Source organism: Hyla sarda, chromosome 8 (genome assembly GCF_029499605.1).
Source record: "Hyla sarda isolate aHylSar1 chromosome 8, aHylSar1.hap1, whole genome shotgun sequence".
In the NCBI taxonomy this organism is placed as follows: Eukaryota; Metazoa; Chordata; class Amphibia; order Anura; family Hylidae; genus Hyla; species Hyla sarda.
The window spans coordinates 119,017,905-119,089,993 of record NC_079196.1 but is presented as its reverse complement, the minus strand read 5'-3'; the positions used below and the strand labels follow the sequence as shown (position 1 = coordinate 119,089,993).

The following is a 72,089-nucleotide window of genomic DNA, read 5'->3' as shown; positions in this document are numbered from 1 at the left end:
CCAACTACAAGGGACGCCAGTACTTCCTAAAGAAAGGAGAATATCCAGATTATCAACAGTGGTTGGGTTTCAATGACTCTGTGAGGTCCTGCCGAATGACCCCACAAGTAGGATCTTTTTCTGCTATAGCAAATATTTAAAATAAATAATAGATTTTATAGGTATTAATGAAAGTTTTCATATACTTAAAGGGGCATTCCGGCTTTATACATCTTATCCCCTATCCAAAGGATAGGGGATAAGATGTATGATGGCAGGGATCCCGCCGCTAGGACCTTCGAGACCGAGACGTAACATCACGCCCCGCTCCGCCCCCTTGTAATGTCACGCCCATTCCATTTATGTCTACAGAAGTGGGTGTGACAGCCATCACGCCCCTTCCCATAGGCATAAATAGAGGGGGCGTGGGGTGATGTTACGCCACGCCCCCTCCATTTATGTCTACGGAAGGGGGCATGACGGCCATCATGTCCCCTCCCATAGACATAAATTATGTCACAAGGGGACATGGCCGTGAGGCTTCCGAGGCTGGAGCAGCAGCCCCACATAGATTGGAGATGCATGGAGATCGCGGGGGATTCCAGCGGTGGGCCCTCCAGGAGAAGATGTCTATGACTGGAATACCCCTTTAATAACCGTAAACATTTGAATAGGCCATACATAATGAAAGATTAACCTTCATTCCCCTGAACCTACTACATACTGTATGGTAACAAGTAAAAAATAACTACAATATATTGTCTGAAATAGATGATGGTTAGATGTGTGCTTAAAGTAAAAACAAAAAATTAATCTAGAATGAGAACCTAATATACTAAGGGATAAAAGATAAAATTCTTTATGATTCCTTAAAATTTTGCATAATACAACTGCCTACTTTTTATGGATTAATAATAAAGATGAGTTTTACCTTGACCTGGTGGAAGGCCACATCAAGGGTATCACTGAGACTTTCAAGTGGTGTATGAGATGAACTTCTATCTAGAATAATCACCAATATTATGAACAACTCATTTTATCTTTTAGCACCGTGGCACCTTCAGAATAAAGGTTTATGAGAAGGAAGATTTTGGAGGTCATATGATGGAATTCACAGAAGACTGTCCACATGTCCAAGAGCAGTTCCATTACAATGACATATATTCTTGCAGTATCCCTGAAGGCCAATGGATCTTCTATGAAGACCCAAACTATAGGGGACATCAGTACTACTTGAGGCCTGGTGAATACAGACGATATTCTGAATGGGGAGCAAGCAGTCCCAGAGTTGGCTCTTTCAAGAGGGTTCTGGATGTGTACTGAGGCCTTTGACCAAAATATGAAACACAGTCGTATTTACCATGAATAAAATCAAAATTATCATCTTTAATATATCCTGTTTCATTGCTTTTTCCAATCCAGAGTGTCTTCATACATTTACAGGTTTACAAATAAATACAACAAAGAAAAAATTATTTGATCCGCTGTTGATATTTTACATTTGCCTACTGTCAAAGAAGTGATCAGTCTATAAGTTAATGGTAGGTTTATTTAAACATTGGAAGACAGAATAAGAACATAATGTGAGAAAAAGCTGTTAAAAATTAGGTATGAATTGATTTGAATTGTATATTAACCCCTATGAATCAGCAATAATTCTGGCTCTCAGGTGCCTTTTATGCAGGCTCCCAGGTGCCTTTTATGCAGGTAACAAGCTGAGATTAGGTGCACTCTCTTAAAAGGGAGTGCTTCTATTTTCAGCTTGTTACCTATATAAAAAGACACCTGTCCACAGAAGCAATCGATGAATCAGATTCTAAACTCTCCACCATAGCCAAGACCAAAGAGCTGTCCAAGAATAGTCAGGGTCTAGATTGTAGATCTATAGAAGTCTGGAATGGGCTACAAGACCATCCCCAAGCAGCAGAGGTTTACAACAGATCTCACCACGTGGAGTTTTAATGATTCTGAGAATGATGAGGAATCAGCCCAGAACTACACAGAAGAGGATGTCAGAAGATCTCAAGGCAGCTGCAGCTGGGACCATAGTCAGCAAAAAAATTGGTAAAACACTACAAATTTAAGAACTGAACTCCTGCAGCACTCGCAAGTTGTCCCTGCCCAGAAAAGCACATCTGCAAGCCTGTCTAAAGTTTGTCAATGAACATTTAAATTATTTGGATGTTGATTCATTCAAAATTAGAGACTGATCATTTTATTGTCAGTTAGCAAATGTACAAAATCAACAGGGGATCAAATAATGTCCTCCTTCACTATATGTTATCCTTGTTGTAAGCAGGGCTGCTCATGGCCTACCAGCTTACACAGGCTCTGCAAACCATATAATGATCAATTATTTACATCTGGAGACTTACAGGTGATATCTTCTCTATTTGGAGTCAATAACTTTCCATTTTTTCTCCACACAGCTTTCTGACTATTTCTTCCAGCTACTCGTCTCCACAGAACTGCCTAACAAACATTTTAAGCTCTTTTCTCCAGCACAATACTCACCTATTTCCAAACTCCCCATGGATATTCCTCTACACAGTAATTGTGCCCACTTTGTGCCCCCATATAGTTATAGGCCCATTCTGTGCCCCTCATAGTTGTGGGCCCAGGCCATCTGTGTCCCTTCTGTGCCAGCTTTCCTGAATATAGTTGTAGGGCTCCCTATGTTGGCACAGGGGGCAAGATGGCACAGAAGGGGCTCTACAACTATATGTGAAATATAGTTGTATAATCCGTTCTGTGTCAATTTGGCGCCTGTGGTTGTAGTAGGGCCCCAGTCATTACTGCCCCCAGCTCAGATATATATGCGCCTATGTTCTCCACTGCTCCTCTGGTCCGTGTAGTGGACCTACTGCTATGGACTATAGCAGTAGGTCCTGACCCCAGACCATTGGAATAGTGGAGAACTGGGTACTAGTTACCGTTCTTTCAGGATACTCGGACCTTATTCCCCCAGAGGCCCGAAGGTGACAGTAGGAGGGTCCAAGCTTCCACAGCTCTATGTGATGTCATGGTGTGATAATAATCCTTGTGGCGGGTGTGCCTGTGTGCACTGGATTGGTATGTACTTTAGACTTGATAACACAGACATACACATGACAAGGACTTATGAACACTTTGTAGAAAACTGGTAGATCTTGAAAGTAGCAAAAGTCACTAAACTAGGCTACAATATTTATAAAACAAAATTAATAAATGGACACAATAATGCAGGTGTCCGAGGTCAGCTTCTGCACAATGGTTTGCTCAAATTGCTTTGTGTTGTAGTCCAAAAGGCAAAGTTTTCTATTGGCTTTAACACTGCTGGGATTTTCTTTGTATTTTTCTGTAAAAGATTTCTGGGAACAGTAGTTCCACAGTTCGTTGTTCTGTGTACTGCTCAGCTTTTTCCAATGATGGTGACTGCAACAACTTTTCAGTCTCATAGACCCACTTATATGCTGTGTCCTGATTGGCCTGGGAAATGTATACAACATAATGCAAGCAATGATTGGCTCACTCGATAAGTGATCCTGCTACTAGCTGCAAAAATATTCTGTGATGTGTTGTTTTTAGACTACACAACCATTGTGAGCTGTTTTGCTTGTTTTCAGTCATCTCAGGAAGAACAAGAGTCTCATGCTTTGATGTTAAGCCAAGTGTCAGAGGATTCCTCCTCCTCTTCAGATACATGAAATGGTAACAGAAACCATTCCTAGCCTCTCCATTCTATCATCTTTGTCTCTATTGTCACCTTATTGTGGAGCCGCACTTTTTCTCTCAGGAGAAGGATGGCAATGAGAAGAAGTTGTGGGAAATCTGTTGCCGAGGTATTGGATATGCAAGCAGTGGCCAAGCATAGCTATAGTAGTTGGACTGGTGATATGTGGAATGAAAGGGGATATGGTGAGATGGGACAAAGAGCCCATGTGACATTAGAAGTTCAGACTGATAGAAGGTTCAGGCTGAGAGGAGGTGTCAGAGCAGAAGGATAGTGGAGACAAAGTCAGTGATAAAGAACCAAGGCAGGGCCAGAACATTTGCAAAACCTTCCAGACTTATGCCTCAGTAGCAGGTGATGGTGACACTGCGACTGCATTTGTAGGCTACAAAAAAAGGATTCCAGAGTAGAGGCTCAGTTGAGTGGAGGTGTACATAAAAGCTCTTTACAGTACCCTGACTGAAAATTTTATTCTGCCGAATCGCCGAATTTACCTAAAAAAATTTGGAGCGATACAAATTTATTTGCGGCAAATTTCTAATAAAAACTGCTATTTCTGGGCTACAGAGAGCCTCAATAAGGGTGTTGAACACTTTGCCTTGTCCTAGCACGCATAGGGAGTGTTCTGGGGTAGTGAAATAATGCTGTTATTCAGTTTGACATGCAGATTACAGGTGTCACTATTAGAATACTGGATGTGGCATCAGCATGAGGAGACCATATGGCAGCAGAATGACACAGCCTGGAGGTTGCGACAGCATGAGGAGACCATATGGCAGCAGAATGACATAGCCTGGAGGTGGCGGCATCATGAGGAGACCATATGGTGGCAGAATGACACAGCCTGGAGGTGGCGGCAGCCTATGTAGGCCGCAGAGCCACACAATGACAAAGCCTGGAGGTGACATCATCATAAGGAGACCATATGGTGGCAAAATGACACAGCCTGGAGGTAGCGGCAGCATAAGGAGACTATATGGTGGCAGAATGACACAGCCTGGAGGTGGCGGCAGCATGAGGAGACCATATGGCGGCAGAATGACACAGCCTGGAGGCGGCGGCAGCATGAGGAGACCATATGGCAGCAGCATGACACAGCCTGGAAGGGTGGCAGCCTATGTAGGCCGCAGAACGGCTCAATGACAGAGCCTGGAGGTGCCAGCAGCATGACGAGATGATACAGCAGCAGAATGACACAGCCTGGAGGTGGCGGCAGCATGAGGAGACCATTTGGCGGCAGAATGACACAGTCTGGAGGTGGCGGCAGCATGTGGAGACCATATGGCAGCAGAATGACATAGCCTGGAGGTGACAGCAGCCTATGTAGGCCGCAGAGCGGCCGAATGAAAGAGCCTGGAGGTGCCAACAGCATGATGAGACCATATAGCAGCAGAATGAAACAGCCTGGAGGTGGCGACAGTGTGAGGAGACCATTTGGTGGCAGAATGACACAGTCTGGAGGTGGCGGCAGCCTGAGGACACCATTTGGCGGCAGAATGACACAGCCTGGTGGTGGCATCAGCATGAGGAGACCAAATGGCGGCAGAATGACACAGTGTGGAGTTGGCGGCAGCCTAAGTAGGCCGTAGAGCAGCTATATGACAGAGCCTGGAGGTGCCAGCAGCATGACGAGACCATATTGAGTATGGTGGCGGAAGCCTATGTAGACCGCAGAGAGGCACAATGACAGAGCCTGGAGGTGGCAGCAGCGGCAGTATCAGGAGTCCTGAAAGTGACCGGTGACAGAGTGGGGCGCTGGGTGGCAATACCAGTACCCACTGGCGAATGTGGGTAAATTAAGGAGCACTTGGCATCAGATCTGTGGCCTCAGGCGGGTGGCAGGATCAGAATAGTAACTGAGGCAGGTAGGCAGAAGAAAACGGTCTCTTTTGTGAAAGTGTTGGTGTGCCCAAGTAAGTATTGAGGATATGCATCAGCTAAAACTTAACTTTTAATAATATTCTTAGGATAAAATATATGGACCCAATTTTTTTTTAAAATCAAGCAAAAGAAAAGGTGTGCAAAAAACACCATGTGCCACCTATACCAAGTATCAATGTGATGCATAAACCTCTAAAAGGTGGAAGGGAACAAAATATGGTCCATTGTAACAGGTGGGGGTAAAAACTGACCCTGTAAAGCCCTACTGTTGCCCTATTAACCCCTTAAGGACCAAGCCCATTTTCACCTTAAGCACCAGAGCTTTTTTTGCACATCTGACCACTGCCATTTTAAGCATTAATAACTCTGGGATGCTTTTACCTTTCATTCTGATTCCGAGATTGTTTTTTGTGACATATTCTACTTTATGTTAGTGGTAAATATTTGTTCATACTTGCATCATTTCTTGGTGAAAAATTTCAAAATTTGATGAAAAAATTGAAAATGTTGCCTTTTTCTAACTTTGAAGCTGTAACACTCACGTTTCAGAAGACAGGAACTCCTGTGGATGTGGATCCACTGGACCTGTGTGGCAGATGACTCGGACTGTACCAGGGAGCAGAGTCTATGGTGCTGTTTTCACCAGAGACTGCAAAGCGGGATGGAATTGCTGCGGTAGGCGGCACCTAGGTCGCTACCCCTTGAACAGCTTGACCACACAGGCGGCTGAGGAGATGCGAGGCACAGGAGGGATAAGGCAGCTCGTAGTCAGGATAGCAGAAGGTCAAGGCAGGATGCAAAGTAGCGTAGTCAGGACGTAGCAGGAGGTCAGTAGGCAGGCGGCAGAGGAGCAAGGTCAAGTCACAGAGCAAAAAAAAAAGATACGGTATGGCAACTCTCAGGAATGCTTTCTCTAAGGCACAAGGCAACAAAGATCTGGCAGGGAAGTGAGGAGGGTGGAGGAATTTATCAATGAGCCACAGGTGAATTACATTAATGAGCACACTGGCCCTTTAAATCTTAAAGCTACGGCGCACGCACTCTAGGGGATGGGGACACGTGCACTGCAGCAGAGAGGCTGGGGCAGGAGAAGCACCAGGTGAATGACAGACTGGGGCTCACATGCGGACACGTTCCACGATGTTAGTCCCAGCGCCGCCGGCAGCAGCAGGTAATGGAACCATGCGCTTACGGTCAGCGTGTTCGGCTGGAGCGCATAACGTAACAGTACCCCCCCCTCCCCCTTTGGTCTCCCCCTCCTTTTACGAGTCAGAAAAGTCCTGAGAAGGTCACCGTCCAAGATATTCTCCTCGAGCAAAAAATGTTTTTACCTCTCAAAGTTTTTGTAGCAAGAATCTCTTTAACATTGAAGATGTCAGAAGATCCGGAGACAGGTGTGGGGACAAGATTCTTCTGAGAAAACTGGTTTATGACAAGAGGCTTGAGGAGAGAGACGTGGAAGGAAGTGGGAATACGTAACGTAGCAGGTAGACAGGGTTTGAAGGAAAAAGGGTTGATTTTTTGTTGAATCTGGAAGGGACCAAGGTAGCGAGGATCGAGATTGTAACAGGGGTTCTTGAAGATCAAAATGATGTACTTTAATGAAAGCCACATCATGTCGCCAGGACAGGAGGACGGAGGAGGTCTTCTACTTTTATACTCTTGCGCCTTCATGCGTAAAGAAGCCTGGGATAACGACTGTTGGGTCTGTTGCCAAATGGTATTGAAGTCAAGGACCAGCTCGTCAACCGTAGGAACACCGGAGGAGACTGGGAGGAGATGAGAAGGACGGAGATGAAGTCCATAGAAAACAAAAGGGAGATGACCTCGTGGACTCGGAATCCTTATGATTATATGAGAATTTAGCCCAAGGGAAGAAGGTCGACCCAATCATCTTGGCGAGCTGAAACAAAATGCTGAAGGTAAGTCTCTAGGATTTGATTAACCCTCTCTACCTGACCGTTGGACTGAGAGTGGTAGGCCGAGGAGAAGTCCAGATTGATGTCCAGACAGTTACAAAGGGCTCGCCAAAACTTAGAGACAAACTGCACACCTCGATCTGAAACAATATGCTGAGGAAGATCATGCAAACGAAAGACATGCAACAAGAAGTACTCCGCCAGCTGCGGGGCAGAAGGAAGACCTGGTAGAGGAATGAAATGAGCCATCTTGGAAAACCGATCTACAATGACCCAGATGACAGTGTTATTACGAGATAGTGGCAATTTGGTGATGAAATCCATGGTGATATGGGACCAGGGAGTCTCTGGAATGGGTAAAGGCTGTAAGAGTCCTGCAGGTCTCTGTCGAGGAGTTTTGTCAGTGGCACAAGTTTCACAGGAACGAACAAAATCAGAATCCCAGAAAGCTTTGAATATCAAGTAGGCCCGAAGGACGAGGCCAATCCAATACTGCAGACAATTTATCTGGATCCATCTGCAGGCCCTGGTGAGAGACAATGCAGCCAAGAAATGGAAGACTAGATTTCTCGAACAGGCATTTCTCCAGTTTGGCGTAGAGATGATTCTTCCGTAATCGCTGAAGAACCAGACGAACATGAGTACGATGCTCATCTAAATTGTCATCTAGGTATATGACAACACAGGTGCAGAGAAGATCACAGAAGATATCATTGACAAACTCTTGAAAAATGGCTGGAGCATTACAGAGACCAAATGGCATTACGACATACTCAAAATGTCCGTCACGAGTATTGAAGGCTGTTTTCCATTCATCTCCCTTGTGGATAATGAACGAGGTTATACGCTCCACGTAAGTCCAATTTGGAGAAGACCTTGGCACCACGTTGATAGTCAAAAAGTTCTGAGATAAGAGGTAGAGGGTAACGGTTCTTGACCATGATTTTGTTACGTCCCCTGTAGTCAATGCATAGACGGAGTGAGCCATCCTTCTTTCCAACAAAGAAGAAACCAGCTCCCACAGGAGAAGAGGACTTACGGATAAATCCCTTTTTGAGATTCTCCTGGATATACTCAGCCATGGCTTTGGTCTCAGGAACCGATAGGGGGTATATCCTTCCACGAGGAGGAGTGGTACCAGGAAGAAGATCAATAGGGCAATCATAAGGACGATGTGGAGGCAGAGACTCAGCCTGTTTCTTGCAGAAAATGTCAGTGAAATCTTGATAAGGTGGTGGCAGTCCAGGTGAAGGATGAGGACGAAAAACAGTTTTAGACTGAACTGATTGGAGGCAAAGATTTTGACAGGATTGTCCCCAGCGAATAATTCCTCCAGTTCTCCAATCCAGGTGCGGAGAATGCCGTTGCAGCCAAGGAAGGCCAAGAAGAATCTCAAAAGTACAGTGTGGCAGTACATATAATTCAATCTTTTCTTTTTTTCAAGCATTTTCCCGGATACTGTGGACAAACAGAACAGTCTTTGAGGAAGTGTTCGGAGCTAGCACAATACAAGCACTAATTCGCACTGCGTCGTCGTGATCTCTCCTGTTGCGTAATACGGTACCGATCCACTTGCATAGCCTCTTCAGCAAGAGGCGCAGGAAACTGTAGAGGTGGACGTTGAAACACAGGTGCCAGACGAGAATATCTCTCTAAGTGCAGATCTTACTGCCTTTCAGCAAAACACACATCAATACGTGTGGCCAAGTGGATAAGTTAAGTCAAAGAAGATGGAGGATCACGTTCAGCAAGGGCATCTTTAATCCTGCTAGTTCTGAGGCTAGAGTGCGGAATTGAACCGCATAGTCACCAACGGAAGAATTCCCTTAACATAGGTTTAGCAAAGCCGTCTCAGCAGAAGAGGCACGTGCGGGTTCCTCAAAGACACAGCGTAATTCTGCCAGAAAAGCCATCAATTTTGAAGCTACTGGATCCCCGCGGTCCCAAAGGGGTGTAGCCAAGGCCAGGGCTTTTCCTGACATTAGACTAATGACAAAGGCCACCTTCGCACGTTCCATTGGAAACAGTCCAGACATGAGCTCCAAGTGCATGGGTCCCTGTGTAACGAAGTACCTGCTGCTGTTGCAAGGCCAAAATGCTGTTGCATCATAGCTGAAAGTTGAGAAAGTTGCTGCACCTGTTAGGCCAACTGCTGTGACTGACATACCACAACGGAGGGAAGATCCGTTACTATAGGCAGAGGTACCTCAGCGGGATCCATGGCCGGATCGTACTGTAACACTCATGTTTCAGAAGACAGGAACTCCGGTGGATGAGGATCCGCTGGACCTGTATGGCAGATTACTTGGACCATACCAGGGAGAGCGGAGTCTAAGGTGCCACTCATTTTTACCAGAGCCTGCCGCAAAGCGGAATGGACTTGCTGCGGCAGGCGGCACCCAGGTCACTACCCCTGGCAAGGCCATACAGGTGGCTGAGGAGATGCGAGGCTCAAGAGGGATAAGGCAGCTCGTAGTAAGGCTAGCAGGAGGTCAGTAGGCAGGCGGCAGAGGAGCAAGGTCAAGTTATAGAGCAAATGATCAGATACAGGGTAAGGCAACTCTCAGAAACACTTTCTCCCAGACACAAGGCAACAAAGATTCGGCAGGGAAGTGACAAGGGTGGAGTAATTTATCAATGAGCCACAGGTGAATTACACTAATGAGCACACAGGCCCTTTAAATCTTAAAGCTCCAGCGCACACGCCCTAGGGGATGGGGACATGCACACCGGAGCAGAGAGGCAGAGGCTGGGGCAGGAGAAGCACCAGGTGAGTGATGGACTGGGGCTCACATGCGGACGCGTCCCACAATGCAAGTCCCAGCCCCGACGGCAGCAGCAGGTAATGGGACCATGCGCTCACGGCCAGCATGTGCGACTGGAGCGCATAACGTAACGGAAGCTCTCTGCTTGTAAGGAAAGCAGAATAGACATTCCAAATAAATAATATATTGATTCACATTAACAATATGTCTACTTTATGTTTGCATCATAAAGTTGACATGTTTTTACTTTTGGAAGACATCAGTGGGCTTCAAAGTTCAGCATCAATTTTCCAATTTTTCACAAAATTTTCAAAATCGGAATTTTTCAGGGACCAGTTCAGTTTTGAAGTGGATTCGAAGGGCCTTAGTATTAGAAATACCCCACAAATGACCCCATTATGAAAAACTGCACCACTCAAAGTATTTAAAATGACATACAGTAAGTGTGTTAACCCTTTAGGTTTTTCACAGGAATGGCAGCAAAGTGAAGGAGAAAATTCAAAATCTTCATTTTTAACACTCGCATGTTCTTGTAGACACAGTTTTTGAATTTTTACAAGGGGAAATAGGAGAAAAAGCCTCCAAAATTTGTAACACAATTTCTCTCGAGTAAGGAAATACTTCATATGTGTATAGCAAGTGTTCAGTGGGTGCAGTAGAGGGCTCAGAAGGGTAGGAGCAACAATGGGATTTTGGAGAGTGAATTTTGCTGAAATGGTTTTTGGGGGACATGTCGCATTTAGGAAGCCCCTCTGGTGCGGCAACAGCAGAAAACCCCCACATGACATACCATTTTGGAAACTAAACCCCTCAAGGCATGTAACAAGGGGTCCAGTGAGCCTTAACACCCCACAGGTGTTTGACAACTTTTCGTTAAAGTCGGATGTGTAAATGGCAAAAAAAATGTTCACTAAAGTGCAGGTTTCTTTCCAAAATTTACCATTTTTACAAAGGGTAATGGGAGAAAATGCCCCCCAAAATGTTAGGATGTAAAATGCTCTGCGGGCAAACTACAATGCTCAGAAGAAATGGCTTTTGGAAAGCAAATTTTGCTGAAATGGTTTTTGAGAGGCATGTCACATTTAGGAAGCCCCTATGGAGGCCAGAACAGGAAAAAAAACACATGGCATACTATTTTGGAAATTACACCCCTCAAGGAACATAACAAGGGGTGCAGTGAGCCTTAACACCTCACAGGCGTTTGACGACTTTTGTTAAAGTTGAATGTGTAAATGAAAAAAATATATATTTTTCACGAAAATGCAGTTTTTTTCCCCAAATTTTACATTTTTACAAGGGGTAATAGGAGAAAATGACCCCCAAAATTTGTAACCCCATTTCTTCAGTAAGGAAATACCCCATGTGTGGATGTCAGTGCTCTGCTGGCGCACTACAATGGTCAGAAGAGAAAGAGCGCCATTGAGCTTTTGGAGATAGAACTTGTTTGGAATGGAAGTAAGGGGCCATGTGTGTTTACAAAGCCCCCCGTGGTGCCAGAACAGTGGACCCCCTCCACATGTGACCCCATTTTGGAAACTACACCCCTCACAGAATTTAATAAGGGGTTCAGTGAGTATTTACACCCCACTGGCGTTTGACAGATCTTTGGAACAGTGGGCTGTCCAAATGAAAAATTTGAGAGTATTTTTTTTTCCTTTTACCGCATGTGAAAATAAAAAGTATGGGGCAACACCAGCATGTTAGTGTCAATTTTTTTTGTTTACACTAACAGGCTGGTGTTGCCCACAACTTTTCCTTTTCATTAAGGGTAATAATAGAAAAAGCCCCCCAAAATTTGTAGTGCAACTTCTCCCGACATACAGAAATACCCCATATGTGGCCCCAAACTGTTTCCTTGAAATACGACAGGGCTCCAATGTGAGAGAGCGCCAAGCGCATTTGAGGACTAAATTAGGGATTTCATAGGGGTGGACAAAGGGATATTCTGCGCCAATGATTCCTAATCAGGATGCCTCCAGCTGTTGATAAACTCCCAGCATGCCTGGACAGTAAGTGGCTGTCTGGAAATGCTGGGAGTTTTTGTTTTGCAACAGCTGTAGGCTCTGTTTTGGAAACACTGCCGTACGATAAGTTTTTCTTTTTTATTGGGGTAACACTGTAAGGGGGTGTATATGTAGTGTTTTACCCTTTATTACATGTTAGTGTAGTGTAGTGTTTTTAGGGTACATTTGCACTAGCAGGGGTTTACGGTGAGTTTCACGCTAGGAGTTTACGCAGCGGCGGAAAATTTGCCGCAGCTCAAACTTGAAGCAGGAAATTCACTGTAAACCCACCAGTGTGAATGTGCCCTGTACATTCACATGGGGGGGCAAACCTCTTGCTGTTGCAAAACTACAACTCCCAGCATGCACTGACAGACCGTGCATGCTGGGAGTTGTCCTTTTGCAACAGCTGGAGGCACACTTGTTGGAAAACCTTCAGTTAGGTTCTGTTACCTAACTCAGTATTTCCCAATCAGTGTGCCTCCAGCTGTTGCAAAACAACAACTCCCAGCATGTACTGATAGCTGAGGGGCATGCTCGGAGATGTAGTTATGCAACAGCTGGAGGTACGCAACTACAACTCCCAGCATGCCAAGACAGCTGTTTGCTGTTTGGGCATGCTGGGATTTGCAGTTTTGCAACATCTGGAGGGCTACAGTTTAGAGACCATTGCACAGTGATCTCAGAACTGCAGCCCTCCATCTGTTGCAAAACTACAAATCCCAGTATACCCAAACAAGCAAATAGCTGTCTGGGCATGCTGGGAGTTGTAGTTTTATAAACATCTGGAGGGCTACAGTTTAGAGACCACTGTATAGTGATCTCCAAACTGTAGCCCTCCAGATGTTGCATGGCAACTCACCGGCTTCCTAAGGATCCAGGGAGCCACAGCGCCGTCCTCTGCTGCCGCCGATCGCCGCCCGCTGCTGCCACCGATGGTAGATGGACCTTTTGCGCAGATCACCGTTTGTTCCCCCGCTCTGTCCAGACTACAGTGGGTGGGCAGAGCAGGGGAACCAAACGTTAAAACCAACCCCCACCCCCCCGCCCCCAATCTGCTATTGGTCGTCGCTTCTGAACGACCAATAGACGGGATAGGAGGGGTTAGGGATAGGGAGAGGTTCCTGTGTGGGGCCGCCCTTTTTAGAGCGAGTAACACTTGTCTCTAAAAGGTGAAGAGGGAACAACGTATGGTCCATTGTAACAGGTGGGGGTGAAAACTGACCCTGTACTCCCGTCCCATTAATTACCTTCTTGGCAAGTGTAACTCGTCCTAAAAAGAGCAGCCCTACACAGGAACCTCTCCCTATTTTCACCTTGGAGAACCTATTTTCACCTTGGAAAACCCTGGGAAATAGCAGGGTTTTTAGGTGGAAATAGGGAGAGCTTCATGTGTGGGGCCGCCCTTTTTAGGACGAGTAACACTTGTCAAGAAGGGAATTAACAGGGCAAGAGTAGGGCCTTACAGGGGAAGTTTTTTACCCCACCGGTTACAATGGATCATACATTGTTCCCTTCCACCTTTAATAGGTTTTGCATCACATCCATACTTTGTGTAGGTGGCACATGGTGTTATTTGCACAACCTTCCTTTTGTTTGGATCCATATATTTTATCCTAAGAATATTATTAAACATTAAGTTTTAGCTAATGTATATCCTCAAAATAGAGGAATTTCTGTAACTGGGGATCAGCATCTTAAATATTTGTGTCTATATCCTTATGTGTAAAGTGTTGGTGTGGCACCATGGTTAATGTTGTCTGATGCATCAGGCATTGGTGAGTGGAAATCCTGACTGATCCTAGCTTGATTCATCTTGACAAAGGTCAGTCCCTCCACATTTTTGGTGGACATTCGAATTCTCCATTGGGTTACTATGGCCCCCACTGCACTAAACACCCGCTCTGAAGCCACACTACTGGCCAGTCAGGACAGATTTTCCCGGGCAAACACTGCTAATTGTGCCCACAAATCCAGTTTGGCTGCCCAGAAGTCCAGCGGATCTTCAATGTGGTTTGGCGAGGTCATGTCCAAGTATGCCGCCACCTGCTGGTACAGGTCCTGCTCAAGGTCTACCTGCTGCTGATTAGTTGCTTTACTATGAGGGTGAAGAAAGCTACTCATCAGCGACTGTAGACTCCGGCAGCTTCTGATGAAGCTGGTACTGCTCCTGCCATCCCACCCCTCCCCAGCAACCATGGCAGTGGAACGTGAGCGCAGAGGGCACCCCCAGTCAGACCTGCGAGAATAATGGATGATGTCGCAGATAGGCATTGGCCAACTGACTACATAGGATGTCTCTGTAGTAGGTCAGTTTGTCCTCCCTCTCAGTGGGTGTAAAAAAGGCCCCCATTTTGTGCCAGTAGTGACGGTCCAAAAAGGTGAAGAGCCAGAAGTAATCCTGCTGCTTAATGGTGACAATTCGGCAGTCACTACGCAAGCAAGTGAGCATGCATAGTGCCATATGTGCATGTGACTCGAAGGGACTCCCTGCCTCCATCTCCACTGCATACTGCCACGGTGTGTCAGAGTCCTCTGTCTCGTTTTCCTCATCACCCTGTAGCTTCTATGGCTGCTCCTGCTTCACTTCTCCTGTCAGATGAGTATAAAAACCACCCATTACCCTACACATTGCCTTTTCTCCACTGTCCCCCTCCCCTTCTTTTCCAGTTCAGCCCCACAGGGCTCATGTGGCCATGAGATGTAGGTGTCTTGTCTCCAGTGCCCCGACCAGCCATTGTTTCCACCATCTGTTGTAGGAGATGAAGCAGTGGAATTACACATTTGAGCTGCAACTGGTTGATATCGAAGTTACACAGGGGAGTACCCCTATCTGCTTGGATCATCAATCGTTGATGGCCTTTCTCTGTCCGTATAGTCGGTTCAACATATGGAGGGTGGAATTCCAACAGGTGGAAAAGCCGCATATCAGACTATGTTGGGTGATGCTGTTCTGATGCTGCAGCTCAAAGAGGGTGTGCTTTGCGGTGAACCGGTGGCTGAAGTGCATGCAAAGTTTCCTTCCCATTGTTAAAATGTCATGCAGATGGGTGGTACACTTTAGGAAATGCTTGACAACCAGATTGAACATGTATGCCAAGCTGGGAGCATGGCTCAGGCTTCCTTGACGCAGCCAGATAAGATGTTCTTCCCGTTGTCGGTCACCACGGTTCCCATTTCCAGTTGTCACAGAGAAAGCAATGATTTGATTTCTTGATGAATCACTTTGAGCAGTTCCTCTCCTGTGTGACTCCGTTCACCAAAGCAAACCAGGTGAAGAACAGCATGACACTGTCGTGCCCTGCACACATGGTATGCTGGAGGGACACTGAGACTTGTCCGTGCAGTGGAGGCTGAGGACATGGTGGAGGATGAGAAGGCAGGGACCAAAGACATGAGAGTGTGGAGGCACAAACGGCATGGCCTGGCCAAGTTGCTGGTGTGGCTGTCCAGCAACCACATTCACCCAGTGGGCCGTAAAAGACATGTATTGTCTCTGACCATAGTTACAGCTCCACACGTCCGCACTGCCGTGCAATTTGGTGCACACCGACACACTCAAGGACTGACCCACCTTCTGTTCTACATATTTGTGCAGGGTTGGTACTGCCTTTTTCGAAAATAAATGACGGCTTGGAACTCTCCACCTCGGCTCAGCAAAAGCCATCAGTTCTCTGAAAGGTGCAGAGTCCACCACTTGTAAAGGGAGGGACTGCGGCACCAGCAACTTGGACAGGAGCACATTCAGCTTCTGCGCCGTTGGATGAGTGGGCGCATACTGCTGTCTTTTGGACATTGCTTCGCTGATGGATTGCTGCCAGAATCTGGACCAATAGAAGATGGGAATGACAGACAGCTCCCTTTGGCTGAGGTGGTGGAGCCTTGGCTGGCTGAAACAGGGAGCGGCGTGCCACTGGGGGATGCAGCGGTTGCTGCAGCAGGCTGGACCACCGCATCAGAGCCACGATTCTCCCAGGCCAATTGATGGTGACGATGCATATGTTGACGCAAGACCATGGTGCCAACATTGGGACTCTGGCCACACTTCACCTTCTGCCGACACATCTTGCATGTGACCATGTTAACATCCTCCGGATGCTTGATAAAAAAAACTGCCACACCGCCGAGTAGCTGATTTTCCCCCCAACAGTCCACACTGAATGACTGCTGCTGACTCCGGGAACCCCTTCTCCACTACCTCCCGGGCAGGTAGGCTGCTTGCGAAGCAAGTGGTCTACCCCGGGCAGGTTTGGCTCCAGACTTCCCACTTCATCCACCATGTTGACTCCCAACCATGCTACCAGCTTGCTGGCTTAGCTGCTGCCTCACGGGCAACCTTCCATCCTCTTCTGCTGATGATGATGAAGCCCCTTCTGCACCCGGCAAGTGCAATTGGCTTCATTATCATCAAATTGTGTCTGCACGTCCCTGATGTCATCCTCAAGTTCCTCAACGGTGTATGTTTCAGGAGCCAGAACGCTCGCAACACCCCCTCCCACACCGCTCTCCTCATCACTACTTGCCTGCCTAGCAGAGGAAGCGATGGATGTCTCCTCCACTTCTTGGCTGGGCAGTAACTGCTGACTGTCCTCTAGTTGATCTTCCTCGCTGTATAGCGGACCTGAGCCCACAGCATACAGTACTTACCTGGAGGAGGGAAAAGCATAGGACAGAGGCAGTTGGAGGACAGGGACTTCTCCCGGGCCATGCCGAGGTTTGAGTCTGAGGAACCCACCGACTGTTGGCTGGGGGTGTCAGAAGTCACTTGCGATGAAGTGGATGACCGAGTTAACCAATCAATGATGGCAGATGGGTTGCTGGTCGAGACACGACTGCTAGCTGATACTGGAAGCTCAGGCCTCTCACTGCGACTCTTGCTGCCACTCGCCCCTAGTTTGCTGCAACCATTACCTGCGCCTAAGGAATTTAAGCCTCTGCCACTCCTCTGTGCACGGCCTGGCACTTCTCTGCCTGACATACTTGTAGATCAGTGGTATGCATATATATTTTACTTTTTATAGAGCAATGTGCCCCAAACGGCTGCAACAGACAGTGCTGCAATGTGTGTATATATCCCTGATTTTACCCTAACATGCCACTATATGCTTGAAACAGAAAACATGTACAACAGCTGAGTGCGTATATATTTAACTTATTTTGTCACTTATGATACTGATAATCTTTCTGGGTACTGTAGTCCTCCCATTCCCTGTATCACTCTGGTTGCCCGTCTTTGAACTCTCTCAAGCTCCACTATATCTTTCTTGTACATTGGTACCCAGTACTGTACACAGTATTCCATGTGTGGTCTAACTAGTGATTTGTACAGCGGTAGAATTATTTGCTTGTCATGGGTATCTCTGCCCCTCTATGGTTGAAACAGACACGGCTGCAATGTGTGTGTATATATCCCTGCTTTTACCCTAACAGTCCACTATATGCTTGAAACCAAAAACACGTACAACAGCTGAGTGTGTATATGTTTCACTTATTTTGTAACTTATTATACTGATAATCTTTCTGGGTACTGTAGTCCTCCCATTCTCCGTATTACTCTGGTTGCCCGTCTTTGAACCCTCTCCAGCTCCACTATTTCTTTCTTGTACACTGGTGCCCAGTACTGTACACAGTATTCTATGTGTGGTTTCACTAGTGATTTGTACAGTGGTAGAATTATTTCAATGTCATGGGCATCTATGCCCCTATTGATGCCCCCCTGATTTTATTTGCCTTGGCAACAGCTGCCCAACACTGGTCACTACAGCTGAATTTACTGTTATCTGAGACTGCCAAGTCCTTTTCCACGTCCTTTTCCAGTTGTCCAGAGTGTTCTCCCATTTAATGCACAATCCCAGCCTGGATTTTTCTTCCCCATGTGCATTACCTTACATTTATCAGTGTTGAACCTCATTTGCCACTTCCAGCCCAAACCTCCAACCTACCCAGATCCATTTGTAACAGTGCACTGTCCTCTATTGTGTTTACCGCTTTACAGAGTTTAGTATCATCTGTAAAGATTGCTACTTTACCATTCAACCCCTCTTCAAGGTCATTAATTAATATATTAAATAGGACAGGACCCAAGACGCACCCCTGTGGTACCCCACTAGTAACAGTCACCCAATCAGAATAAGTACCATTAATAACCACCCTCTGCTTCCTATCACTTAGCCAGTTACTTACCCCCTTACACACATTCTCCCCCAGTCCAATCCTTCTCATTTTATGCACCAATCTTTTATGTGGCACCGTATCAAATGATTTGGAAAAATCCAGATATATGACATCCAGCTACTGCCCCTGATCCAGTCAGGAGCTCACCTCCTCATAAAAGCTGATCAGGTTAGTTTGACAGGACCAATCCCTCATAAAACCATGCTGATATGGAGTCATACATTTATTTTTATCAAGATACTCCAAAATAGCATCCCTTAGAAAATCCACAAACAATTTACATACAACGGAGGTTAAACTAACATATGGTGGGATTAAACTAACATATGGTGTGATACATTTTGGAAAAGTGGGATAAATGTTGGGAAAGTGGGAATGTGTTATTATTTTATGTTTCAATTCATAGTTTGCAATAAAAATAACAATAAAAGAAAACATTTTAAATTATGTAATGTCCTATTTTTTTATACTTGTTAAGATCAATCTAGCTTGCTGTCTTTGACTGGATGTGTTATGCATGAACTATATAGTTTATGAGGGTGATGAAGCATTCTTTTCTAAACATGTGCTGATGCAAAAGTCATGAAATAGTAAAACAAACAATAGCTATTATTAAAGGAACAGTGGGAAATGACAAAGAATCATTGTCTTTATTGACAAAATAGCTGAATACAGTTAACATTTGGAAAAACAACCCCACAAAAACAGCACAAGTCTTCCTGTATATAAGGCAATCTGCAGCATGCATGAACAGCATACAGATTATACATTCAACCTGAGACAAAATGGGAAAGGTAAAATCTAATATATATATATATATATATATCTATATATATATATATATATATATAGATATAGATATAGATATAGAAATATATATATATATATATATATATATATATATATATATATCACCAAGTGCATTGAAATGGGTATTTTATATAATCTAATATATATAAGAATGCAGTATGGGAGAAACAGAACAAAAATCTAACTTACAAAAACAAACCTTTTCTTTTGTGTGCATACTTAATTCTTAGAGGTAATCCAACCTAAAGTTCCTTAAAATAAATGTCTAGCTTTTAATCTAATGTAATTTTAGTCTCACAATAATTTACTAATAATTTAGTTTCTTGATTTATTGTACCTTTATATCTCATAAAACTAAATAATAGAATTGTGGATGCAAGAAATGACCACAAGAGAAGTGGCAAAGCTCACTGAATTGCATCTATAAAGTGATATGAAGCCAGAATTCTTTAGGGCTATGTAATTTGACTAGAGTAATTGTATATGATATTGTGTTAAATCCCTGTTTGATTTTGTGTCATTATTATATCAGATCATCTTCTATGAAGACAAAAACTTCCAGGGTCGCTCTTATGAGTGCAGCTCTGACTGTTCTGACCTACACTCATACTTCAGTCGCTGTAATTCAGTCAGAGTGGAGAATGGAAACTGGATGCTGTATGAATTCCCTAACTATAAAGGACACCAATACTTTCTAAGAAAGGGAGAATATCCTGATTTCAAGCAATGGATGGGTTTCAATGACTCCATCAGATCTTGTCGCTTAACCCCTCAGGTAAGTAAAATAAAAAAATACAAAAATAAAACTACAAGTATAAAGATATTAAGTCAATGAAACAAATGGGCTTCAGTTTTTTAAGTGTTGCATGTAAAATATATATTTTTTTAATTCTGAAAATAATCACTATACAAGATTATTATATCCCATTCAGTATATGAAACTGAGTTGCAAAATTAGATAAAGGTTATGTTCACACAGGCAATGTCTGCACAGAAAATTTTAATTCAGAGATTGCCTCGACAGCGGAGCACCGACATAACATGCTGGCGCTAGGACCACTCAGAAATGCAAACGTCTCATAGACGGCAATGCATTTCTGTGCAGACTCCGCAGAAAGAATAGACGTCTATTCTTTCTGTGGACTCCAGAATCAGGTAGTTCCACCATATAGCACAGCAGAATCCCATTGATATTAATGGAACTCTGCTGCTGCAGAAATTCCTTTGAGTCAACATAGCCAAAGGCTATGTTTACACAGGTTACAATGAGTACCAAAATTCATCTCTAAAATAGGCAAATATATGTCTGTATTTTTAATCTAATAAGGTGAACAATAAAAGTCTGTTGAAAAGTATCCATCGCTTTTCAGTGCATACAATGTTTAAAAAGATTCAGTAACTCCATAATTCCGTAGACACTTTTCCATACAGATTGTTATTGTGTACATTATGGATATATATTGCTATTCATTTTACATTGTGTGAACGTAGCCATAGCCATTTGTTTAGAGTCATGCTGTTTCTAGAATAAAACTATTTCTAATCTTTAGTCACTTAATTAAACATCTCTTCTGAAGAATAAGTACAATTTTACTGTCATGAAATTGTAATGGTTTAATGTGTATTATACAGAAGTACAGTCTGAGGCTGTGTAAAAAGCTAGTTTAAAACTGGTATTTTCAGTGGAAAAAGGGACAATCTTCTTGAAAAAAACATTTCCGCAATGGCAGAAGATGCCAATAAAAAACAAAAAAAAACAGTTTTTCTACCTAAAGGGGAAGAGAAAAGAGCTTGTAAATTAATGATATTGCTGTCCTATGCAGTCAAATTAATATGTCAATGTGTGTATGTGTGTGAACTGGTCATATTGATTTCATTAGTAAAAAAAAATAAGTGTACCGTATATACTCGAGTATAGGCCGAGTTTTTCAGCACGATTTTTCGTGCTGAAAACACCCCCCTCGGCTTATACTCGAGTGAACTCCCCCACCCGCAGTGGTCTTCAACATGCGGACCTCCAGAGGTTTCAAAACTACAACTCCCAGCAAGCCCGGGCAGCCATCGGCTGTCCGGGCTTGCTGGGAGTTGTAGTTTTGAAACCTCCGGAGGTCCGCAGGTTGAAGACCACTGCGGCCTTCAACATCATCCAGCCCCCTCTCACCCCCTTTAGTTCTGAGTACTCACCTCCGCTCGGCGCTGGTCCGGTCCTGCAGGGCTGTCCGGTAAGGAGGTGGTCCGGTGAGGAGGTGGTCCGGGCTGCTATCTTCACCGGGGAGGCCTCTTCTAAGCGCTTCCGGCCCGGCCTCAGAATAGTCACGTTGCCTTGACAACGACGCAGATACGTCGCTGTCAAGGCAACGGCTCTATTCCGGGCCGGAAGCGCGGAGAAGAGGCGCCCCCGGTGAAGATAGCAGCCCGGACCACCTCCTCACCGGACCACCTCCTTACCGGACAGCCCTGCAGGACCGGACCAGCGCCGAGCGGAGGTGAGTACTCAGAACTAAAGGGGGTGAGAGGGGGCTGGATGATGTTGAAGGCCGCAGTGGTCTTCAACCTGCGGACCTCCGGAGGTTTCAAAACTACAACTCCCAGCAAGCCCGGACAGCCGATGGCTGCCCGGGCTTGCTGGGAGTTGTAGTTTTGAAACCTCTGGAGGTCCGCATGTTGAAGGCCGCAGTGGTCTTCAACCTGCGGACCTCCGGAGGTTTCAAAACTACAACTCCCAGCAAGCCCGGACAGCCGATGGCTGCCCGGGCTTGCTGGGAGTTGTAGTTTTGAAACCTCTGGAGGTCCGCATGTTGAAGGCCGCAGTGGTCTTCAACCTGCGGACCTCCGGAGGTTTCAAAACTACAACTCCCAGCAAGCCCGGACAGCCGATGGCTGCCCGGGCTTGCTGGGAGTTGTAGTTTTGAAACCTCTGGAGGTCCGCAGGTTGAAGACCACTGAGGGCGAATGATGAGAAGAGGATAATGAAGGGGGGGGGGGGTGTGGGGATGATGAAGGGGGGTGGGGATGATGAAGGGGGGGGGGTGTGGGATGATTACAAGGGGATGATGAAGGGGGGATGTGTGGGATGATAAGGGGATGTGTGGGATGATGACAAGGGGATGATGAAGGGGGGATGTGTGGGATGATGACAAGGGGATGATGAAGGGGGGATGTGTGGGATAAGGGGATGTGTGGGATGATGACAAGGGGATGATGAAGGGGGAATGTGTGGGATAAGGGGATGTGTGGGATGATGACAAGGGGATGATGAAGGGGGGATGTGTGGGATGATAAGGGGATGTGTGGGATGATGACAAGGGGATGATGAAGGGGGGATGTGTGGGATGATGACAAGGGGATGATGAGGGTGTTAATGACGGGTCTGGATGATGACAGGGGGGATGAGGTATTTCCCACCCTAGGCTTATACTCGAGTCAATAACTTTTCCTGGGATTTTGGGTTGAAATTAGGGGTCTCGGCTTATACTCGGGTCGGCTTATACTCGAGTATATACGGTAAGTGTTTTATAGCCCCAAAACAAGCAAAAATATATTGTGTGTACATGGCTTTACAGGACGTTTGTTAATGGATTTGATAAACAATCCATGTATACACTAGTGGATGCCATTCTTGCAGAAGCGTTATGTCAGAAATTAAACATGGTGAACATTTGTAGATTTACTAAACATGCAAAGAAGAGTGCAAACATACAATTTAAGCTATATTCAATGCTTAAACTTCCTTTTAACGTTATGTAAGGAGATCTTACATAGACAGAACAATAGATTATGTGTCCGGTAATAAGAGGATTTACAATCTAGTTAGAAAATCTCTATAAAATATGAAAATAGAGTAACACTATAATAGGTACCAATGATATTTAGTTTAAAGCATACCTTTCATATTATAGAAAAAATGCTTCTATATGTTACATACTAGGTCATTCAGATGCTTTACATGCCTTTTTTATGTGTCTAGCTTCTGCATTTGGCTTACAAGTCCCTCATTCATCCACTGCACGGAGAGGAGGTGTCCGAGGCAAACACTGAGCTTGCCCTCACTCACTATGCCTTCACTTCCTCCCTGAGTCTGCTGTGCATTGTTGGTTCTTTTCATCCAATCACTGCAGGCTGCTCTGTAAACCCCTCCTCTCTGTTTTCAGACAAGAGTCTGATAGACGAGTCAGGAATGAGCACAAAGAAGTGCTAGTCTCACCCTCACTTACTAGCCTTTTTCCCAAACTGTGCTTCAGTTGAGACAAAGAAAATGCTGCAGCCAGACTATATTATGTCCTATCTGTGAAAGAAGGAGAAAAAACAAGGAGACCAGAAGGGGCGCCTCGTGTGATACCATTGGGATAATACAAGGGAGAGATAGAGACGTGGCCGAGTCTATAGGACCCCTAGGTAATGGCTGCTCACCTTGTGGCAAGTCAAAGCTTGCATATCAACCAACGAATGGGGATAGAGAAGAAGGCAGGAACTGCTGCTGAGCCTCAGATTGCAGCCTGGATGAAGACCTATAGTTGAGTAATAAAATAACCCTTTGATGGTACTGCTGGTTCCAATAGTGTTGGTAAAAAACTGTAACCAGAGATGTAGGAAATACAAAACACTGGATAGTTTATTTTAAAAAAAAGCATAAAAAACAATAAAACAGAAGGATTACGCGTTTGGGGGAGTCTCCCTCTTCATCAGATCAGTGATTTATATTATGTCCTGAATGTTATGGGGGCCACTAGTGGACTTTTTAATAGCCATGACTTTTATAAAAAGAAGATATATTTTTTAATAAAGAAATGTTAATTAAAAAAGGTTTTTGTTTTGCCAAGATATGCAACATATAGACATTTTTGGAATCTGACAATGCCCATTTAAAATAATAGGTTTCCAATGTTCTTTTTAATTTCCTACTTAATTTTTCTGTAAAATTACAGTAATCTAAGGCAATTTTTGAGATAAACATAATAAGGAATGCAAAAAAGAAATATAACAGATACATGTAAAAATACATGTATGGCAGCTTTGCAGACTTGTTAAACTTCACAGGCGGTGGGTGGGGACTGTTTATTTTTTGTCACATCATATGGCAGAAAAAAATGATTAAAAAACAATAAAAAGTCCTATCTTATCCATAATGTTACCAATGAAAACGACAGATCATGGTGCAAAAACATTAGCCACAATACAACCAGATTGATAAAAAAGAAAAGAAAAAAAAATCTTATAGGGGTCAGAATTGGTCACTTTTAATTGTATTTTTATGTTTATTTTTTATAAAAGTAAAATAAAACAAATGTTATGTAAATTGGGTATCACTGTAATAATACTGAATCATAGAATAAAGATAACATGTCAGTTGTACTGTAAATTACACTGTGTAAAAAGAAATGCTCCCTAAATTTGCAAAATTGCATTTCAATTTCATCCTATAAATTTCAGTGTGTGAAATGAAAGGGGTAATTATAAAGTACAATTGGACCTTTAAGAAGCAAACCATAATATTGCTCTGTGGATGGAAAAAAAATGAGTCTCTTAGAAGGCAAGGAGGAAGAAATGAAAACACAAAAACAAAACTTGGTCAGATCTTTAATGGGTTGAATCGAGAAATCAGAAAAAAAATAGCATTCATTTACTAAGGAATGTGTCTTAAGTTCAGAATAACAATATGAATACATTCACAGAATTTACTGCAAACTTGCAGATAAGAATTAATAAAATCTCAGTAATCTAAAGTATCACAACTTAACAAAAATCATAAATGTGTCTACTTTTTATTACATAAAATTTGCAAATAGTTTCTACTTTTTAATACAATACATTTACATTTACAAATAGTTGGTAACATTGGCAACAATGCTGTTGCTTACTATGTTTTTCTTTATAATAATAGAATGGGCATCTTAAAAATGTTAGCCTGTAAGGCAGTGATTCCACTTAGCAGTTTTTTTTTTAAACTGCCACTGCAGATTTTTTTTCAAAGCCAGAAGTGGATCCATGAGGTTGAACAAACATAAATCCTTCCTTTACATTCCCCTTTCTTTTGAATCCACTTCTTCTTTGGTTCAAAAACTGCAGTGGCTACAGAGCCTAAAGCAGTTGTCTAGAATTAGATGAACATGACTGTTTTCTTTAAAGAATTGGTTTTGAAAGGCTGTGTGTGGTATTGTTTTTGGTAGAACAACTATATAAGTAACTATATAACTTTAACAATTATTATGTATGCATTTTTTTAATAGCACCGTGGCTCCTTCAAGGTGAGAATCTATGAAAGAGAAGATTTCAGAGGACAGATGATGGAGTTCACTGAGGACTGTCCCTTTGTGCACGAGCAATTCCATTATCATGATATCAACTCCTGCCATGTCCTTGAGGGTTACTGGATATTCTATGAAGAGCCCAACTACAGAGGCCGTCAGTATTACCTGAGACCTGGAGAGTACAAGAGATACACTGAGTGGGGAGCCACAAGTAGCCGTGTTGGCTCTTTTAGAAGAGCCACAGATTTATACTGATGATGTTACTACAGCAAAATTCCACTTCTGTTTATGGAACATATTCAAATATTTTATTTTTGTTTTACGCATGAGAAACCTAAATAAAAAAAATATATAATTACAAGTTTTTTTAATACCTATTTAGCATTGTAAAATGTTTGAATTATTTTAAATGGTATATAGTACAGCAATGGCTATTATTAAAGAGGGATGTAGAGGCTGGTCTTGTGTAGGCGTCTGTGGGAAGCATGGGAGGAACAGAAGGGGTGCTAACTATACTGTGGGGGAAACAGATGTCATAACTATGCTGTGGGGGAAGAGAAAGGGTCTTAACTACACTGTGGGAGGCACTGGTGGGGCAGAGAGGGTGTTAACTATACTGTGGGGATACAGAGGAGAGTCTAACTATACTTTGGGAGCACAAGGGGACACTACCTATATTGCGAGGGCACAGAGGGAGTCTTAACCCCTTAAGGACGCAGCCCATTTGGGCCATTAGGATGCAGACAATTTTATTTTTACTTTTTCGATTTTCCTCCTCGCCTTCAAAAAATATTTTCATCCACAGACTAGTGTGAGGGCTTGTTTTTTTTACAACCAGTTTTCACTTCACCATAAAATGTATGGTGCAACCAAAAAAAATACTGTTTGAATGGGGAAATTAAAAAGAAAACCGCAATTTTGCTAATTTTGGAAGGTTTCGTTTTCACGTTGTACAATTTACGGTAAAAAGGACATGTGTTATTTATTCTTTGGGTCAATATGATTAAAATGATACCCATGATAACATACTTTTCTATTACTGTTGCCCTTAAAAAAAAATCACAAACTTTTTATTAGTACATTTAAAATCCCCCTATTTTGAAGACTCATAACTTTTCCATTTTTCCGTATATGCGGCGGTATGAGGGCTAATTTTTTGCGCCATGATCTGTACTTTTTCTTGATACCATATTTACTTATATAAAACTTTTAATACATTTTTAATTCATTTTTTGGGGAATAAAATGATATAAAAAAGCAGCTATTTTGGACTTTTCTTTTTTTTTTACGTTCACGCCGTTCACCGTACGGTATCATTAACATTTTATTTTTAAAATTTCAGATATTTACGCATGTGGCGATACCAAATATGTATATAAAATATTTTTTAACACTTTTTGGGGGTGAAATAGGGAAAATGGGACAAATTACGTTTTTTATTTTTATTCACATTTTTTTTAACTTTATTTTTTTACTTTTTTTACTTATATTTTTACACTTTAATAGTCCCCATAGGGGACTATTTATAGCAATCACTCGATTGCTAAACCTGTTCAGTGCTATGTATAGGACATAGCACTGATCAGGGTTATCGGTCATCATCTACTCTGGTCTGCAGGAAGGCAGATCAGGGCAGAAGACTCCCGGAAGGCAGCGGAGCCAGGTGAGGGGACCTCCGTCTGCTGTGCTGGATGATCGGATCGCCGCGACAGCGATGCGGGCAATGCGATCATCCATTTAAGTGACCGCGATGCTGCAGATGCCGTGATCTGTATTGATCACGGCATCTGAGGGGTTAATGGCGGACATCCGCGGGATCGCGGGTGTCCGCCATTACCGGCAGGTTCCTGGCTGCGATCAACAGCCGGGACCTGCTGCACATGATCCGGGCATCGCTCTGATGCCCGCGGTTATGCTTAGGACGTAAATGTATGTCCTGGTGCGTTAAGTACCAACTCACCAGGACGTACATTTACGTCATTCATCGTTAAGGGGTTAAAGAGTACCTGTTAGATCCAACAAAAAAAAAACTGTTATATGTTACTCAGTACCTCATCCTGATAATGTACATATAAATTGTATGTCTGTAACACTCATAATTTACAAAAAAGAAAATGCATATTAATGCTGCTCAATGTCTTTTCTATCCTCTTTTGGGGAGGGGGTGTGTTGCTCTTGTGACGGCACTGTGCAGGACTCCTCCCCATTCCTCACTCTGCTGACTCTGACTCATGTGTGTCATCCTTTGGCAGTCCTGTAATGCTGGGACTTGTAGTTTTGGAATAGTTGGAGGTACAGTGTTTGGATAATTATTTTTTTACAGCGGTGTTGCCTTAAGCTTTTGCAAAACTACAACTTCCAGCATGCCCAGACATCCTTTAGCTGTCCAGGCATGCTTAACGTTGTAGTTTTGCAACAGCTAGAGGCACATGATTGGTAAAACTCTGTGTTACAGTAGTGTTGCTGCAAGCTGTATTCCTTCTGCAGCCTTGTCCACCAGCCATCTCTTGTCCATGACCCTTGGGCAAGCTGGTGGTGCTGTGGGACTCATCAGTGTCCCAGGAGGTATGGGGACCCATAGTGGTGGGATTTTAAAAGGCAGTTTTCGTCAATAAAATGTGATTTTTTTTTTTAGCTAAGTATATTAGAACTACACTAATATTTTTTCAAGATGTACAACAAAGTATTTATCATAAACTGGTAAGAGAATGAGATGGAGCACTGACCGGTATATCTTGAAGCAGGTGAATCTTCAGATTCATCTGCTTCAAGAAATACCAGTCAGTGCTCTGTCTTATTCTCTTACCAGTTTATGCTTTCCATTACTGTCTGCACATAGTAGCACTACCTATCAGGTGTACATGAAGTCACTCGTTTGGAGTTCAACACGCTGCGTTAGTGTGAATAACAGCCCAGGACAGTTTATTGGAAAGGTTCTGAGACCACTACATTCTTACCATAGTACAATGTTAGAAAGTATTTATATCTGACAGTGCCCATTTAACTATACTTTGGGGCACAAAGGGGTGTTATTACTGCGTGGGGCTTAAATGGAGCACTTTTACTATTTAGGACACTATAGATAGGCAGCGTGTATGGAGGTGGAGAAACCACTTGAAAAATATGAATAAAGCCTGGGGTTTCAAATACACCAACAGAAATCTAGTAACCATAGCTTTTAATATTATATTTTTTGGTGAGAACACTCAGGCCCCCTTGGAACTTTTCATTTAAGGAATAGGGGATAAGTGTTTTTTGGGCTGCAGTACTCCTTTAAATCAATCATTATAACTAGGGATGAGCTAATTGAATCTGACAAATCCAAATTTGTTATGAATTTCAGGAAATTTAGTGCGGTCCAGGCTTCAGGGCATCTAAAATGGCGGATCCACATGTGAGGACATGGCAAGGAATCCTAGGAAGGCGGGAACAAGTGTACGCGGGATGACCCTGAATCATATGCAGTATGCAGCCTATCAGCAGCCAGCCACCCTTGTGATTTCACAGCCCTATATAATCGGCAGACATCTTGAGGCCAGTCACTTCAACCTTTTCTTGCAGATAGAGAGAGGGACAAACAGCAGTGTGTGTTGCACAGAAAATAATTTTTACAGCAGCGTTTCACCTCCCAGTCACATCAGCATTCTATTGCAGGGAGGAAATAAATAAACAAAACACAGACAAAACACCCTAATTGTGTGGAGGGGGATTACTGTGACTATGCCCCTATGTACTCCCAGGGTATGAGTATTTGGCCCACTCTATTCTGTAGTAAACACTGCCCAATACATGATAGTCATTGGTAAAAATAACCTCACTTACCCATAGTGCCGCCTGTCTGTACCGTCCCGACATACGTTTCGTCACCCGACTTTCTCAAGGGACGCTTGAGAAAGTCGGGTGACGAAACATACGTTGGGACGGTGCAGACAGGCGGCACTATGGGTAAGTGAGGTTATTTTTACTAATAACTATCATGTATTGGCCAGTGTTTACTACAGGATAGATGGGGTTACCAAAATCCCGCTAGGGGTGGACAATTGCTGTGCCCTCCAGCATATTTTACTGCTCATAATAGCATCCTCTACTCTTTCCACCTCATCTGTTATTAGGGAAGTGATTACAACCCATAGTCTACACCTGCCTCACCCACGTATTGTGGTTATAACTGTTTACATCTCATGTATTGCTTTGATATCATCTTCTGCTTGAATTGTCCTTTATTGTATCTAGTCACATGTTGTGAATTTTTAATTTACTTTATATCAATAAAATTTGCTTATATTATTCAGTAGCAAATGCTCTTGGTTTTTTCCTCTTGGTGTGCAATAAGTATTTATGGAGCCATACTGATATACTTATACTTAGACCCCTCAGCACAGTATACATTTTATATGTGGGTAAGAACAAGACAAACAATTTTTTGGTGCTGTAATTTTTTGTGCCCATAAATCCCTGAAGCCGTGTATACATTCAGATAACATAAGGTAATACAGAAAATAGTGGGTATAGCAAACACAGCAAGGCTAGACCGATGTTACAGGTAACCAAAGTATTCACATAAAGTGCATAAGTACATGAAATGCAGGCTGAGATCATACCAGTGCAAAAATAAACAAGTAGCGTACCCATCAGACGTCCACCCCTACAACTGTTTCGGACCAAATGTCCTTCTTCCAGGAGTGGCTATCTCTTAATGAAGGTAAGTATATATAGGCCTCTTGGGCCAATCATTACACATAAGACACAAAATAGTAATGGGAGGACAGCTGTGTACCTGATTGATCCTGCTGCATGTATATGACATGGCAAAAAATTAAAATATCCATAGGGCCGTGATGGTGCAATAAACAAATGTAAAATGAATAGAAATGTAAAAAATGTGTACTGAGGAATAGTAGTGCAGGTGCATAGTGTAATGTAAAGGGGACTGTATGGAAATATATGGGTTTTGTAATTATACATATGAAAAACACGAATGTGGTGTAGCCCCATAGTCCAACTTCAAATATTCGTTACTAAGGCTGCTCTTGGGGTTCCAGATTGCCGCTCCGAGGCATGTAATGGACATAATACTCTCAGCAGGGTACTCTCACTGGGTACACATGATAGCGATCCAAACTGAAAAATACATAAAAAACAAAATTAAAATTATTATACAACCAGATAAAATCCACATTTATAGAGGATTGGAAAAGGAATGATCTACTTGCATAGAACCAAATATTTGTAGAAAATTTGTAGAGAATTTATAGGAAAGGGGACAAGGACAGAGTCTCATTAAGTCCCAACAGTACCATGGTTTTTAACTTGTATATCCATCGGGATTCACACTGTGCCAGTCATTTTGCCACATCTCCTCCTCTTTTTTTTCCTAACTCGATTTTGTCAATGCCCAGGACTTTTAATAAGGAGGGATCGCTGTCATGGTACTGAAAGAAATGTCAAGCCACTGGTTTAAATTCGACATCCCTGCTGTTCTCTCTCACATTACATATATCTTGCATGTGTTCCCTGACCCTCACCTTTAACTCACGGGTGACCACCCATGAGTTAAAGGACTGACTGACCACCCGTGAGTTAAAGGTGAGGGTCAGGGAACACATGCGAGATATACGTACTGTGAGAGAGAACAGCAGGGATGTTGAATTTAAACCAGTGGCTTGACATTTCTTTCAGTACCATGACAGCGATCCCTCCTTATTAACCCCTTAAGGAAGCAGGACGTAAATGTACGTCCTGGTGCGGTGGTACTTAACGCACCAGGACGCACATTTACGTCCTAAGCATAACCGCGGGCATCGGAGCGATGCCCGTGTCATGCGCGGCTGATCCCGGCTGCTGATCACAGCCAGGGTCCCGCCGGACGTAAATGTCCGAACTATTAAAATAAAATGTTAATGATCCCGTACGGTTAACGGCGTGAATGAAAAAAAAAAAAAGTCCAAAATTCCTACTTTTTTAATACATTTTATTTAAAAAAAATTATAAAAAATGTATTTAAATTTTTTTTCATATGCAAATATGTGGTATCAAAAAAAAAGTACAGATCATGGCGCAATTGAGCCCCCATACCGCCGCTTATACGGAAAAATAAAAAAGTTATAGGTCATCAAAATAAAGGGATTATAAACGTACTAATTTGGTTAAAAAGTTTGTGATTTTTTTTAAGTGCAACAATAATAGAAAAGTATATACTAATGGGTATCATTTTAATCGTATTGACCCTCAGAATAAAGAACACATGTCATTTTTACCATAAATTGTACGGCGTGAAAACGAAACCTTCCAAAATTAGCAAAATTGCGTTTTTCGTTTTAATTTCCCCACAAAAATAGTGTTTTTTGGTTGCGCCATACATTTTATGATATAATGAGTTATGTCATTACAAAGTACAACTGGTCGCGCAAAAAACAAGCCCTCATACTAGTCTGTGGATGAAAATATAAAAGAGTTATGATTTTTAGAAGGCGAGGAGGAAAAAATGAAAACGTAAAAATTAAACTGTCTGAGTCCTTAAGGCCAAAATGGGCTGAGTCCTTAAGGGGTTAAACGTATTAATTAAATGTGGATTTTATCGGGTTGTATAATAATTTACATTTTGTGTTTTATGTATTTTTCAGTTTGGATCATTATCATGTGTACCCAGTAAGAGTACCCTGCTGAAACTATCCTGTCCATTACATGCCTCAGAGCGGCAATCTGGAACCCCAAGAGCTGAGTAAGTAACTAATATTTGAAGTTGGACTATGGTGCTACACCACATTCGTGTTTTTCATATGTATAATTTCAATACCCATTTACTTCCATGCAATCCCCATTACATTACACTATGCACCTGCACTACATTTTTCACATTTCTATTCAATTTACATTTGTTTATTGCACCTTCATGGCCCTATGGATATTTTAACTTTTTGCCATGTCATATTACATTTTGATGAGCCCCCCAGAAGGCGGCGGCGTGTCCGCCGCAGGGCACAGGCAGTAGAGGCCCCCCAAACTAGTAGCCCTGTCCCCCAAACTAGTAACCCTGTCCCCCAAACTAGTAGCCCTGTCCCCCAAACTAGTAGCCCTGTCCCCCGTACAAAGTTCCCTGTCCACCCTATAGGTGACCCCGTCTGGACCCCAGTTCGGGATGATTATGCGCCACTGATTCCTCGGTTTGCTGGCCGCCCAGGAAACCAAATTGACACCACAGACCTCACTGAAATTGACTTTTCAACGTTTTTTTTTCCAGTCAGGACTTTGTCAATTTGATGGTGGCCCAAACAAACTTGTACGCCGAACAGTTTATGGCCCAGCACCTCAATTCTTTCTTGGCTAAGCCCAATAGATGGACCCCCATTAATGCAGCCAAGATGAGGACATTTTGGGGCCTCATGCTACATATGGGCATAGTCAAAAAGCCGACCATTAGGCAATACGGGAGTGGGGATGTTCTGTATAATACCCCAATCTACAGTATGGCCATGGCACAGGCACGCTTTGAGGCTGTCCTCAAATGTTTGCATTATGTTGATAATGCAACGTGCCTGTCCCAAAATTATCCCACCGCCTGTTCACGTTTTTTTTTATCACCCTTGTTCAATCTGGTGTTTCTTTTTTTCTGTCTATATGGTCTATATGGTTGAAAACGCGTTAAGGATAGGTGAGATGTCCCCCAATAGGGTGCATGACTGGTTTATTTGCTACTGTTCATTGTGTTTTTCATCATCAGTCTCTCCCTTCTAGTTACTACTTTTGTGCTCACTACCTGCTCCTCTGTTGCCTCTATCTGATTATATATACCTTTTTGGAAATTATCTATTGATATTCATGTTTAATGATAGGAGGCTTAAACTATGGAGCAGTACTATTGATTTCAATATTTTGGGACATGTGATGTATTCCTTTTAGATATATTCAGGACATACCCACCTTGCTCTTCAGTTTGTGTATTCTATTCACCTATGCATATTTCTGTGATTTTATGTAGTGTTTTTAACATGCTGTTTAATAAAGATTGACATTTTTTTTTGTAACCTTATAAAACATGGCCTCAATTTATGTGAGAGAACAAAATTACAGACCACTGCACAGGAAATGAGCCCTCATATAGCCCTGTATACAAAAAATTGTTATAGGGGGCCAAAATATAGTGATTTTAAACATACTAATTATATTAAAAAGTACAATAATAGAAAAGCATGTCACTATGGGTATGATTCTAATCGTATTGACCCAATAAAGAAAACATGTAATTTTTACTGTAAAGTATACAGTGTAAAAACAAAACCTTCCAAAATGTACAAAATTGTGGTTTTCTTTTCATTTTCCCCACACAAATAATATTTTTTTGGTTACGTCATACATTTCATGGTAAAATGAGTGATGTTGTTACAAAAGACAATTGGTTGCGCAAAAAATAAGCCCTCATATGGGTCTGTGGATGAAAATATTTTAAAAAAATATGATTTTTAGAAGGCAAGGAGGAAAAGATGAAAATGTAAAAAGAAAATTGACTGTGTCCTTAAGGGATTAAACTGATCCCCCAACATAAGATATATCAAGGTATAACAAAAAGTTATGAGTGTTCCTGAACTGTTGGAAAGTATGGCAAAAAAATTGACCACTGAAGGGACCATTAACCCTTTTAAACTGAGTTCACCCAGTAATTAACACTTTTCTGTCTTTAGAGCATCAGGGAAGTCTGCCCTATACCACTAGGAAGGTGGGTATGAACCCTTACCTGCCTCATTACCATACATCAACCTTACCTGCCTCATTATTTAATATTTATAGAAGCTGAACAAGCAAACTTCAAATATGCAAATTATACAAGACTGTGGGGGAGATTTACTATCATTGTCTATTCTCCACAGTACTTTAGATGAGAAAAGTTTCTGAGCATGAGTCTATTGTCCATGCAATTTATCAAATGTCGCACAGCATTTTGCAAATCTTGCGAATGGACATTATTGTGTATTCTACACAACACTTTAGATGAGAAAAGTCACATAAAAGTCACAGAGCCTGAGACAAATATATCAAAAGTCGCATGTAGTACAGTTATTTATTATCAAGGACTTCCCCATTGAAAGTATACTATAAAGTGAACATCTCATATGTCTTCAGTGAGGCGTTGGCTGGTTACACTTGCTTTCGTTCTTAGGTTCTGATATTTGTACAATAAATGTAGCTTCTCCAAACCATGTTTTTCTTAAAGTATTTCTCTATCTATTCTTTAATGTTTATAATTTTTTATATATATTTTTTTAAAGCATTCTAAGTTAGCCCTAAACTCTTTTAGTCTAAGTTCAAAAGAAGGATCATCCATGTGGTGATCGGCCAGAATCATAGGCTCGGTTCACATGATGGAAATTCAATTCTGTATTCCAGATAGGAAATTGGCACAGAGATTCCGCTGCAGCAGAGTCATGTTTAATTCAATGGGACCCTGCTGCTCAGTGCACACTGTGGAATTTCCATGCCAGATCTTTCCTGAACGGAAAATCCTTTGTCCATGTCTACACAGAATGAACGCAGTCATTCTTTTTGTGAAAGCCTCACGGAATGCATAACTGTCTTTGAGATAGGAAATTGGCACGGAGATTCCGCTGCAGCAGAGTCATATTTAATTCAATGGGACACTGCTGCTCAGTGCGCACTGTGGAATTTCCATGCCAGATCTTTCCTGAAGGGAAATTCCTTTGTCCATGTCTACACAGAATGAACGCAGTCATTCTTTTTGTGAAAGCCTCACGGAATGCATAACTGTCTTTGAGACAGCGCATTCCTGTGCAGTCCAAGATCCCGAAGATTCTGCCAGTGCACGTACTGTACGGAATGTGCGCTTAGAGATTCTTCATGTAGACATTCTGTCGTGAGAACATAGCCTTAGGCACAGTCATTATTCAGCAGCATAGTGTCGGGGAATTGGAAAGGGGGAGATTGATGACAACATGTGTGTTACGACTGAGGTGTAGTGGATCCGCTAACCTGTCAGGATGAAATTGTGGGCCATACCAGGGAGCGGAGTCTAAGATGCGGCTGGTTTTCACCAGAGCCCGCCGCAAAGCGGGATGGACTTCCTGTGGCAGGCGGCACCGAGGTCACTACCCTGATACGACTTGTCCACACAGGCAGCAGAGGTGTAAAGTGGCCCTGGAAGGGTAAGGCAACACGTAGTCAGGACTAGCAGGAGGTTAGGGCTGGCAACACAGTAGCAAGGTCAGGTCACATAGCAAGAGGTCAGAGGGCAGGCGGAACAGGAGCAAAGTCTGGATACGTAGCAATAGGGTCAGATACACGGCAAGGCAAGACACAAACTGAACGCTTTCTCTAACGCTGATAAGGCACAGAGACTAAATTGCACTATGCGCATGGCGTAAATTCATACACTTTCTTCTAATCAGCTCCAAAAGTGAAATTGGAGCACTAATATATAGAAAACAAAAACAAAAAAATTGCATCAGAAAAAGTTTTTTTACCCAAATATCCTTGCTAAAATGAGGGTGTGTGTGCATGCGTATACCCCGATACACCCCCAGGAAAGGCAGGGGGAGAGAGTCTGTCGCTGCCCGTTCTCTCCCCCTGACTATCGGTGACGGCGCCCCATTGCCGGCACCGATAGCCATGGGGAGAGAAGCGGCGCCGGCAATGGGGCAGCGGCGCCAATAGCCAGGGGGATAGCCAGGGGACGAGAAGGGGCCGCGGTTGTATAATTACCTGTTGCCAGGGTCGGGTCCGCGCTGCTTCAGGCCTCCGGTGTGTGTCCCATGCGTCGTTGCTATGCACTGCACGGCGCAATGATGAGTGACGTCAGTGCGCCGCGCCATGCAGTGCATAGCAACGACGCAGGGGACGCACACCGGAGGCCTGAAGCAGCGCGGACCCGACCCCGGCAACAGGTAACTATACAACCGGGGATGGGGGAGGCAACGGGGCCGGCAATGGGTGCCGCTGCCCCTTCTCTCCCCCTGGCTATCGGCGCCACTGCCCCATTAGCCAGGGGGAGAGAACGGGCAGCGGCACCGCTAGCCAGGGGGAGAGAAGGGCCGGCAGCAGGGCTCTAGACCCCAGGGCAGTCAGGAGCAAAGAAGCCGGCAGCGACGGCCTCTCTCCCCCTGCACCTGCAAAGCCGCTGCAGTTCATTGATTTAAAGCGCCCGCTTTAAATCATTGAACTACAGCGGCTTATCGGTGTATAACACGCAGGTAGACTTTAGGCTAAAAATTCTAGCCTAAAAAGTGTGTGTTATACGCCGATAAATACGGTATTTTAGAATTGTATATATTATGAGATAAGATTACCCATCAGATTCAAGCTAAAATGTCATTTGAAATGTAAACTGCACTGTGTCACATGGTACATCCCAAAAAAATTGATGAAAGGCTTCCTACTAACTATTTAGATTGGATTTCTACCAGGTCTGACATGGTCTGACATTGCAGCATATTTTCCGTTCATGAGACTTTTTTAAGACTTTCCAATAAAAGTCTAAGTTGATAAATTCCTGACCATAGACTGCATAAAATAGTCTAAACAGTTTGATAAATTTGCCCCTGCATTCTTTATACTCTTTATATTTCACTTATTGCTAACTGAAAAATTCTCAATAAAAACTATTTTAAACAAGTTAAAAAAAAAGAAATAAAAAAAAAATTACCATTTATTTTAATACAGAACTAAAATAAAAATCTCATTCTGGAATAGAACAGTATGGAACCATATCACATGCTGTAGCTCAATAATAAAACAAATACTGTATAAACTAAGAAACCACTGGCCAATCCGTATCAATTGCATATGATAAAAAATTGTACTAGACAGTGGAAGCACTCAGTGGAAGGACTTCAAAATTATTCTTATTAACACCACAGTGAGGTTTGATAATGTTGTGCTAAAAAAAAAAAAAAAAAAAAACATATGTATGTATATATATATATATATATATATATATATATATATATATATATATATATATTTGTGGTCGGGTTCACATAGCGTGTAATGAATATGGCAAGGATGAAACCTTCAACCTATCTAACAATGCCTGAGGTGTGCCCGGCTGGCTGACCGAGGTAGCCTATGAAGAGGGGGCTACCTAAGAGATAATAAAAAGGAGGAATCTCTAATTAGAGGGAGGGGGGGGGTGGGAGACATGAACCGGAACTGCACAGACTCCATTGCGGAAGGTAGTGTCTAATATACAGGACCAAAACCCCTCCCACAAATTCAATTAACTGTGCCAGCTAATTACCACTTGTGGTCGGGTTCACATAATGTATAATGAATATGGCAAAGATGAAACCTTCAACCTATCTAACAATGCCTGAGGTGTGCCCGGCTGGCTGACCGAGACAGCCTATGAAGAAGGGGGCAAAACACCAACCGGTAGGAATCATTTATTTTATTCAAATATTACATGCATATCAAACATCAGCTAGATGACTAAAAGCATTCGCCATCTCGGTCTGTGGGTCAGGAATATATCTCTGGAAACACAGTGAGTTCCATCGCCCTAATTTTTTTTATAACGTGTGCTGGTACTGCATGTCTTGAGGCAGATGATGCCGCACTCATTCTGAAAGAGTGACCTGAAATTGTAGTTGGATCCGCGCCGATAGCCCGGGCCAATATGCGGATGTGTCTGATGAAATCTTTGGAAGTCAGCGGTGAAACCGGGAATGGCAGCAAAGGTGAGTCGATGGGACGATCGCACAACAAACTTAACAATTCCTGGAAAACTCGTAGTGGACACCATGCATTACCGGTGGAAAAGAATCTAATAGACACCTGACTTGTTTGATGAGTTTTGGAATGCTCTAATGTTAACTTGAAACCAGGGCCAGAAGGCAACAAATGTTTAATCAGTAGGACGTGTGCACTATATGGTGTTTTCGTGAATGTGCCTGGTCTAAGGAACCCATAATACCCTAGGTATATGGCAGCCTTGACCACAAGACTAGCCGACACTCCAAAAGGAGCGTTATCTAGTATGCTACTGAATTGTTGGAAACGCTCCGCGGACAAAGGTATCTTGAAGGAGGCCTAGGCTTCTCTGCCTTCTGGATACCTTTCAGCGCAGCCTTGATCGGGTGAGCACAGAAGATGGAGGGTAGGTTAGGAAAACTTAAGGATCGGAGATGCTGTACACCTGCCAGATATAAGCGTATGGAAGTGTGCGATAACCTCAGAGATGTGTGGCAAAATGAAACAAAATCAAGGATGTATGGAATCTCAAATGGTGAATGAGTTGGATATTTAATTTTGAATTTCTGAAAAGCATTCCAAGCTGACTTATATGACCTGGTGGTATTGTGGGACAATGACTGGTCAATCAAACCTACCGCCCCCAAATATAACCTATTTAGTCCAGTCTCAGAGAACTGATGGAAGGAACTGGAGCTGGAATCTCGTCTGCTTTTGGCATTGCTTCTCGGAACACCTGGAAATTAAAGCGTGAAAGCGCATCAGCAGCTATGTTTCTGGCCCCCTCAATATGTACACACTCGATATGAAATTTTTTAACCAAGGCAGTATGCGTCAATCTTCGTAGAAATGACATTATGGTAAGAGACCTAGACCTTCTCTTATTAATGATATCCCGGGTGGCTGTGTTGTCTTTGAAGAAAACCACTGTCTGCCCCTGCCACAGGTGACCCCAGGTTATGGCGGCTGCTACTATAGGAACGATTTTGAATAAGGCAGACGTGGTAGAAAACTCTGGCAGAGCTAGGAACTCCGCCGGCCATGCCCCGGCAAACCAGTGAGGCGAAAAAATGGCAGCAAAACCTGTGGAGGCCGCTGCATCGGTGACCACAACAGGTGAGTTCTGGCCGGCAGTAGGGATGAACATTAACATCCCGTTCCATTCAGCAAGGAAGTGGTCCCACATGATAAGGTCTGCTTTGGCTGTTTGATTAAGAACCACCGGGGACTCTGCCTCAGGGGCTGTTGGTAAAAGAGCCAGAAGCCTCGAAACAAATGCCCTACCCATAGGTATAATCTGCATTGCGAAGTTGAGCATACCCAACAGACTCTGCAGTTGTCGTCTGTTGGAAACTGGGGAACAAGTCATGCCATGTATGGTTGCCCTGATGTGAGCCAATTTGTCACTTGGCAACCTTGCCTCCAGGTTTACTAAATCTAGAACAATGCCAAGAAATGTAATAGTCGTGGCATGACCCTCCACTTTTTTGACTGCCACAGGGATGTACCAAAAACTGCTAGAAGTGTATCCAGATCCTTGGGCTGACAGCTTGGACTTTCAAGAAGTAAGAAGTCATCTAGGTAATGCAACACGCTTGAGCCCAACCAGTGATTTACCAGTATCCATTCAAGTGTCTCCGCGAACGTGCTGAATAACCATGGACTGCTCTTAGCCCCGAAAGTAAATTTAGTGTAAAAGTAGTATTGCCCATACCACTTGATGCCGTGCCATTGCCAAAGATCTGCACGGATTGGCAACAATTTGAAAGCATCCGAGATGTCGACTTTCGACAGCCAAGTGCCTGACCCAAGGAGTAGGATACGCTGGATCGCCATGTCCACTGATGTGTATTTGAGTGTAAATTTCTCCGAAGGAATCAGGGAGTTTATGCTGGGAACTCTGGAAGAATGGGGAGCAGACAAGTCGTATATTAGTCTGAATTTATTAGAAAACTTGCCACAAGCCACCCCAATAGGATTAACCCGCCATTGATTGAACGGAGCCCTAAGGAAAGGCCCGATGACAAAACCTTTCCTGACTTCTTCCCTCAGTAATTCAGATACCACTTCTGGATTACCAGCAGCTGACTGTAAGTTGATGCATTCGAAAGTCTCTTGAGGGAGACACAGTAACCCGGTATTAAAACCTTCAACAAAACCATTACACAGAAAGTCAACTAGATCAGGACGAGGATGGTCACGTAAATAGACGCGGAGAACTTCTGAATTCACCCCGCCTAGTAACGCTTCTGGTCATGATCTCTTGGGGCATTGACTTTTTGAGTGGGCCCGATGACAGATGCAACATATGTGCAATAACCTGCACTGACTAAATCGACATAACAAAAAATTGTTGTTGTTACAGATCTGTGCATTACCCAAGTAATGCACAGCTCTGCCCAACTTATCCACGGTAGGCCCTGACTGAGGCTTAGGGAGAGGATTAGCCTCAGAAGCTGACGTGCTTGCTATGGCGTTTGGGCACCAGTTGGTTGCGTGGGTAGACGACTGACATATAGCACATAGCGGAGCCCTGAGTCCAGCAAAATGCCTGCAGAAGAGCTCTGTGTCTAGTATGGCCCAATTGGTGGTTTGCTGAAATTGGAATAGGGTAGCTGCTGCCTCCGCTGAAAATGATCGGTGGTAGTCATAAAAAGCGTACCCGCCGTATTTATACCCTAAGTCCACCAATTTATGTAAATACTGATCCAATTCAATCCTCCTATTCGGATTACTGGCGCAGACTACGTCTCTAAAAAGACCGAAAGCAAGCACAAACTCTGGAATGTTCAGCTTACGGCTAAGGCCGGGATCCCTTGCTTTTACCAAGACAGAAACCTCTCCGCAAGCGAAGGTTTTGTTATCTAATACATCCTGAGAGGCCACCAGGAGGGAGGCCAGGTTAACGTCCTTGCCATCTAGGATATCCCTCCTGATGGCCTCTGCGATGAAGTGAGCGGGGATGAGACTAATGTTAGCAGAGGACGTACCTGAGCATGTGACCCTAGCTGAAGGAGGAGCGACTACGGGTACCGGGGTGACCTCCGGTGGAACCGAAAGCGCAGATGGCGCGACTGGTAGAGAGGCGACAATCGGGACTGAAACTGGCACCGTCTCGGACGGGCCTGCGACCTCCAGGCGTGGGAGGGCTTGCAGAGGCAGGGGTAGTCGTAGCGGCCCCTGGATTAGGACGAGCCTCTAGATTGGCTAATCTGTCTTCTAACTTCTGCATAGAAGTAGAGAGTGTATTTAGCAACGAGTGGATCTGCACCAGGGCGATAGGGTCATGATCTGCCTGATCCTGACGGCTAGGGGTACCCTGGGAACACAGAATCCTATATAGCTCAGCTTTCCTGGCAGTAGCCGGGAACAGAATGCCCCGACGCCGCAATTCTGCCGTAATCCTGGGTATGGTCCAGGTCCTTAGAGACTGGACGCTCCACAGATCAGAGGATCTGGCTGGCGAAGGGGGGGCAGCTGCCTCTTCCATGTTTTCCGATATGTGGGGCATCACCTAAAAAGGACAATAACAACCATCAGGCCCGACCTGCGTACCCTAACCTAACCTTACCACAAGAGAAACAAAGCGGAGGCGCGTAGATTAACAAGCAATCTGCCTCAGATAGTGCTCATGGACAAGACAGGTGACTGACAATGACCCATTAATACTAAACCGGACTACGAGGCGCGGGGATTGACGGGGCAATCCACCTCTACCGGGACCCACATAACTACGTGAAAGTCAGAGATAAACAAGAGGACTCGAGGATTAACCCGGTAATCCGTCTCTGCACCAAGAGAAAAAGGACGGGAAAGAAGACCCATAATTACTGTTTCCATTTCGCAATAGGTGTAGCTAGACAATACTCACAGTGACTGAGGCCGAGGAATAACTAAATGAAGATGAAAGAAAGGATAGAGCAAAGGAAGACAACCATTAATTTCCACGTGATCCAAGTAGAGTCAATCTAACCAAAGGCCTAGTGAAAACACGCTACCTTAACGACTGCTTACAAACAAACTGCTTGTAGGAGGTTGATAGATAATCGCTAATCTATAAGATAACAAGACATGACAAAACATGAGTTTTGCTAACCGAACCAGCTACGACGGTTAGAAATAGTACATATTAAAGTCCCTACCACAGTATCACCGGATCGTGGCAAAAGAGGATAACGAAAACCAGAGACTCGTCCACCGGATCTAAAGCAACATAAACATGCACCAACTCAGATAAACATGGATAATTACTCTATATCACATGACATAGCCAGCAAGATTGATAATCTAATAAGCCTGTGAAGGTACCTATGTGCCCTAACATCTCCCCCTCATTTAGACGCTTTCATGACCACCTGTTCGGCAAAAAGGTGACCTACGTGGCGGCTGCTTCTAACCATCATTATATATTATTAACACATACGCATTGTGACGATCCGTCTTGGGGATTAGCTCTGGGATCGTCCTGGACCACGCCACAGGATGCGTTTCTTCTCAATAAACCAGCAAACAAGCGCTTATAATGCAAATCTGGCACCTTGCCAGTTTTATTAGACAGGTTGCAGGGTAAGAAATGAACAAAAAAAACAGGAACAAAACCAAATCCTAGACCGTCTGGTCACTGACTAAACAGATCAGCTTGTCCTGACTAACAACCGCTGAGCTTCCCTCAGCCGGTTAAACATCTGTCCCCTGCAACCTTCTACTCACAATTCATGGCAGTCTCTTTGAGCCTCTCTTAGCTCGGGCTGTGTACTCCTCAGCAGGCTCTGTCTCTTCCCTACAGCCCACATGCTGTCTCCTAGGAAGAGCCCCCATTACACCGAGTCTCCATCTCATATACACTTCCCTTCCTTCCTGCCTCATTACTTAAGAAGCAGGTGAGAGCTTCTGCAGGGTGAGCCAAGGAAATACACCCTTTCCTTGCCACACTGCCACATATCCCCCCCCCCTTTGCTCAGACCACCGGGAAGGAGCACATGTATTTGAAAGGCAGAAACCATCTGCCTTTCCTTTCTCTTGGACAACTTTTGTCCCACAGTCTCTGAAGTCCTTGACTTTTTTCTTCCGAACTTTTACCAGCCACCAATTGCAAGTCTCTCGGTCACACCTCTCCATTACCAGGTTCTTCCCCCTGGTGTGGGCAAGGTTCTTGAAATTAAGGAGTGAGAGGACCGATGCTTCTAACCTTTGTCTTCTTCTTGCTTGCCGGACCTCTGCCTCTGCTTTAGAGAATCTTTCGGCCACAGTGGCTTCACCAACCACTGTCTTGTTCTCTGTACCGTCAGAGGACCTCTGACACGGGTCCATCTCATCCCATCCAGCTTTCTCTTCTGGGGCACCAGCTTTCTCAGGTTTGGCTTCAGAGTCTTTGGCTCCTTCAGATTCTTGTGTAGAATCAACTTCTACTACTGCAGCTTCTTCAGGCTTACTCTTCTCTTCACCTGTAGCTTCAGTTGTGCCATTCTCTTTACTCACAGCTTTTGAGGTTGACTCTGGTTTAGCTTCTGCTTCAGAGGATTTCTCTGCCTCAGCATTACCTTCAGAATTTTTGGTCTGCTCAGGTTCAGAGGATTTCCCACCTCTCTTCTCCTTAGTCTTCCCTTCAGAGGATTTCCCACCAGGTTTCAGCTCAGTCCTAGCTTCAGGAGACTTCTTACAGGACTTCACCTCAATCTTAGCTTTAGAGGACTTTTTCACAATCAGAGAAAGCATAACTGTATCCTGTAACTTCGGCCCCAGAAGCCTTTCTTGAGCCAATTCCGCCATATCTTGGTCTCTGCTCTCTTTTAGGACTTCCTGGTCCTCTTCCTTTTTTTCAAATTTTCGCAGCTTACACTGGAGCTTAGCGGACTTCATCCTCTCACTGTCAAGTAACTCTGTCAAGTCCCTGACAGTATCTTCCGAAGACAGCAATTGTTTCCTCAATTGTTCCTTGTCGCCAGCACAGCCACCTGCTCGTAGAGTTGCGCTCCCAGCAAAACCAAGGCAGCTACGTGGGACCTTCTGCGCGTTTCGTTCTGCGCTTCCAGGCTCTCTTTAAAGATCTTCATGTCATCTTCCAGCTTTATATATCTCAGCTGCTCACTCTTTAGTTGTGTGGAGATCACCTTCTCACTGTCCAGCAACTGTTTCTTGGACTTCACTAACTCATTGATAGATTTTCCACTCTCACCAATCTGTTCAGATAGATCTGAGATCTCCTGTTGCAAGTTCTTGTTTTCATGTTGCAGAGTCTCAACTTGTTCCAGGGCCTCCTCATACTGCTCACGGAGCAAGTCATTGTCATGACGAGCAGATTGAAGAGCATGTGCAAGGGCATTCTTCACCTTGACTTCCTCCTCAAGTTGTCTCTTAGCTTTAGAGACACTCTCCAGATTGCTGGCAAGATCATCAACTTCCATCTTCATTTCATTCTTCTCTTTTTCTATTTTTTCCATGGCTACCAGGCTAGCCTTGTGATCACTCTGCAGAGCCTGACATGCACCATGTAGAAGACTCACTTCTTCTTCCTGGAATGACATCCGCTTGGCCAGACTCTGCACTTCACTCTCCTTTCTGGTCACAAGACCCTGGGAGCGGGACAGTTCATTCTGCAGAGCCACAAACTCACTTCTGTGATGCTCCATGACTTTTTCCAGCTGAAGCCTCACTTCTTGCTCTTTTTTAAAGTCAGCAAGTGATTTGTCCCTCTCCTCTATCAAGCGATGTACCTCTTTTTCTTTCTCCAACAACTTCACAGAAACCATCTGCAGGGTTTCTTCCAGATTCTGGATCTGCTCCAGTTTTTTCCCAAGGCCAGCTCTTCTTTTCCGAGACCTTTTACTGACAGCGGTCTCCTCACTCTCGCTGTTAGACCTTGAAACATCCTCTGGTCCTCTGTCAGACACTCGACCCAGCTCTTCTCCATCTCTAGATGAAGTCTCCCCCTTTTCCGTGGTTGCGGCCACTTGTGCCTCATTATTATCATCCACAACAGATGCCACTGACACCTGGCACTCTTCCTCTCCCACCACATTGGCAACTCTGGAGACTCTCGCTAAACACTCCCGTCGGACTGGCAATCCCTTGGCGGTAAGTTTGTTGCCCCTAGCAACAACTTCAATGGCTCTTGGCACCAGCGAGTCAGGGAGATTCCTGATCAGTTCCTCTGAACTGTCTCTCGGCTTCTTGGCAGACTTTTCTTTTGTCTTGTCACAGTCTCCTTCACTTAGGACTCTGTCTGTGACCGTAAGTGCAGCCCCCAGCTCCACTGGTACTCTTTTCTGGAGTTTTGGTTTTTCCACAGCCATCTCTGGAGCTTCTATTCCAGTCACCACTTTAACTTGACTCGCGGACTATTCTTCAGCTCCCCTAGTGGTCTGGCACACTCCCACCTGACATATACCTAGGGTCTGCTGACACTCCCTGTCCTCAGCTGAGTTACTGTCCCCTGCTATGTGGTGAAAACCAAGTGTTGTGAGCCTATCAGGTGTTCCTGCTCTAGTCACCTGACTATCTTCCCACAATTGCTGAAAAAACGGAAAATCCTTCCCCAGCACTACTTCATACTCTAAGGTAGGCTCTATTGCAACCTTGTGACTTATGGTACCATAGGGAGTAGAAATACACACATTAACTGTTTTATAACCCCAAATACCGGCCTGTATAGACACTATAGCTGGGTCTGGCTTTCTGCAGCTGGTCTTTACCAGACTTATTATACATTTTGGATCTAACAAAACAGTCATCTTTTTACCTTCTATTTCCAGCTCACACAGGTTTTCTTTTGTCCTGCGAGAGGTGGCAACAGTACTCTTTACATCAGAACACATTAACATAAGTGTTTCAAGAAAAACCTTATCAGCCTGCATGGGTTCACAATATACAGCACCATTCACACAGTCCAGTAAAGACCCCCCAGTCCTCACTCCTTCTGGAACCTTTGTGTGCGAACTCTCAGGTGCACTCTAAGCATCCCACAGCTGCCAGAAATACGGAAAGTCTCTGCCCAGTACAATTTCCACTGTAAGTTCCGCACATACCTCCATCATATGGCTTACTGTCCCAAAACATGTATCAAAGGTAATTTGAACAGTCTTACCGGGCTCCGGGCGGGACTTCACAAATGGAATTATTTCTGGCATAATCCGAGATACAGTCTGGCAACAATCCAAGTCCACCCACAGTGGGATTCCGCCCACCGACAACTCACGGGACCTCGGCTTTGTCTTGGCGACCACAGCTTGTGGCCCATGTCGGTTGCTCCCAGCAACAGCCTTTCGAGGTTGTCCCATTTTCTTGAAAAAAATTCTCGATCCGTTACCCCTAGCAACGCTCCTCCACAGACACCAAACTGTGCTTGAACTCCTCTGCTGGTCTCCTCCGACTTGCAATCTTGCAGGGGGTTGCTCCTGCAACAGCTCCTCTCCAACTCGCTTGTTGGTTGCCCTTGGCAACGGGTTGTCCTTAGCAACGGCTTGCCCGCATCCTCCACCAAAATGTGACGATCCGTCTTGGGGATTAGCTCTGGGATCGTCCTGGACCACGCCACAGGATGCGTTTCTTCTCAATAAACCAGCAAACAAGCGCTTATAATGCAAATCTGGCACCTTGCCAGTTTTATTAGACAGGTTGCAGGGTAAGAAATAAACAAAAAAAAACAGGAACAAAACCAAATCCTAGACCGTCTGGTCACTGACTAAACAGATCAGCTTGTCCTGACTAACAACCGCTGAGCTTCCCTCAGCCGGTTAAACATCTGTCCCCTGCAACCTTCTACTCACAATTCATGGCAGTCTCTTTGAGCCTCTCTTAGCTCGGGCTGTGTACTCCTCAGCAGGCTCTGTCTCTTCCCTACAGCCAACATGCTGTCTCCTAGGAAGAGCCCCCATTACACTGAGTCTCCATCTCATATACACTTCCCTTCCTTCCTGCCTCATTACTTAAGAAGCAGGTGAAAGCTTCTGCAGGGTGAGCCAAGGAAATACACCCTTTCCTTGCCACACTGCCACAGCATATATATATATATATATATATATATATATATATACACACACACACATATACATCTATATATATATATATATATATACCGTATTTATCGGCGTATAACACGCACTTTTTAGGCTAAAATCTTTAGCCTAAAGTCTATGTGCGTGTTATACGCCGATACACCCCCAGGAAAGGCAGGGGGAGAGAGGCCGTCGCTGCCCGCTTCTCTCCCCCTGCCTTTCCTGGGGTCTAGAGCCCTGCTGCCGGCCCTTCTCTCCCCCTGGCTATCGGCGCCGCTGCCCGTTCTCTCCCCCTGACTATCGGTGCCGGCGCCGATAGCCAGGGGGAGAGATGCGGCGCCGACAGCCAGGGGGAGAGAAGAGGCAGCTGCACCCATTGCCGGCGCCGCTGCCCCGTTGCCTCCCCCCATCCCCGGTGGCATAATTACCTGTTGCCGGGGTCGGGTCTGCGCTGCTTCAGGCCCCCGGCGTGCGTCCCCTGCGTCGTTGCTATGCAATGCACAGCACCGTGCAGCGCATAGCAACGATGCAGGGGACGCACGCCGGAGGCCTAAAGCAGCGCGGACCCGACCCCGGCAACAGGTAATTATGCCACCGGGGATGGGGGGAGGCAATGGGTGCCGCTGCCCCTTCTCTCCCCCTGCCTGTCGGCGCCGCTTCTCTCCCCCTGGCTATCGGCGCCGGCAATGGGGCCCCGGCACCGATAGTCAGGGGGACAGAACGGACAGCGGCGCCGATAGCCAGGGGGAGAGAAGGGCTGGCAGCAGGGCTCTAGACCACAGGAAAGGCAGGGGAAAAGAAGCCGGCAGTGACGACCTCTCTCCCCCTGCCTTTCCTGGGGGTGTATCGGGGTATACACGCGCACACACGCACCCTCATTTTACCATGGATATTTGGGTAAAAAACTTTTTTTACCCAAATATCCTTAGTAAAATGAGGGTGCGTGTTATAGGCCGGTGCGTGGTATACCCCGATAAATACGGTATATATATATATATATATATATATATACATACATATACATTCACATACACACACATGCATCCCGCATATGTGCATGCGCATCCATACACACACATATACATGCCCAATGCACATGCATACGTTCGAACACATGTATACACACACATGCGTGTATATCTATATCTACCCACATACCCACATATGTTATTAACACATACGTATACATATATATATATGCATACATATGCACATACCCATACCTACATATATACACACATGCACACCCGCATATGTGCATGCGTATTTATGCACACACATGTACATGCCCAAAGCACATGCATACGTTCGCACACACGTGTGTATATCTACCCACCAATTTTTTATTTTTTTCGGGACCTGCCACCTGAACGTGCCGTGACTGAATGTGCCACCCACCAATCAGTACAACCCGCGGGGAAGCGTGCGCCCTGCCCCCCCTTTCCTAAGAACAAGACCTGCGTCAGAGTCCCGGCTCCACCAATACATGTCCTGTGAACAGGATGCGCGCGCCACATTGACACACCGTAACCATGGCGACCAGTGATAGAGCGGGACGGCGCGCGCACCCTGAGTTCAACATACTGAGGCTGTGATGTATAATAGTACTAATCTAACGCTACCCACCCTCCCCCTAACCCCCTGTCCGGTGCAATCGTGCGCTTGAACTTGGTATCTTCCCCCTTGGTATACCCCAGAGGTGCGAGCCCGAGCCTTACATCCGCCCCTCTGTGCTGCCCACGTGGCCTGACTAAACAAAGTGAACATGTCAGTGCGTGCAAACCCGCTCTGCTCAGGGCCGTACGAACGTCGGTTTCACGAGAGGCCGGACCCAGCCATCGGGAAGGTGCATGGCATGGACTACCGAGCCGTCCATACTAACAATAACCATAAAAGTTGAAGGTAGCAACCGAGCTACACCTTTACCTGAACGGGGTTACCCGATGACGTAACAGGAACCGGAAGCCAAATCAGACATGAACCCTCATACAAATTCAATTGACTGCGCCAGCTAATTACTATATATATATATATATATATATATATATATATATATATATATATATATATATATATATAGAAATATGCAAAGCAGCTCATTACACAACCTTTTCAGGTAGTGTTCCCTGGTATCAGCTTAGCTCCTGTTAGGGAATACAAAAAGCTCCGTTACACCTAAAGAGGTGTCCTCTCACTGAGGAAAGTACTGACCCTGTTTAAAGCCTCAGGCTTCTCACCACAGCCAAGCCAGATCACCCTGTTCTGTACCGATGAGGGGCAAACAACCCAAAACAGCTGTCTGCAGATGGGTAGAAACTTCCCTTTTGGGGAGTAGTCTGGCTTGGCATAAATCCTGTTCAGCTTTTTATATTCCTAAACAGGAGCTAAGCTGATACCAGGGAACACTACCTGAAAAGGTTGTGTAATGAGCTGCTTTGCATATTCCCCTACCCAGAATGCCTGTGGAGTGCTAATTGGCCTAACCTGAATCTCCGTTACACCTGAAGAGGTGTCCTCTCCCTGAGGAAAGCACTGACCCCGTTTATATATATATGTGTATGTATATATATATATATATATATATATATATATATATATATATATATATACAGTACAGACCAAAAGTTTGGAAACACCTTCTCATTCAGAGTTTTCTTTATTTTCATGACTGTGAAATTGTAGATTCACTCTGAAGGCATCAAAACTATGAATTAACACATGTGGAATTATATACAGAACAAAAAAGTGTGAAACAACTGAATATATGAAATATTCTAGGTTCTTCAAGGTAGCCACCCTTTGATTTTATAACTGCTTTGCACACTCATTCTCTTGATGAGCTTCAAGAGGTAGTCACCTGAAATGGTCTTCCAACAGTCTTGAAGGAGTTCCCAGAGATGCTTAGCACTTGTTGGCTCTTTTGCCTTCACTCTGCGGTCCAGCTCACCCCAAACCATCTCAATTGGGTTCAGGTCCGGTGACTGTGGAGGTCAGGTCATCTGGCGCAGCACCCCATCACTCTCCTTCTTGGTCAAATAGCCCTTACACAGCCTGGAGGTGTGTTTGGGGTTATTGTCCTGTTGAAAAATAAATGATGGTCCAACTAAACGCAAACCAGATGGAATAGCATGCCGCTGCAAGATGCTGTGGTAGACATGCTGGTTCAGTATGCCTTCAATTTTGAATATATCCCAAACAGTGTCACCAGCAAAGCACCCCAACACCATCACACCTCCTCCTCCACACCAGCACACCTGTGAAGTGAAAACCATTTCAGGTGACTGCCTCTTGAAGCTCAACAAGAGAATGCCAAGACTGTGCAAAGCAGCAATCAAAGCAAAAGGTGGCTACTTTGAAGAACCTAGAATATGACATATTTTCAGTTATTTCACACTTTTTTGTTATGTATATAATTCCAGATGTGTTAATTCAGTTTTGATGCCTTCAGTGTGAATCTAAAATTTTTATAGTCAACAAAATAAAGAAAACTGAATGAGAAGGTGTGTCCAAACTTTTGGTCTGTATTGTATATATATATATATATATATATATATATATATATATATATATATATATATATATATATATATATATACTGTGTAAATTTAAGTTTTTACCAAAGTAAAATGATAAATGATAATTGCATCAGCTATCAACATGTTACAGTGACCACATACAGTTTTTGTTTAGTGTATTCGCTATTGGATCTCTTAGTAAGCAAACACAGACAATGGTCTCTTGTAATCACAGAATAGTCTAAAACACAATAAATGAAAGGGCTACATATTTACCTTAGTAAACAAAAAAACTGTTGACAAAAGATTTAATGTATGCAGAAGTCAGCAGGAGAAGGTGTATATAAGAGATGAGGACAATTTGTTAGGAAGCATAAAGCTCTTTCTGCAAACCATCCACAAAATGGGAAAGGTACTGTAAATTTCATTTCATTAATATGCTTTAGTTAATGTAATGGTGGTTCTTTTATTGCATTATTTAATTTTAAGCCACTATTTTACATGTTGCTTATAGCATACATTTTTTCACCTCAGTCATAATGGCAGTCATAACAAATCAGTAAATTAACCAATAACTCCTGTTCATTCCCAAATTTTTTTTTATCTATGAGTGGTTTTGTGATGCTTTAAAATAATGATAGTGCCACAATTTTGGGATATATATATATATATATATATATATATATATATATATATATATAAGAAATTTGTGGAGCCGCACTCCCAGGTCAAAGTAGAAAAAAAGTAAATGGGTGCAAGCGGTCTCAGGGATCCCGGTCCTGGATCCAAAACTTGTAGGTACAATAGAAGGCAAATGCAGCACACCAACTTAAAGTGCAAGGAAGTGATTTATTCCAGAAAATACAGGCAACGTTTATGTGGCCTCACCACCATTTTCCTGCTTGAAAATGGTGGTGTGAGGCCACAGAAACGTTGCCTGTATTTTCTGGAATAAATCACTTCCTTGCACTTTAAGTTGGTGTGCTGCAGTTGCCTTCTATTGTACATATATATATATATATATATATATATATATATATATATATATATATATAAATATATATATATATATATATATATATATATATAAACTTTTATTAACTTGTTCAGGGGAAGGAGGGGTGGAAAAAGGAATTCTTCCATTGCTAGCTTGAGTTTTAAATTTTACATTGCCAGACGGAGCATAAAAAGATTACTTCTTTATTCTTTGGGTCAGTAATATGTATAGTGATTTCAAATTTAGTGTTTTGATGTTTAATTAAGTATAAAGTAATTTTTATTTCTCAACTGTGCTGTATTTGGGCTTGTATTTGTGAGAATAGCTGTAGTTTTAATTAGTAATATTATGGGTTTTATATAACTTTTTGATACATTTTTTTTTTTAAAACTTTATTTATAAATTTTCATATAACAAGAACAACAGTAAGGTCCTCAATATATGATGTATAAAACAAGGTATGAGAGACCACCAATACAATCATAATCATAATACACATATCATAATACACATATCAGAGTGAGATACATCGTGCATATACGATTAGCTAATCTACGACCCTAATTGAGGTCGAACATCTGTCCGTCCACTGGGACAGAGTAGCTATACGGCTATTAGAAGCCCCACACCTCTTCGCTATCAATCCCTCCAACACGAGGTTACTATGCACCTCCGCCAGAATGGCAGGAAGACCCGGCACCCCAGTCGACTTCCACCTCCGAGCAATGTGAGCCCTCACAACTATCAGAATATGATATAAAATGGTCATATAATGCGGGGGAACTTGTTCTAGGGACAGAAATAGTAGTGCACTCTCTGGGCCCCATGGGAAGGGGCAATCCACTAGGTTGTCCAATAACTTCTTAATTTCGGTCCAAAGAGGTGCAATTAACGGGCAAGTCCACCACACGTGTAGCAAGGTACCACTTTCCCGGTTACATCGCCAACATACTGGGGAGGTGGTAGGGTATATTTTAGCCAGACGAACCGGCGTGTAGTACCATCGATATAGGAGCTTCCTAGAAGCTTCGAAATGATTAACACATTTAGAATATTTTTTGTGCAAGTCAAAGACAAAGCTCCACTGCTCAGTCGTGAATCTGCGTGCCAGGTCCTCCTCCCATCTGGACTTAAACGTACTGTCCATTCCCCCCTCCTCCTCAGTCAAAGCTACATAAGCAAGGGAGATACCCCTAGTAGAGGAGTCCCTGCACAGAAAATGATGTTCATACGCAGTGCGAGGCCGAGAGCTATCCCAAGGGAGGGATCTCAAAAAATGTCTAAGCCTCAAGTATTTGTAAAAGTCTTTCTGTGATATAGAGAATATGCGTACAATATCAGTGAAAGGCATTAACCCATTAGCATCGCTAATCAATGCCACCGTGAGGATGCCCGCATCTATCCAGGGCTTAAAATCTATATCTAGGATATAATCTCCTATAGCAGCTAAAGGGATATCCTTCACTCTAGGTGGACAAAGACTTTTAATTTGCGCCACCTTACTCCACAACCTGATAGCAGCCGCAATAGTAGAGAAAGGAGAAGAGGGAGCAAAGGTAGGGTTAAAGCGCAATGCCCAGAGAAAGTTATTGAAAGTAGAAACATTGAGGACAGCAGCTTCAATATCTACCCACAGGGGGGGAGCGTCCTGCCACCACCATTTTTTAAGCTGATCGAGTAGAACAGCGTGATAGTACATTTTAAGGTTCGGCACCCCCATACCCCCCTCATGCACAGGGCGATACAATATATTCGCACCAACCCTAGGATGCTTACCATCCCAAATAAATCGTAAGAGCATTCTCTGTAGTTGTGAGAGTAAGGAGGCGGGAACTATCATCGGCAGGCATCTAAAAAAATATAAAATTTTAGGGAGCAGCATCATCTTAGCAGTGGCAACACGTCCCGCCCATGAGACAGGAAGCTTGGAGAAGTGATCAATTTCTTTGGTAAGCAGGGACCTCATAACAGCAAAATTAGAAGCAATTGTCTTATCAGGCAACGCAGTAAGGACTATGCCTAGGTAAGGAATCTGGTCAGTGACCCATTGGAAGGGATATTTAGCTTGTAGTACTCGCTGTTGCTCGGTGGGTATCTGCAAAGGTAAGATACACGACTTTGTGGGGTTAATCTTATAAAAGCTAACTCGACTAAAGGCATCAATAATGTCCATAACTGGGCCTAAAGAGCTCAGGGGGTTGGAGAGACTAATGATAACATCGTCGGCGAATAAGCCAATCCTGTGGTCTACTTTACCTATTTGAATGCCCGCAATGTTTGGGGAGTCCCTGATGGATTGAGCAAGCGGCTCCATAACTAAGGTAAATATAAGGGGGGATAGTGGGCACCCCTGTCTAGTCCCATTGCTAAGTGAGAAACTATTAGAAAGGGTACCCATCATGTAAATTCTAGCAGATGGGAGCGTATATAGTGCCATAATGGCGGATTCTAAAGAGTGGGGAAAACCAAACTTACGCAGCACACTTCGCAAATATCCCCAGTGCACTCGATCGAACGCCTTCTCCGCATCAAGGGATAGCAAGAGAGAAGGCGTCCGATCGGAATGCGCTTTTGTGATGATGTCGAGAAAGCGTCTCGTACCATCCACCGTTTGACGACCCTTGACGAAGCCAACCTGGTCCCTGTGAATTAGGTCCGGCAAGACCCTATTCAACCTGGCAGCAAGAGCCAGGGCATACAATTTAATATCACTATTTAGGAGAGAGATTGGTCTGTAATTTAGGGTAGAGTCCAATGGCTTACCAGGTTTAGGTATGGTAATGACCAGAGCATCCAACATCTCCTTAGGGGGCACACCGTTCTCCTTAATATGGTTAAAGGCTCTGGTCAAAAAGGGAGCCACGGAGAGGCCAAATCTCTTATAAAATTCATTTGTAATACCATCAGGGCCAGGTGACTTCGAGGGCTTGAGGGAACGCACACATTCAAGAATTTCTTCTGTGGAGAAGGGAGAGCAAAGATCAGATGCTTGGTCCGCGGACAGAGAGGGGAGGGACATAGAGGACAGAAAAGAAGAGATAACTGCTTCATCAGGCTGTGGAGTAGCAATGTCATGCTGAAGATTGTACAATTTACTATAAAAATCTGCAAAACAATTGGCTATACTTTGAGGGTCAGTAACTATAGAACCATCAGATTTAGTAAGGAAGGGGATTCTCCCCTTATCCTGACGTTTTTTAAGTTGTTTAGCCAGTATAGAGCCAGATCTATTACCCTGCCAATACCATGTCATTTTGAGCCTTCTCAGTGCCATCTCATAGCTGTGTAAGGAGAGGGAGTGTAGGGTAGCACTAACCTGAGAAATTTCTCCTACTAGTGATGGAGAGTACGAGGTCTTATTACGCCTATGTAATTCCGCAAGGCGCTGCTGGAGTTCTAGTGTTTTGGTCTGGCGGAGCTTCCTGTCATAGGCTGTTTGGCTAATAAAATGGCCCCTAATTGTAGCCTTAAACGCACACCAAAGCGTGGGGTCTGTAACATCACCAGTATCATTAATGCGGAAGTAGGCATCAACCGCCAACCTGGTCGCTTCAGAGTATTCAGGATTATGGAGTATTAGTGGGTTAAGTCTCCAGATATGGGTCGGGCGGGTGCTATGCGATTCTTTAATGGTTACGCTTATGGGGGAGTGGTCCGACCATTCTATGGGCATAATTTGGGCCTCTGAAACCAATGATAGGAGAGAGCGGGAGGTAAGGGCGTAATCTATTCTGGTGTATATCTTATGTACATGAGAAAAGAAGGTGAAGTCCCTTTCCGTGGGGTGGGATATACGCCAAACATCATATAGGTCATTTTGGGACACACTAGTGAAGAAACCTGTGGGTTCTTTTTTCAAACTGGGCGAAGTAGAATCTACACTAGGCCACATGGTCATATTAAAATCTCCTAGCAGTAGGCAGTGTCCCTTTCTCAAGGACTCCAATTTGCGCAAGAATGCCCTGAGGAAGGTACACTGTTTCGCATTAGGCGCATATAAGGAGCCTAAGGTATATTGGACATTGTTTAGTAAGCACACAATAATTATAAAACGACCTCTATCGTCTATCACAGAGTGCTGGACAGTAACCGTCAAGGTGTTCTTAAATGCAATCGCCACTCCTCCCTTTTTGTGAACAGCATGCGCTTGATAGATATGTGGGTATCTCTTATTTTGGAGTCTATGGGCATCTAGGGCTAATAAATGGGATTCTTGTATACAGAGGACATCGGCCGCCAGGCGTCTAGCCTCCTTCCACACCAGAGACCTTTTATACGGTGAGTTAAGACCTCGTACATTCATAGACACAACCTTAATAACCATATTTGAAGTATACATCAACGCAAAGCAGAACCATTAGCACAGTAGACTGAAAAGGAGCAGGTACTCCCGTCGAAGAGGATACATCTACACTTAGCAGCTCGCAAGAGGAGCCTCTCATATCCATTATCAGAGAAAGTGAGTGATGGAGGACCAACAGGACAGAAAACAAGTAAACAGAACGAACAACAAAGAACAAATAAATTGAGCAAGCAGTAGTAAAGACCATGTGGTAGGTCTTAATGGGGGTAGGAAAGTACATTCGACTGCAGTTAGGCCGAATGTTTAAGCATTCAGGAAAAGTATCCAGAGCACTAAGAGGATAAGTAACCCAAAAGATGGGGATACCCCAGTCGCAAGCCAGTGAGACAAGTCGGACAGGCCTGTCTAAAGGCAGAGGAACAGTTCATGTCTTGATCTTTTTCTTGCGGTGGGAGACAACCTTCCATTCTTCAGCTATCTTTGCAGCATGTGGTATGTCCAGGGACCTCTGAGCAGTTAGATCAACAGGCAGGTTCCATTCCGCACACAGTTGCAGAAGGGTCTCCGGGGAAGAGACCACATGTTTGGACCCCTTATTGGTGATAATCAATTTCACAGGGAATCCCCATTTATAAGGGATCCCTTTTTCTCTGAGAGCTTTAGTCCCTGCACTGAACTCACGTCTCCTGGCTAGAGTGGCAGCAGAAAGATCCGTGAAAAGTTGGAGTCCCGAATAACCCTCTGGTAGGGAGGGTGAGGAGCGCGCCACCAACATCAATTGCTCCTTAATGTGGTAAAAGTGAAGGCGCAGAATCACATCTCTCGGTGTAGCAGCAGGTAGGGTTTTGGGCTTAGGAAGCCTGTGGACTCTGTCCATTAGCAGATCTAGGGTGGAAGCCTGAGGCAACAACAATGCAAAATAATCCGTTAGGAAGGTGTTGAGGTCCTCCGTTTTCACAGACTCCGGCACCCCTCTCACCCTTAAGTTGTTACGGCGAGACCTGTCCTCCATATCAGCTATCTTAAGTTGAAGAGCGGCAACCTCATCCTCCAGGCCATTAGCTAAGTCCACTACTTCATTATGAGAAGAGGTGAGTTCCGCCATCTTGTTCTCAATGTGCGATGTGCGGTGACCAAGAGAGGAGATCTCATGCTGTATATTGGACACGGCTGTCTTAATGTCACCCTGAATGGAGGTATGTAGCTCAGCGAGAAGCCCCCTCATAATAGGTTCAGTTAGGGGCGCCGACGGAGAGCTCCCATCAGGGCCTCCTGGGCCTCTAGTATGCAGTGTCCCCGCTCCCAGTGGCTTGGAGGAGATCGGGGAAAACGGTACCTGCGGGTCCTGCTGCACCGAGGGCGACCAGCCTGTCAGGAGAATCGGAGGAGTTGAAGGAGAAGCCTCTAGGGCGCAGCCCGTCTGAGAGGATGAAGACGCTGGTGAGGCACTTCCAGTAGCCGGAGACGCTGATCCGCACTGAGCCGCGCCATCTTGTGAGGCCTCTGCAGCAGGAAAGAACGCCGTGAGCTTCAGTGGGCTCTTTTTCCCTCGCCTCCGGGTCATCATCAGGTGCCCCGATAGTTCAGGTACCGGTGGGCACAGTTGCTGTAGCGATATGCTCAGGATCAATGCTGTGTAGCCGCTGTTAGGCCTGGGCTGCAGCGGAGCACAAGGTTTATGCGACCGCCGCCATGCACTGCAGGTTTGATACATTTTTTAATATCATTTTTTTTCTTTTCTTTCTTTGGTGTACATTTGTAACTTAAAGCTTTTTTATTTTTTATTTTATCATAATAAAGCATTTTGGAGCCATAGCCTTATGGAGAAAACAAATATACAAAATTGAAAACTTGCTCTGCCCTTAATTCTTTCCTTTCTTATTACATATATTTACAGTATTTCAGTAGCCAGGGACCTCCTCTAACAGCTGCCATTCCACAATCACAGATTTTGACACCTCAGATGCCCCTGTCAAAGTTTACCTCAGATGCCCCTGTAAATCTCAGTGGTCTGGGGAAGCCCCCCGTGACACGATTGGAAAAGGCTTTACCTAGCCCTCCATGGGTGCCAATGATCTTCTATTGATAGAGTCTCTACCAACAAAGCACATAACTCATAGATGAATGCTGTACAGATGTACAGCATTGATCTCTATGAGCAATCATGACAGTACCATTCAAATTGGGTATCACTGTAATCGTACCTACCTGAAGAATCAAGATGCAAAATTGCATGTTTCTTTTTCTTCAGTTTCACATCACAAATATTTTTTGTTTTGGATCATATTTTATAGAAAACTGAGGGCTCTCCTTATACAGTGCAATTGGTCTTGCAAAAAAAGCAAGCCCTTATCTGTAGAGGAAAAAATAAAATACTAATTAAAAGGCATGGAGCAAAAAATTAAAACGCTAAAAAAATTTTTATGAACTGCACCATTAGAGGTTAAGCAGTTAAAGGGGTTGTCCAATTAAAACAGTTAATTTACTATTGTTCCCAGGCACTGACTTTTTGACGCTCCCTTACTGCTCTGGTATTGGGGCTCCCTTTATAAGCAAGTGACATAGCTTTTCCTTGAGCTGCAAAGCATAGCATCTACAGCCGGGGAAACTGACAGTGCCATCCACCAATCATTGGCTGAGGCGGGACTGCTACAGTCAGTGATTGGAAGAGTGGCGCGGTGACATTAGATCTTGTAGCTATGTGGAAGTGGTGGAAGGTGAGTTAAAGTGTTTATTATTTTGTGTCGGCATCCTCAAGACAATAGTAAATTCACTCATTCCACTGGATAACCCTTTAAAGTGTTTGTCTACCTATTAGAATCCATTTGTAAAGTTATATTATGTTAAGAGTCAGTTTGGTCATTCACTATTATACAAATAAAGTTAAATAGACTGTTATATCATTTTTATCTACAGATAATATTCTATGAGGACAAGAACTTTCAGGGCCGCTCCTATGAATGCAGCGCTGACTGCCCTGATATGACCTCTCATTTTAACCGCTGCAACTCCATTCGAGTAGACAGTGGCAACTGGATACTGTATGAGCACCCAAATTACAGGGGAAGCCAATATTATCTAAGAAGAGGAGAATACCCTAATTTCCAGCAATGGATGGGATTCAATGATTCCATTAGGTCTTGTCATCTGACTCCTCAAGTGAGTATCTTAAGAAATATTTTATTAGTTATCTTCTATGTTTCTTTGTTATCACATTAACCCCTTAGCCCCTTAAGGACTCCGGGTTTTTCAGTTTTTGCACTTTCGTTTTTTCCTTCTTACCTTTTAAAAATCATAACCCTTTCAATTTTCCACCAAAAAATCCATATTATGGCTTATTTTTTGCGTCACCAATTCTACATTGCAGTGATATTAGTCATTTTACCCAAAAATTCACGGCGAAAGGAAAAAAAATCATTGTGCGACAAAAGCGAAGAAAAACGCCATTTTGTAATTTTTGGGGGCTTCCGTTTCTATGCAGTGCATATTTCGGTAAAAATGACACCTTATCATTATTCTGTAGGTCCATACGGTTAATATGATACCCTACTTATATAGGTTTGATTTTGTCGTACTTCTGGAAAAAATCATAACTACATGCAGGAAAATGTATACGTTTAAAAATGTCATCTTCTGACCCCTATAACTTTTTAATTTTTCCACGTACATGGCGGTATGAGGACTCATTTTTTGTTCCGTAATCTTACGTTTTTATCGGTATGGTTTTTGTTTTGATCAGACTTTTTAATCACTTTTTATTCATTTTTTAATGGTATAAAAAGTGACCAAAAATACTCTTTTTTGGACTTTGGAATTTTTTTGCGCATACGCCATTGACCGTGTGGTTTAATTAATTATATATTTTTATAGTTCGGACATTTACGCACGCGGTAATACCACATATGTTTAATTTTTTTTTATTTACACTGTTTTATTTTTTTATGGGAAAAGGGGGGTGATTCAAACTTTTATTAGGGAAGGGGTTAAATGACCTTCATTAACAGGGACCTATAACATTAGGGACATTAGGGACCTATAACACTGCACACACTGATCTCTCATGCTGATCACTGGTGTGTATTAACATGCCTGTAATCAGTGTTATTGGCGCTTGACTGCTCCTGCCTGGATCTCAGGCACGGAGCAGTCAATCGTCGATCGGACACCGAGGAGGCAGGTAAGGGCCCTCCCGGTGTCCTGTAAGCTGTTCAGGATGCCGGGATTTCACCTCAGCGGTCCCGAACAGCCCGACTGACTAGCCGGGATAGTTTCACTTTCACTTTAGCTTTAGCTTTGACCGCCACTTCTTAAGGGTTAATACCGCACATTGCCGCGATCGGCGATGTGTTGTATTAGCCGGTCCCGGCCGTTGATGAGCCCCGGGACCGACGCGATGTGATGCGGGGTCACAGCGCGACTCCGCTTCATATCGCGGGAGCCTGCGCAGGACGTAAATATACATCCTGCGTCGTTAAGGTTTTTTTTCCTCCTTGCCTTTAAAAAATCATAACTCCTTCAATTTTGCACCTAAATATCCATATGATGGCTTATTTTTTGCGCCACCAATTCTACTTTGCAACAACATCAGTCATTTTGCCCAAAAATCTACTGTAACGGAAAAAATAATTATTGTGAGACAAAATTGAAAAAAAAAACGCTGTTTTGTAAATTTTGGGGGCTTGCGTTTCTTCGTAGTAAATTTTTCGGTAAAAATGACACCTTATATTTATTCTGTAGGTCCATACGATTAAAATGATATCCTACTTATAAAGGTTTGATTTTGTCGTACTTCTGGAAAAAAAAACTACATGCAGGAAAATTAATATGTTTAAAATTGTCATCTTCTGACCCCTATAACTTTTTTATTATTGCGCATATGGGGCAGTATGAGGGCTCATTTTTTGTGCCGTGATCTTACGTTTTTAACGGTACCATTTGCATTGATAGGACTTATCATTTTATTCATTTTTTCATGATATAAAAAGTGACCAAAAATGCACCATTTTGGACTTTGGAATTTTTTTGCGCGTACGCCATTGACCGTGCGGTTTAATTAATGATATATTTTTATAAGTCGGACATTTCCACACTCGGCGATACCATATATGTTTATTTTTATTTTTATTTACACTGTTTTTTTTTTATGGGAAAAGGGGGGTGATTCAAACTTTTAATAGGGAAGGGGTTAAATGATCTTTATTCACTTTTTTTTCACTTTTTTTTTGCAGTGTTATAGCTCCCATAGGGACCTATAACACTGCACACACTGATCTATTACATTGATCACTGGTTTCTCATAGGAAACCAGTGATCGATGATTCTGCCGCTTGACTGCTCATGCCTGGATATCAGGCACTGAGCAGTCATTCGGCGATCGGACAGCGAGGAGGCAGGTAGGGATCCTCCAGCTGTCCTATAAGCTGTTCGGGATGTCGCGATTTCGCCGCGGCTATCCCGAACAGCTCCCTGAGCTAACCGGCATGCTTTCACTTTCACTTTAGACGTGGCGTTAAACTTTGAACGCCGCGTCTAAATGGTTAATAGCGCGCAGCACCGCGATCAATGCCGCGCGCTATTAGCTACGGGTCCCGGCCGTTGTTAGAGGCCGTGCCCGACCCGCTATGACGTGGCCCCGCGTTATAGATCGGGAGCGGACACATGACGTACCGGTACGTCATGTGTCCTTAAGGAGTTAAAGCAGCCTACATGGAAAGTAAAGGTAAATACCCAAGGGTTATGGGCATTATATATTGGACCTTGTGTATTGGAGATAAGGTGGCTAGCATATACTATTAACTAAGAAGTTAGTGTTTAATTGGATGATGATTTGTATGAAAGGGAATGTTTTTAGTTCTTTAAATGGGAGAGACATAGGCCTTTTAAATATCACTCTTCTTTCAGGCATGTAGTTTTCTTTGCATTAGGGTTTAAAGGGGGTACTCCCGTGGAAAACTTTTTTATTTAATCAACTGGTTCCAGAAAGTTAAACAGATTTGTAAATCACTTCTATTAAAAAATATTAATCCTTCCAGTACTTTTTAGGGGCTGTATACTAAAGAGAAATTCAAAAAATAAATGCATTTCCTCTGATGTCATGACCCCAGTGCTCTCTGCATACCTCTGCTGTCCATTTTAGGAACTGTCCAGAGCAGGAGAAAATCCCCATAGCAAACATATGCTGCTCTGGACAGTTCCTAAAATGGACAGCAGAGGTCAGCAGAGAGCACTGTGGTCATGACATCAGAGGAAATGCATTTATTTTTGGGATTTCTCTTTAGTATACAGCCCCCTGTACTGGAAGGATTAAGATTTTTTTTTATAGAAGTGATTTACAAATCTGTTTACCTTTCTGGCACCAGTTTGCCAGAAAAAAGTTTGCCACCGGAGAACCCCTAAGGGACCAAGCCCATTTTCACCTTAAGGACCAATTTTATTTTTGCATTTTAGTTTTTCCTCCTCGCCTTCTAAAATCCACAACTCTATTATATTTCCATCTACAGACCCATATAAGGGCTTGTTTTTTGCGTGACCAATTGTACTTTGAAACTCTCTTGGCAAACCCCCAAAAAAATATTTTTTTAGGGAGGAAATTTTGCACATTTTGGAGGGTTTCGTTTTATCACTGTACACTTTACGGTAGAAATGACATGTGCTCTTTATTCTGTGGATAGATACTTTAATATTTTTGTACCGCTTAAAAAAAATCCAAAACTTTTTGTACTAAATCAGTAATCAAAAATTTCCCTATTTTAACCACCTATAACTTTTTCATTTTTCCGTATATAGGGCAGTATGAGGGCTCATTTGCGCCGTCATCTGTACTTTTTATTGATACCACATTTGCATGTACAAAACTTTTAGATTATTTTTTATAGAACATTTTTGGGAATAAAATGTGACAAAAATGCAGCTTTTTTGGACTTTTTAAAAATGTTTTACATTTACGCTGTTCACCGTATGGGATCATTAATATTATATTTTGATAGATCAGACATTTATGCATGCGGCGATACCAAATATGTTTATTTTAAAAAAATTACGCTTTTTGGGGGTAAAATGGGAAAAACGGACAATTTTCATTTTTACTGGGGGAGGACATTTTTCACTTTTTTTTTCACTTTTTTTTTTACATTTTCAACTTCTTTTTACACTTTTTATGTCCCCATAGGGGACTATCTATAGAAATCATTTGATTGCTAATACTGTTCAGTGCAATGCATGGGACATAGCACTGATCAGTATTTTCAGCTATCTCCTGCTCTGGTCTCCTCAATCTCAGACCAGAGTAGGAGACGCTGGGAGACGGATGGAGGCAGGTGAGGAGACCTCCGTCTGCCATTACAAATGATCGGATCGCAGTGGCAGTGCTGCAAGCGATCCGATCATCTATTTTAACGTGCACATTGCCGCAGATGCCATGATCTGTACTGATCACGGCATCTGAGGAGTTAATGGCGGACATCCGCGTGATCGCGAATGTCGGCCATTACCAGCAGGTCCCCGACTGCTGATAGCAGCCGAAACCTGCCGTGTATGACACGAACACCTCTCCGATGCTCGCGGTCATACACAAGAAGTAATCATACATCCTGGTGCGCAAAGTACCTCCAAGCCATACATTTATGTCCGTGGTCGTTAAGGGGTTAAGGCTGTCAATTCATATGCATTTAATTTAAGCTCTCACAAGCTGGGCCTCACTATGGTCTGAATAATTAGAGTGTAAATTTTTAGTCTATTTGTCTTTATTTGTACCCTCAGTATTTAAAAGCGAAATATGTTGGTGCTATATAAATATTGATATTATTATTATTCTGTAACTGGCACTGTAACTTGCATGTGTGGTTGCATGCAAGTTATAGTAGAGGTGTAATCGATAGTAAATGAGGACATTTTCTAATGTGACATTACAGCTAATACAGAGGCAAAACCACAATACAGTACAACCAATTAAGTAAGCTGCCATATGTACAGGTTGAAAAGAGTGACATATCACTTCTATCATTTTTATTTTCCTTTTCTTCCTCAGCATCGTGGTCCATTTAGAATGAGGATATATGAGAGGGAAGACTTCAGAGGACAGATGATGGAGTTCACTGAAGATTGTCATCATGTTTTTGAGCAGTTCCATTATAATGACATTCACTCCTGCAATGTTTTGGATGGACATTGGGTTTTCTATGAAGAACCTGGCTACAAGGGGCGTCAGTATTACCTGAGATCTGGAGAGTACAGGAGATATAATGACTGGGGGGCCTCAAACTCCAGAGTTGGATCCTTCAGGAGGGTTCAGTATCTTCAGTAAAGAGGAACAACCTTATTAATACGTGAAAATAAATAAAATGCAGTATGTAAATACATTTTATTTGTTCTGACTATTTTATGTTCTATACTTTAAAGAAATATATCAAATAAATGACAGTACCAGTACCAGAGGTACACATCCACTTACAATTAATGAGTGGTACATTGCCCACCACTCACAAATCCTTTATCCTTTAACCGCCTGCTGCAATCCTCCTGGAAATTCCGATACTCCGTGTCCCAGGGAAACAAATACAAATAAAAAAGGGTGAAAAGGAGAGCAGGCCAGTTCTTCTTTCCTAAATGATACACCAATGCAGCAGAAATCATCTTAGAAGCTATTTCTGTGAGAGGATAATTGCTTCATTGAGTCACTAGCCCCATTGGTTTGGGCTACTGTCCCACCTCGGTCAGTGATAGGCTGAAGCTCCGTGTGACGTGCCGGGCTAACCGGAAGTAAGAAGAATACAGCGTGGGGACCGAACACCTGTACCGGAGCTCTGGGGGCTCATTGGCAGGTAAGATAAAGTGTGTTTTCTTTTATTTTGCAGCCCGGACGGGATAACATGAAAAAAGTGTGCACCGGAGTACTCCTTTAAACTCTATTTACTGCGGTCGAGGCTCCAGGGCATCTAAATTGGTGGATCCACATGTCAGCACATGGGGCAAGGAATGCTGGGAAGGCAAGAAGGCAAGGTGGGAAGGGAAGTAGGCGGGATGACCCTGAATCACATGCAGGATGCAGCCTATCAGCAGCCAGTCACCCCTGTCACAGCCCTATATAATCGGCAGCCATTTTGCGGCTCGTCATATCATTCATTACACTGCATAAAGATAGGACGGACATCGCTGTGTGTGTGTTACACAGAAAAGCTAATTCCAGCAACGTTTCACATACTAGTCACATCAGCGTTCTGGTGGACAGAGAGCAGTGTTTTTTTCACTGAAAAGAATTTTAACTGCAGGCATTAACCTCCCAGTCACTTTACTTGGCATTGCATTACAGAGAGGTGCAGATAGCTGTGTGTTGCCTCATACATTTCAATAAGCTGCCTCAACTTCAAAACCTTAGCAGAGGAAGCAGGAATAATTGTTCAGCGCAATTCTGTGTCTTTGTTCCATAGCAAATCAGCTAGACGGTACCCAGCAGTCCATTCCTAATAGTCTTTGACAGAGTGCAATTTTATGTTTGGTACACAGCTTTTTTTGTGTACTGCTGGTGTTGTGCAAAAATATGTTTTTAAGCATACTGTACCACATTTTTCAGCCCTCATAAATGCATACCACATACGTTCATCTAAGTAGTGTACTATTTTGTTCCTGTTAATCTGTCAAGGGCTTAGATACTGTGAAAGTCCAGGCAAAAGTAATCACTGGCTGGTGTTTTACTAAAATATTTTTTTAAATGTACAGTAGTGCATTTTTCTGCCCTCTTAAGTGCATACCACATACCTACATCTAAGTAGTGTACTATTTTGTACCTGTTAATCTGTCAAGGGCCTACATACTGTGAAAGGACAACCAAAAGTAATCACCGGCTCCTGTTTTACTCCAATACGTTTATCAAGCGTATTGTAGTACATTTTCTCTGCCCTGATAAGTGCATACTACATATGTACATTTAAGTAGTGTACTATTTTGTACCTGTTAATCTGTCAAGGGTCTATATACTGTGAAAGTCCAGGCAAAAGTAATCACCGGCTGTTGTTTTACTTAAATATGTTTTTTTAAGCGTACAGTAGCACATTTTTCTGCCCTCATTAGTGCATACCACATACCTACATCTAAGTAGTGTACTATTTTGTACCTGTTAATCTGTCAAGGGCCTACATACTGTGAAAGGACAACCAAAAGTAATCACCGGCTCCTGTTTTACTCCAATACGTTTATTAAAGGGTACCTTTCATAAAAAAAAAAACCTTTTGATATATTATGGATTAATGTATGCAGAATAACTTTCCAATAGCATGTTATTAAAAAATATGCTTATTTAATTAATTTAATTAATCCCTACCAGTCCTGGCCGTAAACCTTTTTTTAAATAGATTTCAGGCTCATGCTGGAGTCCTAAATCTCAGACTGCAGCCGGGACACAGACAAGCTCAGCACTGCTCCCTGGCAGGGAGCATTGCTGAGCTTGTCTGTGTCCCAGCTGCAGTCTGAGATGTAGGACTCCAGCATGAGTCTGAAATCTAAAAAAAAAAAAAAAAAAAAAAAAATTTATAGAAAGAAGCATGGTTTTTAACCCCTTCATGACCCAGCCCATTTTCACCTTCATGACCTGGGCATTTTTTGAAAATCTGACCACTGTCACTTTAAACATTAATAACTTTGGAATGCTTTTACTTATCATTCTGATTCCGAGATTGTTTTTTCGTGACATATTCTACTTTATTTTATCTGTAAAATTTCACTGATATTTGTATCCTTTCTTGGTAAAAAATCTAAAAATTTCATGAAAATTTTGAAAATTTAGCATTTTTCTAACTTTGAAAGTCTCTGCTTGAAAGGAAAATGGATATTCCAAATAAATTACATATTGATTCACATATACAATATGTCTACTTTGTGTTTGCATTAAAAAATTGACAAGTTTTTACTTTTGGAAGACATCAGAGGCTTCAAAGTTCCGCAGCAATTTTCCAATTTTTCTCAAGATTTTCAAAATCTTAATTTTTCAGGGCCCAGTTCAGGTTGGAAGTGGATTTTAAGGATCTTCATATTAGAAATACCCCATAAATGACCCCATTATAAAAACTGCACCCCCCAAAGTATTCAAAATGACATTCAGTAAGTGTTTTAACCCTTTAGGTGTTTCACAGGAATAGCAGCAAAGTGAAGGAGAAAATTCTAAATCTTCATTTTTTACACTCGCATTTTCTTGTAGACCCAATTTTTTAATTTTTACAAGGGGTAAAAGGAGAGAAATCACCCTAAAATTTGTAACCCAATTTCTCTCGAGTAAGGAAATACCTCATATGCGTATGTAAAATGTTCGGTGGGCGCAGTAGAGGGCTCAGAAGGCAAGGAGCGACAATGGGATTTTGGAGAGTGAGTTTTTCTGAAAGGGTTTTTGGGGGGCATGTCCCATTTAGGAAGCCCCTATGGTGCCAGAACAGTGGACCCCCCCACATGTGACCCCATTTTGGAAACTATACCCCTCATGGAATGTAATAAGGGGTGCAGTGAGCATTTACACCCCACTGGCGTTTGACAGATATTTGAAACGGTGGACTGTGCAAATCAAAAATTTTATTTTTCATTTTCACAGACCACTGTTCCAAAAATCTGTCATACACCAGTGGGGTGTAAATGATCACTGCACCCCTTATTACATTCCGTGAGGGGTGTAGTTTCCAAAATGGGGTCACATATGGATATTTATTGTTTTGCGTTTGTCAGAACTGCTGTAACAATCAGCCACCCCTGTGCAAATCGCCTCAAATGTACATGGTGCACTCTCCCTTCTGGGCCTTGTTGTGCGCCCCCAGAGCACTTTGCACCCACATATGGGGTATCTCCGTACTCAGGAGAAATTGCGTTACAAATTTAGAGGGTCTTTTTTCCCTTTTACCTCTTGTGAAAATGAAAAGTATAGGGCAACACCAGCATGTCAGTGTAAAAAATTTATTTTTTTACACTAACATGCTGGTGTAGACCCCAACTTCACCTTTTCATAAGGGGTTAAAGAAGAAAAAGCCCCCCAAAATTTGTAAGGCAATTTCTCCCGAGTACGGCGATACCCCATATGTGTCCCAAAACTGTTACCCTGAAATACGACAGGGCTCCAAAGTGAGAGAGCGCCATGCGCATTTGAGGCCTGAATTAGGGATTTGCATAGGGGTGGACATAGGGGTATTCTACGCCAGTGATTCCCAAACAGGGTGCCTCCAGCTGTTGCAAAACTCCCAGCATGCCTGGACAGTCAATGGCTGTCCGGCAATACTGGGAGTTATTATTTTGCAACAGCTGGAGGCTCCGTTTTGGAAACAGTAGCGTACCAGACGTTTTTCATTTTTTGGGGGGAGGGGGGCTGTGTAGGGGTATGTGTATATGTAGTGTTTTTTACTTTTTATTTTAGGTTAGGGTTAGTGTAGTGTAGTGTTTTTAGGGTACAGTCACATGGGCAGAGGTTCACAGCAAGTTTGCCGCTGGAAGTTTGAGCTGCAGCGCAAAATTTGCGCCATCTCAAACTTGCAGCACTCACTGTAAACCTCCGCCCATGTGAGTGTACCTTGTACATTCACATTGGGGGGAGGGGGCAAACATCCAGCTGTTGCAAACTCCGAGCATGCCCTTTGGCTGTCCGTGCATGCTGGGCGTTGTAGTTTTGCAACAGCTGGAGGAACACTGGTTTGGAAACACTAAGTTAAGTAATAAACTTTCAAGTGTTTTGCAACCAAACTTAGTGTTTCCAAACCAGTGTGCCTCCAGCTGTTGCAAAACTACAACTCCCAGCATGCATGGTCTGTCAGTGCATGCTGGGAGTTATAGTTTTGCAACAATTGCAACAGCTGGAGGCACTGAGGTAGGAAACGGACAATGTTTCCCAACTAGTGTGCCTCCAGATGTTGCAAAACTACAACTCCCAGCATGCCCAGACTGCCAAGGCATGCTGGAAGTTGTAGTTCGGCAATATCTGAAGGATCAGATGTTGCTGAACTACAACTTCCAGCATGCCTGGGCAGTCTGGGCATGCTGGGAGTTGTAGTTTTGCAACATCTGGAGGTCCACAGTTTGGAGACCACTGTATAATGGTCTCCAATCTGTGCTCTTCCAGATGTTAGAGAACTACAACTCCCAGCATGCCTGGACAGACTGAGCATGCTGAGATTTGTAGTTTTGCAACATCTGGAAGAGCACAGATTGGAGACCATTATACAGTGGTCTCCAAACTGTGGACCTCCAGATGTTGCAAAACTACAACTCCCAGCATGCCCAGAAAGCCAAAGGCTGTCTGGGCATGCTGGGAGTTGCAGTTTTGAAACTCTCAGAGGCAGCAGTGAGATCGCTTTACGGCGATCTCACTGCTGCCAATGAAGATGCTGCACTGCTGCCGGAAACTCACCTCCGGGACGCAGCGCAGCCAGGACCACATGGAGGACGCCGGGACCGCCGGGACCGCTCGGGACACCGCTCGGACGGGTAAGTGACGCCGGGGGACGGGTCAGGGACACTTAGCAGAGCGGTGTGTGTCCCGATCCCCGTGATCAGAACTCACACACCGCGCTGCTAAGTATTTTCATAGGGAAACGCTGCTATCAGCTAGTCAGATTTGACCAGCTGATAGCAGCGATCGCTGGGGGGGGTGGGGGACGAAACCCCCCGTGGTCGCACGGTAAGATGGCTGGATATCAGTGATAGCCACCATCTTTCCGGGCGCTGCGGGATGCCGCGAGTAGCGGCAGTAATATCCATGACGTACCTGTATGTCATGGGTCGGGAACACCTTGCCACCCATGACGTACAGGTATGTCATAGGTCGGGAAGGGGTTAATGGCATACTATTGGAAAGTTATTCTGCATACATTAAGCTATAATATATCAAAAGTTTTTTTTATGAAAGGTACCCTTTAAATCCTTAACGACCACGGACGTAAATGTACGTCCTGGCTTGGCGGTATTTCGCGCACCAGGACGTACATTTACGTCCTGTGTATGACCGCGAGTATCGGAGCGGTGCTCGTGTCATACATGGCAGGTTCCGGCTGCTATCAGCAGCCGGGGACCCACTGGTAATGGCCAACATCTGGTAATGGCCGATCTCGTGGATGTCCGCCATTAACCCCTCAGATGCCATGATCAGTACGGATCACGGCATTTGCGGCAATGTGCACGTTAAAATAAATGATCGGATCGCCCGCAGCGCTGCCCCGGCAATCCGATCATCTGTAATGGCAGACGGAGGTCCCCTCTCCTGCCTCTGTCCGTCTGAGATTGAGCAGACCAGAGCAGGAGATAGCCGATAATACTGATCAGTGCTATGTCCTATGCATAGCACTGAACAGTATTAGCAATCAAATGATTGCTATAGATGTCCCCTATGGGGACATAAAAAGTGTAAAAAAAAGTTGAAAATTTTTAAATGAAAAAGTAAAAAAAAAGTGAAAAATCCCCTCCCCCAATAAAATGAAAATTGTCAGTTTTTCCCATTTTACCCCCAAAACGCATTTTTATAAACATATTTTATAAACATCGCCGCATGTGTAAATGTTCGATCTATCAAAATATAATGTTAATGATCCCGTACAGTGTACGGCGTAAACGTAAAGAAAAAAAAAAAGTCCAAAAAAATGCTGCTTTTTTTTTCACATTTTTTCCCAAAAAAGTTTACAAAAAATAATCTAAGAGTTTTATACATGCAAATGTGGTATCAATAAAAATTACAGGTGACAGCGCTGATATAAGTTGATAAGCCGGCTTTTGTATAAGCAGTGCGTCTTTGTATTTCTCTGTTCAAACAGAGCCTTGAGCACTACTTATACAAAAGCCGGCTTAACAACTTATATCAGCCGCCCACAGACTTGCTGCTCCAGCCAGGATTTTCACTCACCGGGCGCATTGATCTGCTCCACATGCTGCCACCACCACGAGCATTTTGACCGGAGTAAGCCAGCGAGGGACCGCCAATACAACAGCTGCACGCCGCTGCTACGGACCTCTGGCGTCAGAGTCTCCTGCCGGAGCCCGGCTCCCAAACCGAGTTAAAGACAACGTTCTGCAGCCAATTCGCCGCTTGCAACCTACAACTGCTATCCATACCATCTTTGGCCCGTCGCAGTACGGGACCAGAGAACACAGTGAGCATCAATATCTCTCTAAAGACTATGGACAGCCCAGTCCAAGTTATAAAAGGACTTTACAAATAGATATCTAATTGCCGGATCACCAGTTTATTCCGGATAGTTGGCCAACCATTTAAAACAGCAGTGCTACATTTATCATTATCAATATGCACCATAAGGGCCCTATGGTTATTAACCCCTTAAGGACACAGCCCATTTTCACCTCTAGGACGCAGCCCTTTTTTGCACATCTGACCACTGTCACTTTAAACATTAATAACTCTGGAATGCTTTTACTTATCAATCTGATTCCGAGAGTGTTTTTTCGTGACATATTCTACTTTAACATAGTGGTAAATTTTTGTGGTAACTTGCATCCTTTCTTGGTGAAAAATCCCAAAATTTGATGAAAAAATTGAAAATTTTGCATTTTTCTAACTTTGAAGCTCTCTGTTTGTAAGGAAAATGGATATTCCAAATATTTTTTTTTTGGATTCACATATACAATATGTCTACTTTATATTTTCTTCATAAAATTTATGAGTTTTTACTTTTGGAAGACACCAGAGGGCTTCAAAATTCAGCAGCAATTTTACAATTTTTCACAAAATTTTCAAACTCGCTATTTTTCATGGACCAGTTCAGGTTTGAAGTGGATTTGAAGGGTCTTCATATTGGAAATACCCCATAAAAGACCCCATTATAAAAACTACACCCCCCAAAGTATTCAAAATGACATTCAGTAAGCGTTTTAACCCTTTAGGTGTTTCACAGGAAAAGCAGCAAAGTGAAGGAGAAAATTCAAAATCTTCATTTTTTACACTTGCATGTTCTTGTAGACCCAATTTTTGAATTTTTACAAGGGGTAAAAGGATAAAATTTATACGTGAATTTGTAGCCCAATTTCTCTCGAGTAAGCACATACCTCATATGTCTATGTAAATTGTTCGGCGGGCGCAGTAGAGGGCTCAGAAGCGAAGGAGCGACAAGGGGATTTTGGAGAGTACG

General features: G+C 43.5%; 3 protein-coding genes across 5 annotated transcripts in view; all 3 read left to right on the top strand.

Moving 5' to 3' along the window:
- LOC130284815 (gamma-crystallin 1-like) overlaps nt 1–1,312 on the top strand; it is a 3,073-nt gene extending 1,761 nt beyond the window's left edge. Inside the window, exons 2-3 of the mRNA XM_056535609.1 lie at nt 1–107; nt 1,027–1,312. The exon at nt 1–107 is cut by the window's left edge and continues 136 nt beyond it. Coding sequence (XP_056391584.1) covers nt 1–107; nt 1,027–1,302 — 383 coding nt within the window. The 3' untranslated portion in view covers nt 1,303–1,312. The remainder of the gene's footprint in view (nt 108–1,026) is intronic.
- A 15,378-nt stretch (nt 1,313–16,690) lies between these two features.
- LOC130283969 (gamma-crystallin 1-like) lies at nt 16,691–25,746 on the top strand. 3 transcript variants are annotated; one of them, XM_056533784.1, is made up of 4 exons: nt 19,219–19,227; nt 19,776–20,018; nt 25,148–25,150; nt 25,471–25,746. In XM_056533784.1, the coding sequence occupies exons 1-4, from the start codon at nt 19,219–19,221 to the stop codon at nt 25,744–25,746; spliced, it is 531 nt and encodes a 176-aa protein (XP_056389759.1). The 3 variants fall into 3 exon arrangements, with proteins under 3 accessions (XP_056389758.1, XP_056389759.1, XP_056389760.1); XM_056533783.1 differs by lacking the exons at nt 19,219–19,227; nt 25,148–25,150 and adding an exon at nt 16,691–16,720; XM_056533785.1 differs by lacking the exon at nt 25,148–25,150.
- Nucleotides 25,747–51,098: 25,352 nt separating this feature from the next.
- Nucleotides 51,099–64,297, top strand: LOC130284011 (gamma-crystallin 1-like). The gene is made up of 3 exons (XM_056533884.1): nt 51,099–51,107; nt 58,912–59,154; nt 64,022–64,297. The coding sequence occupies exons 1-3, from the start codon at nt 51,099–51,101 to the stop codon at nt 64,295–64,297; spliced, it is 528 nt and encodes a 175-aa protein (XP_056389859.1).
- Nucleotides 64,298–72,089: the final 7,792 nt, after the last annotated feature.

Excerpts from the sequence above, each read along its gene's own strand:
- LOC130283969 (XM_056533783.1), top strand. The coding sequence starts at position 16,691 with ATGTCATCCTCAAGTTCCTCAACGGTGTAT. Across the intron at positions 16,721-19,775 it reads CAAGTTCCTCAACGGTGTAT|ATCATCTTCTATGAAGACAA; the intron begins GTTTCAGGAGCC and ends TTATTATATCAG. Across the intron at positions 20,019-25,470 it reads CTTGTCGCTTAACCCCTCAG|CACCGTGGCTCCTTCAAGGT; the intron begins GTAAGTAAAATA and ends TTTTTTTAATAG.
- LOC130284011 (XM_056533884.1), top strand. Across the intron at positions 59,155-64,021 it reads CTTGTCATCTGACTCCTCAA|CATCGTGGTCCATTTAGAAT; the intron begins GTGAGTATCTTA and ends TTTCTTCCTCAG.